At 47.0% G+C, this 72,089-nt stretch overlaps 2 protein-coding genes and 1 pseudogene across 2 annotated transcripts in view; 1 reads left to right on the top strand and 2 right to left on the bottom strand.

Annotated features, from left to right (window-relative positions):
- The window catches only part of LOC135529345 (guanine nucleotide-binding protein subunit alpha-13-like), a 34,832-nt gene extending 10,204 nt beyond the window's left edge, over positions 1-24,628 (top strand). Inside the window, 6 exon segments of the mRNA XM_064958128.1 lie at positions 6,417-6,643; positions 20,620-20,670; positions 23,813-24,013; positions 24,256-24,433; positions 24,436-24,483; positions 24,486-24,628. Coding sequence (XP_064814200.1) covers positions 6,417-6,643; positions 20,620-20,670; positions 23,813-24,013; positions 24,256-24,433; positions 24,436-24,483; positions 24,486-24,625 — 845 coding nt within the window. The 3' untranslated portion in view covers positions 24,626-24,628.
- Positions 24,629-46,686: 22,058 nt separating this feature from the next.
- On the bottom strand, positions 46,687-48,820 carry LOC135529344 (SLC35A4 upstream open reading frame protein-like; annotated as a pseudogene).
- Positions 48,821-48,993: 173 nt separating this feature from the next.
- On the bottom strand, positions 48,994-62,984 carry LOC135529343 (monocarboxylate transporter 7-like). Its single transcript, XM_064958127.1, is given in 7 exon segments — positions 48,994-52,611; positions 53,530-54,459; positions 55,094-55,222; positions 56,090-56,179; positions 56,182-56,232; positions 59,310-59,572; positions 62,586-62,984. Coding segments are annotated over 6 exon segments (1,755 nt in total). The 5' UTR covers positions 59,557-59,572; positions 62,586-62,984; the 3' UTR covers positions 48,994-52,303.
- Positions 62,985-72,089: the final 9,105 nt, after the last annotated feature.

The raw sequence follows: 72,089 nt of genomic DNA, 5'->3' as shown, positions 1-72,089 counted from the left end.
AGAGAGAGAGAGAGAGAGCACCTGGAAAACAGCCCTGTTTAGAGAGAGAGAGAGCACCTGAAAAACAGCCCTGTTTAGAGAGAGAGAGCACCTGGAAAACAGCCCTGTTTAGAGAGAGAGAGAGCACCTGAAAAACAGCCCTGTTTAGAGAGAGAGAGAGAGCACCTGAAAAACAGCCCTGTTTAGAGAGAGAGAGAGCACCTGGAAAACAGCCCCGTTTAGTGAGTGAGAGGGAGCACCTGGAAAACAGCCCTGTTTAGTGAGTGAGAGAGAGAGCACCTGGAAAACAGCCCTGTTTAGTGAGTGAGAGGGAGCACCTGGAAAACAGCCCTGTTTAGTGAGTGAGAGAGAGAGCACCTGGAAAACAGCCCCGTTTAGTGAGTGAGTGAGAGACCTGGAAAACAGCCCCGTGTGAGTGAGAAGAGCACCTGCAGCCCCGTTTAGTGAGTGAGAGAGAGCACCTGGAAAACAGCCCCGTTTAGTGAGTGAGAGAGAGAGCCCCTGGAAAACAGCCCCGTTTAGTGAGTGAGGTGAGGTGAGGTATAGAGTGAGTCCTTATTAGTGGTCTGTAGCTGGCAGCCAGTCTAATTATACTACTCCTTATCAGTGGTCTAGCTGGCAGCCAGTTCTTATTATACTACTCCTTATCAGTGGTCTGTAGCTGGCAGCCAGTTCTTATTAGTGGTCTGTAGCTGGCAGCCAGTCTAATTATACTACTCCTTATTAGTGGTCTGTTGCTGGCAGCCAGTCTAATTATACTACTCCTTATTAGTGGTCTGTAGCTGGCAGCCAGTCTAATTATACTACTCCTTATCAGTGGTCTGTAGCTGGCAGCCAGTCTAATTATACTACTCCTTATGAGTGGTCTGGTGGCAGCCAGTCTAATTATACTACTCCTTATTTGTGGTCTGTAGCTGGCAGCCAGTCTAATTATACTACTCCTTATCAGTGGTCTGTAGCTGGCAGCCAGTCTAATTATACTACTCCTTATGAGTGGTCTGTAGCTGGCAGCCAGTTCTTATTATACTACTCCTTATTAGTGGTCTGTAGCTGGCAGCCAGTCTAATTATACTACTCCTTATCAGTGGTCTGTAGCTGGCAGCCAGTCTAATTATACTACTCCTTATGAGTGGTCTGTAGCTGGCAGCCAGTCTAATTATACTACTCCTTATTAGTGGTCTGTAGCTGGCAGCCAGTTCTTATTATACTACTCCTTATGAGTGGTCTGTTGCTGGCAGCCAGTCTAATTATACTACTCCTTATTAGTGGTCTGTTGCTGGCAGCCAGTCTAATTATACTACTCCTTATGAGTGGTCTGTTGCTGGCAGCCAGTCTAATTATACTACTCCTTATGAGTGGTCTGTAGCTGGCAGCCAGTTCTTATTATACTACTCCTTATTAGTGGTCTGTAGCTGGCAGCCAGTCTAATTATACTACTCCTTATTAGTGGTCTGTAGCTGGCAGCCAGTCTATTATTATATTAGTGGTCTACTGGCCTTATTATACTAGTGGTCTGTAGCTGGCAGCCAGTCTAATTATACTACTCCTTATCAGTGGTCTGTAGCTGGCAGTCTGTTGCTGGCAGCCAGTCTAATTATACTACTTCTTATCAGTGGTCTGTAGCTGGCAGCCAGTCTAATTATACTACTCCTTATCAGTGGTCTGTAGCTGGCAGCCAGTCTAATTATACTACTCCTTATTTGTGGTCTGTAGCTGGCAGTCTACTTATCAGTGCCTTTAGTCCTTCTCTGTTTATCACTACTGTCAGTTAACACAATGTTAAAACCTGTATGGCTGTAGTAGTAGTCCCTGTACTGTGCTTGTCGTTCATCCAAAATTACACCCTATTCTCTTTATAGTGCACTACTTTAGACCAGTGCCATGTGTGTGTATATATATATGACTCCTTACTGTAGAGTGGTATAACCTGGCATTTGGAGACGTTACAGAGCCCCATCCTGGTTGGCACCAAACGTTCCTTGAAGACAATAACATTCTGTCACAGAACCTTCGGCAACATGGTGGCCGTTTTTGAAATTCTAAACCTCAAACCAAGTTTTATCAAACTCCATAGATACGGTATCTATGGGCCTCCTTCCGTAGACCTGCCTTGACTCACTCTGTCAGGTCTGGGTGACTGGGCTATCCGTGTCAGCCCTGTCTTCAACAACACTGACTTGGACTCTGAGTTTCAGCAGGACATGAACTGGTCTGTCTGGTTCCTAGTATCTCCCCAGAGAGAGAGAGAGGCCAAGGCCAGGTCAAGGAGGGTAGTCGACCCAGGTTAGACTGTCAGAGCTGTCTGTCTCAGGATGTGTGTGTTTGACAGAGAGGAGAAAGGAAGGGGAGGAGGGCCCCACCTCTCACCACAGGAACCACACACCACCTCCGTCACCACCAGTTGGTGTCACGCACACACTCTGGTCACCACACCACCTCCATCACCACCAGTTGGTGTCACGCACACACTCTGGTCACCACACCACCTCCATCACCACCAGTTGGTGTCACGCACACACTCTGGTCACCACACCACCTCCATCACCACCAGTTGGTGTCACGCACACACTCTGGTCACCACACCACCTCCATCACCACCAGTTGGTGTCACGCACACACTCTGGTCACCACACCACCTCCATCACCACCAGTTGGTGTCAAGCACACACTCTGGTCACCACACACTCTGGTCACCACACACTCTGGTCACCACACACTCTGGTCAGTGACACTGACATCCCCGCAGACTTCACATGGACCAAGCCCATGTCAATAGTAGCTGGTTTTAAATGTACATGTCTTTAAATTTAACCTTTATTTAACTAGGCAAGTTGAGAACAATATCTTATTTGCATTGACGGCCTACCGGGGAACAGTGGATTAACTGCCTTGTTCGGGGGCAGAACGACAGATTTTTACCTTGTCAGCTCTGGGATTTGATCTATCAAGCCTTTAGGCTACCTGCCGCCCCTCTAACCACTAGTCTACCTGCCGCCCCTACACTCTAACCACTAGACTACCTGCCGCCCCTCTAACCACTAGTCTACCTGCCACCCCTACACTCTAACCACTAGGCTACCTGCCGCCCCTCTAACCACTAGGTTACCTGCCGCCCCTCTAACCACTAGGCTACCCTGCCGCCCCTCTAACCACTAGTCTACCTGTCGTCCCTACACTCTAACCACTAGGCTACCTGCCGCCCCTCTTACCACTAAGCTACCTGCCGCCCCTCTAACCACTAGGTTACCTGCCGCCCCTCTAACCACTAGGCTACCCTAACGTCCCTCTAACCACTAGGCTACCCTAACGTCCCTCTAACCACTAGGCTACCCTAACGTCCCTCTAACCACTAGGCTACCCTAACGTCCCTCTAACCACTAGGCTACCCTAACGTCCCTCTAACCACTAGGCTACCCTAACGTCCCTCTAACCACTAGGCTACCCTAACGTCCCTCTAACCACTAGGCTACCCTAACGTCCCTCTAACCACTAGGCTACCCTAACGTCCCTCTAACCACTAGGCTACCCTAACGTCCCTCTAACCACTAGGCTACCCTAACGTCCCTCTAACCACTAGGCTACCCTAACGTCCCTCTAACCACTAGGCTACCCTAACGCCCCTCTAACCACTAGGCTACCCTAACGCCCCTCTAACCACTAGGCTACCCTAACGCCCCTCTAACCACTAGGCTACCCTAACGCCCCTCTAACCACTAGGCTACCCTAACGCCCCTCTAACCACTAGGCTACCCTAACGCCACGGGTTAAGCCATAGCGTCACCAGTGTAGGGGTGAGCTGGCTGTGTGTTTCAGGACAGCCCTGTTTTATATACCAGAGAAACAGTGGAACCCAATTACACCCCTAAAGTCACTCCCAAATGGCACCCTATTCACTATTAAGTGAACTACCATCGGTCTCTGGTCAAAAGTAGTGCTGTATATAGGGAATAGGGTACTGTTTGGGACACTGTGGTGTGTTTGTATTGCTGTCCTCATGGGTACCGGAATTCCACTGAGGTCCCCACAAGGATAGTAAAAGAAGGAACTCTCTCGGGGACATATATTCCCCAGGTCCCCACAAGGATAAAGGCCATGTTGGGGTTAGGAGTTGGAATGGGAAAGACTGGTGTCCCCACAAGGATAAAGGCCATGTTGGGGTTAGGAGTTGGAAAGACTGTTGTGTCCCCATAAGGATAAAGGCCATGTTAGGGTTAGGAGTTGGAATGGGAAAGACTTGTGTCCCCACAAGGATAAAGGCCATGTTGGGGTTAGGAGTTGGAAAGACTGTTGTGTCCCCTCAAGGATAAAGACCATGTTAGGGTTAGGAGTTGGAATGGGAAAGACTGTTGTGTCCCCACAAGGATAAAGGCCATGTTGGGGTTAGGAGTTGGAAAGACTGTTGTGTCCCCATAAGGATAAAGGCCATGTTAGGGTTAGGAGTTGGAAAGACTGTTGTGTCCCCACAAGGATAAAGGCCATGTTAGCTTTAGGAGTTGGAATGGGAAAGACTGGTGTCCCCACAAGGATAAAGGCCATGTTGGGGTTAGGAGTTGGAATGGGAAAGACTGGTGTCCCCACAAGGATAAAGGCCATGTTGGGGTTAGGAGTTGGAAAGACTGTTGTGTCCCCATAAGGATAAAGGCCATGTTAGGGTTAGGAGTTGGAATGGGAAAGACTTGTGTCCCCACAAGGATAAAGGCCATGTTGGGGTTAGGAGTTGGAAAGACTTGTGTCCCCACAAGGATAAAGGCCATGTTGGGGTTAGGAGTTGGAAAGACTGTTGTGTCCCCTCAAGGATAAAGACCATGTTAGGGTTAGGAGTTGGAATGGGAAAGACTGTTGTGTCCCCACAAGGATAAAGGCCATGTTGGGGTTAGGAGTTGGAAAGACTGTTGTGTCCCCATAAGGATAAAGGCCATGTTAGGGTTAGGAGTTGGAAAGACTGTTGTGTCCCCACAAGGATAAAGGCCATGTTGGGGTTAGGAGTTGGAAAGACTGTTGTGTCCCCATAAGGATAAAGGCCATGTTAGGGTTAGGAGTTGGAAAGACTGTTGTGTCCCCACAAGGATAAAGGCCATGTTAGCTTTAGGAGTTGGAATGGGAAAGACTGGTGTGTCCCCACAAGGATAAAGGCCATGTTAGCTTTAGGAGTTGGAATGGGAAAGACTGGTGTGTCCCCACAAGGATAAAGGCCATGTTAGGGTTAGGAGTTGGAATGGGAAAGACTTGTGTCCCCACAAGGATAAAGGCCATGTTAGGGTTAGGAGTTGGAATGGGAAAGACTGTTGTGTCCCCATAAGGATAAAGGCCATGTTAGGGTTAGGAGTTGGAATGGGAAAGACTGGTGTCCCCACAAGGATAAAGGCCATGTTAGGGTTAGGAGTTGGAAAGACTTGTGTCCCCACAAGGATAAAGGCCATGTTAGGGTGAGGAGTTGGAAAGACTGGTGTCCCCACAAGGATAAAGGCCATGTTAGGGTTAGGAGTTGGAAAGACTTGTGTCCCCACAAGGATAAAGGCCATGTTAGGGTTAGGAGTTGGAAAGACTGGTGTCCCCACAAGGATAAAGGCCATGTTAGGGTTAGGAGTTGGAAAGACTGGTGTCCCCACAAGGATAAAGGCCATGTTAGGGTTAGGAGTTGGAAAGACTGGTGTCCCCACAAGGATAAAGGCCATGTTAGGGTTAGGAGTTGGAAAGACTTGTGTCCCCACAAGGATAAAGGCCATGTTAGGGTTAGGAGTTGGAAAGACTTGTGTCCCCACAAGGATAAAGGCCATGTTAGGGTTAGGAGTTGGAAAGACTTGTGTCCCCACAAGGATAAAGGCCATGTTAGGGTTAGGAGTTGGAAAGACTTGTGTCCCCACAAGGATAAAGGCCACGTTAGGGTGTTTGAGTGTGTTCTTGCACTACAGAAGAAACGGGTTTGTATGTGTGACTGGTATGTGATACCTTGCTCGCTCTCCCCTTTGATTCCCCCTCCCTCCCTCTCGGTCCGTCTCGCTCCCCCTCGGTCTCTCCGTCTCGCTCCCCCTCGGTCTCTCGGTATCGCTCCCCCTCGGTCGCTCGGTCTCGCTCCCCCTCGGTCGCTCGGTCTCGCTCCCCCTCGGCCTCACTTCCCCTCGGCCTCGCTCCCTCTCGGTCTCGATCCCCCTCGGTCTCGATCCCCCTCGGTCCCTCTCGGTCTCACACCCCCTCAGTCTTGCTCCCCGCTAGGTCTCGCTCCCTCTTGGTCCCTCCCCTTCGCTCCCCCAGTCTCTCCCGCTCGCTCCCCCGATCTCTCCCCCTCGGTCTCCCTCCACCCCCCCTCGGTCTCTCTCTAGGGGTGTTGGTGGAAGCATGACCTTCTACTTAATCTACTTCACGCCTAGTCATTAGCTCAGTCGGCTAACACAGTCACTCAACTCTCTCCCTCCCAGGGGTGCGTGTGTTGGTGGATGCCAGAGAAAAGCTCCACATCCCGTGGGGCGAGGCGTCCAACCAGAGGCACGGAGAGACCATGATGGCGTTTGACACGAGGTCGGCCAGGATGGCCCACGGCATGGTGGAGACCAGCGTCTTCCTGCAGCACCTGCCATCCATCCGGGCCCTGTGGGCCGACACGGGCATCCAGGACGCCTACGACAGACGCAGGGAGTTCCAACTGGTGAGGACACAACCTAGAGAAACACACACATGGATAGAGACGTGTGTGTGTGAGAGACACACACACACACACGAAGGGGCTTGCACACACATACAACCAACAAAGGGGCTTGCAGCTGGAATGATGAGCACAGAGTAATTGAGTGTTGGACTCGGTCTGCCGCTGTCTCCCCCCCCCCCCCCTCCCCCCTCTCTGTGGTCTTAGTGTTGGCTTGTAAAGCAGTGTGTCGTTCTCTTGTTGATGATCAATAGCTGTACTGAGGCCTGAGCAGGGGATTCTCCAAACTGGAACTGATGTTATTTTTTACTCTGTAAATACCATCACTCATTCAGTTTATGCACAGTCACCAAGCCTCCTCCAGCTCCAGTCCCTCATCCCCCTCTCTCTCTTATCATGGTTAAACATAGAGCAGACAGTCACCAAGCCTCCTCCAGCTCCAGTCCCTCATCCCTCTCTCTCTTATCACGATTAAACATAGAGCAGACAGTCACCAAGCCTCCTCCAGCTCCAGTCCCTCATCCCTCTCTCTCTTATCATGATTAAACATAGAGCAGACAGTCACCAAGCCTCCTCCAGCTCCAGTCCCTCATCCCCCTCTCTCTTATCATGGTTAAACATAGAGCAGACAGTCACCAAGCCTCCTCCAGCTCCAGTCCCTCATCCCCCCTCTCTCTTATCATGGTTAAACATAGAGCAGACAGTCACCAAGCCTCCTCCAGCTCCAGTCCCTCATCCCCCCTCTCTCTTATCATGGTTAAACATAGAGCAGACGGAGTCAACACACACACTGTTAAAGGACCAGTCCCCCTCCACCCCAATACATCCAGTGTCTGTCCTACATCAGGAGTGGCTTTCCTAGATGCATGGTGACATTTCAGCTGCCTTGTTCACTGTTACGGTATTTAGGGGCCAGATTAAACCACAGATTAAGCCAATGGTTTTGGACTAAGAATTACTTTTCAATGGAGAATATTTTTAGTCGAGGACTAGGCTAAAAATGTGTTGTGGAAACCAGCCCTATTGCTTGACCCTCAGACACTACACTACAAGGGGTGGTGGTCTCCAAAATGTCTTCTCTTCAGCTGGGTTTACCAGACATATGTTGAGTCATCCTATCTGTACTTCCAATGTCATGCGTTCACTACAAGGGGCCAGTGTTGTAATCTATTGTCTGGTATTCACTACAAGGGGCCAGTGTTGTAATCTATTGTCTGGTATTCACTACAAGGGGCCAGTGTTGTAATCTATTGTCTGGTATTCACTACAAGGGGCCAGTGTTGTAATCTATTGTCTGGTATTCACTACAAGGGGCCAGTGTTGTAATCTACAGCTCGGAAAATTCCAGAAGCTTATGTCATGGCTTTAGAAGCTTCTGATAGGCTCAATGACATAATTTGAGTCAAATGGAGGTGTACCTGTGGATGTATTTCAAGGCCTGCCTTCAAACTCAGTACCTCTTTGCTTTACATCATGGGAAAATCAAAAGAAATCAGCCAAGACCCCAGAAAAAGAATTGTAGACTTCCACAAGTCTGGTTCATCCTTGGGAAACATTTCCAAACGCCTGAAGGTACCACGTTCATCTGTACAAACAATAGTACGCAAGTATAAACACCTTGGGACCACGCAGCCTTCATACCACACAGGAAGGAGACGTGTTCTGCCTCCTAGAGATGAATGTACTTTGGTGCCAAAAGTGCAAATAAATCCCAGAACAACAGCAAAGGACCCTGTGAAGATGTTGAAGGAAACGGGTACAAAAGTATCTATGTCCACAATAAAACAAGTCCTATATCAACATAACCTGAAAAGCCGTAAAGCAAGGAAGAAGCCACTGCTCCAAAAATGCCATTAAACAGCAAGACTACGGCTTGCAACTACACATGGGGACAAAGATCGTACTTTTTGGAGAAATGTCCCCTGGTCTGATGAAACCAAAAAAACCTGTAAGGCCATAATGACCATCGTTATGTTTGGAAGAAAAAGGGGGAGGCTTGCAAGCTGAAGAACACCATCCCAACCGTGAAGCATGGGGGTGGCAGCATCATGTTGTGGGGGTGCTTTGCTGCAGGAGGGACTGGTGCACTTAACAAAATAGATGGCATCATGAGGGAGGAAAAATATGTAGATATATTGAAGCAACATCTCAAGACCTCAGTCAGGAAGTTAAAGCTTGGTCGCAAATGTGTCTTCCAAATAGACAATGATCCCAAGTATAATTCCAAAGTTGTGGAAACATGGCTTAAGGACAACAAAGTCCTGACCTCAATCCAATAGAACATTTGTGGGCAGAACTGAAAAAACGTGTTCGAGCAAGGAGGCCTACAAACATGACTCAGTTACACCAGCTCTGTCAGGAGGAATGGGACAAAATTCACCCAACTTATTGTGGGAAGCTTGTGGAAGGCAACCCGAATTGTTTGACCCAAGTTAAACAATTTAAAGGCAATGCTACCAAATACTAATTGAGTGTAAGTGAACTTCTGACCCACTGGGAATGTGATGAAATAAATAAAAGCTGAAGTAAATCTTTCTCTCTACTATAATACCTGACATTTCACATTCTTAAAATAAAGTGGTGATCCTAACTGACCTAAGACAGGGAATTTTTGTCAGGAATTGTGGAAAAACAGAGTTTAAATGTAGTGGGTAAGGTGTATGTAAACTTCCGCCTTCAACTGTATATATTCACTACAAGTGGCCAGTGTAGAAATCCAACCCACTACTCTGATGGTGCATACAAATGAACACGCTCCAACCAGCTGACTCACTGAAGCGACTCTGTCACTGTTTGTCTCTGGACGATTTTCTGCTGTAAAATCTCGTATGAAGGAACACCTATACCAAGAAGTCAGGAAATAAGACATTCTGTTTACTAATATTCAACTGAGCCATTGAAACCAGTTGTGTGAGGTGTACTTCCTGTTTCCTGCTAAACCCACAACTGATTCCCTGGTGATGTTTTTTTTTACCATGTATTCTAAAGGGGTTTCTGCTAGTCTGTCTGTTAGCTGTCCTCTGCCAACTCCCTCATCCCAGGGAGGCTGTCATCTGAGACCGGGGTGTGACGGAACCGCAGCACGCCATACTCCCTCCCAGTTCTGCTAATACGCACTCTCACTTCCCCAAAGCTGACACAGAATGGACACTTGGTTCACCACTTTCTGTTGGCCTTCGTACATGGGTTGTTCTGTCTGTCCCCAAAGCTGACACAGAATGGACACTTGGTTCACCACTTTCTGTTGGCCTTCGTACATGGGTTGTTCTGTCTGTCCCCAAAGCTGACACAGAATGGACACTCGGTTCACCACTTTCTGTTGGCCTTCGTACATGGGTTGTTCTGTCTGTCCCCAAAGCTGACACAGAATGGACACTTGGTTCACCACTTTCTGTTGGCCTTCGTACATGGGTTGTTCTGTCTGTCCCCAAAGCTGACACAGAATGGACACTTGGTTCACCACTTTCTGTTGGCCTTCGTACATGGGTTGTTGTGTCTGTCCCCAAAGCTGACACAGAATGGACACTCAGTTCACCACTAAGAGGAGGGTTAACAGTTTAGAGGGGCTCAAAGTTGAGTCCGAATTTACGTTGCATTTGATGCTCAGGGCTGTTTGTGGTCTGTTTATCAAATAAATACATCACGTTTTATATTGTGTAATAGTAATATAAAATGTTATTATTAAAATATTCTACCTTATTTTTATCGTTTAATCTTAAAGTGGAATCATTTATTTAAAACAAAGAGTTTAATGGCGCTGGAGGGGATAGCAGACATTTTACAGGCTATTGACCAATGGTGCTTTTTACATTTTTAAATGTCTTTTTAACTCTGCACTGGTGGGAAAATTGCTCGGATTTCACGGTAAAGTTCACATCTGGTGTATTCTGCGCATAAAATTTGATTTGAAAACAGACTGCATCTACTGCCCTTAAACCACTACCAATGGCTTCTGAGCTTGCTGCTCACACACACACACACTCAGTGTTTGTGTGTGGAGAAAATGCTAACTCACACACAAATCAAGTCAACCATAGAAAATGAAAACAATGCCCTCCTCCCTCCCTCCCTCCCTCCCTCCCTCCCTCCCTCCCTCCCTCCCTCCCTCCTCCCTCCCTCCCTCCCTCCCTCCCTCCCTCCCTCCCCCTCCCTCCCTCCCTCCCTCCCTCCCTCCCTTAGTCTCCGATGTAGAGTGGAGCAGAGAGGAAAGGAATCAACTGTTGCAGAAAAGGAAGGGAGGGTGCATGAGAGAGATCTGAGACCACACCAAAGCTTTTAATGTTCATAAGTAGGACACATTCTCACAACAACGACATAGTCATGTCTATTCTATACGCTCCGCTTCTAACTCTGTTGCCCTGCGTTGATTGGACCCTCAACAGATCCCATGTCAATGAGGGCGTGGCTTGTAACAGAACACTATAAAGCCTTCAGTGGAGAGGAGAACAGGTCTAAGGCTGTGGATTAGGATTATGCAACACCTAGGATAGGGAAGAGAGGGGCGGGGGGTAGGGAAGAGAGGGGGAGGGCGGGGGATAGGGAAGAGAGGGGCGGGGGGATAGGGAAGAGAGGGGCGGGGGGATAGGGAAGAGAGGGGCGGGGAGAGAGGGGCGGGGGGATAGGGGCGGGGGGTAGGGGTGAAAGGGAATAAGGTCTGGGGAATGTTTACTTAAAGCATCAAGATCAAGTCCTGTTCTGCAGACAGCATGTCTGCAGCGAGAGGCTTAATACGTGTATGTGTGTGTGTGTGTGTGTGTGTGTGTGTGTGTGGTGTGTGTATGTGTGTGTGGTGTGTGTGTCAGAGAGGTTGTGAAAGCAGGAAGGCTGACATGTTTGGCACTCGGGACACGTGCTCCCTGGATTGCAGCACACAAAGGGGTTTTGTTTAGTTTCTCTCTCCCTCGTTCTTTCTCTCCTTCACCCTCCTGCTCTCTACGTAGTGGTGGTGGTGGTGGTACCAGGGATAAGTGGAGTTCAAGCATGCCATCTTGACCTGCATCTCTCTCTCCCTCCCCCATCTCTCTGGGAAGGCTGCTGCTCACTGTCATGTCTGGGGACCAGCATACTCCGTGTGTGTGTGTGTGTGTGTGTGTGTGTGTGTGTGTGTGTGTGTGTTGCAGCAGCAATCCCAGAAGCCATTAATAGAGGAACTGTCTAGTTTAATGGCCAGTAGATGCGGTTGCTACAGTGTTTCAGCTGAGACCTCAAATGGCCCTTTCCCCTCATCTTGAGTTAGACTACCAGGAAGAAGGGAAAGGCGGAGGGTAAGGCCTGTAAAAGGGAGAACATGTGGGGGGGGGGAGATGACGAAGGGGATGAAGGAATAGAGGAGAAGGAGGAGAGGGGGGGAATGATCCACAGAGGAATGTTGAGCTGTGATTAGACCTTGGTCTCTGTGCAACACCGGCTCATCACAAGAGAGCCAGCACGCTCCCCATCTGATTGGACCGAGAGCCAGCACGCTCCCCATCTGATTGGACCGAGGGCCAGCACGCTCCCCATCTGATTGGACCGAGAGCCAGCACGCTCCCCATCTGATTGGACCGAGAGCCTGCACGCTCCCCATCTGATTGGACCGAGAGCCAGCACGCTCCCCATCTGATTGGACCGAGAGCCAGCACGCTCCCCATCTGATTGGACCGAGAGCCAGCACGCTCCCCATCTGATTGGACCGAGAGTCAGCACGCTCCCCATCTGATTGGACCGAGAGCCTGCACGCTCCCCATCTGATTGGACCGAGAGCCAGCACGCTCCCCATCTGATTGGACCGAGAGCCAGCACGCTCCCCATCTGATTGGACCGAGAGCCTGCACGCTCCCCATCTGATTGGACCGAGAGCCAGCACGCTCCCCATCTGATTGGACCGAGAGCCAGCACGCTCCCCGTCTGATTGGACCACACACACACACTTTTGATATGTATTTTCGGTTATGATTCCTGTTGTCATGTCTTTTTAAATTGCTGAGAGCAATTTCCCATTGTGGGACAATGACGTCAACTACTACTACTACACATCTCCCACAGTCTGTCAGCCGAGGCCAGTCGGGTTCCTCTAAATTCTACAGATATATTAGCCCTGTGGTGGCAGCAGTCAACACTACAGATAATAGATTATCCCTGTGGTGGCAGCAGTCAACACTACAGATAATAGATTAGCCCTGTGGTGGCAGCAGTCAACACTACAGATAATAGATTAGCTCTGTGGTGGCAGCAGTCAACACTACAGATAATAGATTAGCCCTGTGGTGGCAGCAGTCAACACTACAGATAATAGATTAGCCCTGTGGTGGCAGCAGTCAACACTACAGATAATAGATTAGCCCTGTGGTGGCAGCAGTCAACACTACAGATAATAGATTATCCCTGTGGTGGCAGCAGTCAACACTACAGATAATAGATTAGCCCTGTGGTGGCAGCAGTCAACACTACAGATAATAGATTAGCCCTGTGGTGGCAGCAGTCAACACTACAGATAATAGATTAGCCCTGTGGTGGCAGCAGTCAACACTACAGTGAATGTATGAGCCCTGTGGTTGTAGTAGTCAACACTACAGAGAATGTATGAGCCCTGTGGTTGTAGTAGTCAACACTACAGAGAATGTATGAGCCCTGTGGTTGTAGTAGTCAACACTACAGAGAATGTATGAGCCCTGTGGTTGTCGTAGTCAACACTACAGAGAATGTATGAGCCCTGTGGTTCTAGTAGTCAACACGACAGAGAATGTATGAGCCCTGTGTTTGTAGTAGTCAACACTACAGAGAATGTATGAGCCCTGTGGTTGTAGCAGTCAACACTACAGATAATAGATTAGCCCTGTGGTGGCAGCAGTCAACACTACAGATAATAGATTAGCCCTGTGGTGGCAGCAGTCAACACTACAGATAATAGATTAGCCCTGTGGTGGCAGCAGTCAACACTACAGATAATAGATTAGCCCTGTGGTGGCAGCAGTCAACACTACAGATAATAGATTAGCCCTGTGGTGGCAGCAGTCAACACTACAGATAATAGATTAGCCCTGTGGTGGCAGCAGTCAACACTACAGATAATAGATTAGCCCTGTGGTGGCAGCAGTCAACACTACAGAGAATGCATGAGCCCTGTGGTTGTAGTAGTCAACACTACAGAGAATGCATGAGCCCTGTGGTTGTAGTAGTCAACACTACAGAGAATGCATGAGCCCTGTGGTTGTAGTAGTCAACACTACAGAGAATGTATGAGCCCTGTGGTTGTAGTAGTCAACACTACAGAGAATGTATGAGCCCTGTGGTGGTAGTAGTCAACACTACAGAGAATGTATGAGCCCTGTGGTTGTAGTAGTCAACACTACAGAGAATGTATGAGCCCTGTGGTTGTAGTAGTCAACACTACAGAGAATGCATGAGCCCTGTGGTTGTAGTAGTCAACACTACAGAGAATGCATGAGCCCTGTGGTTGTAGTAGTCAACACTACAGAGAATGTATGAGCCCTGTGGTTGTAGTAGTCAACACTACAGAGAATGTATGAGCCCTGTGGTGGTAGTAGTCAACACTACAGAGAATGTATGAGCCCTGTGGTTGTAGTAGTCAACACTACAGAGAATGTATGAGCCCTGTGGTTGTAGTAGTCAACACTACAGAGAATGTATGAGCCCTGTGGTGGCAGCAGTCAACACTACAGAGAATGTATGAGCCCTGTGGTGGTAGTAGTCAACACTACAGAGAATGTATGAGCCCTGTGGTTGTAGTAGTCAACACTACAGAGAATGTATGAGCCCTGTGGTTGTAGTAGTCAACACTACAGAGAATGTATGAGCCCTGTGGTGGCAGCAGTCAACACTACAGAGAATGTATGAGCCCTGTGGTTGTAGTAGTCAACACTACAGAGAATGTATGAGCCCTGTGGTTGTAGTAGTCAACACTACAGAGAATGTATGAGCCCTGTGGTTGTAGTAGTCAACACAACTGTTTTATTTTTATAATACAGCCTATTGATGTCTGTTAATTATCACAAATACCTGATATTCAATAAGGATGGAAAAGGGGGAATCTGATCTGTGTCTCGTGCTGATCTGCACACTGTTGTCGTTCTGTCATTAATGTCACAATGTACAAAATCAACATTTGAAGCATTTCTTGGACAATTGCTCTTTTGGATGGTAATTTATGAGATTTTTTTTGTGGAAACATGTTTTTCATTTCGCCCTGTTAAACAGACCCAAAAAAATTGGGAATCTATATCGAACCCAAAAACCCTATATGGACGCTACTCTAACTTCACGTACTGTGTTAGTAGCAGAACACACTGACTACAGGCTACTCTTCAGGTTCCAGTCACCTCGGAGACCGTAACCACAGTAACCCATCGTGGTTACCTTGTCCTTTGACCCTCCTCATTCTAGAGTTATTTTGACGGTTGGTGACAGTTGATCTTCCACCTGCCTCACCAGAGCCTGGTAGTAGATATCAGCATGACGGCAGAGTGGAGGCGGGGCTGGGGGGGGATGTGGTTTCCTTACGCATGTGTCTGTGTTCGGCATGCGTCACACCGTTGCTCTACTGAGTAGGGGAACGCAGGGGAAGCGAAAGCACTGACGAACTCACACACGTCTATGTGGTCAGCAGTATACCAGGTCAGGTGGGTTATGTTAGATAGAGAATGTCATGTTGCTTCAGCTGGTTGTTGGGACAAGAGGACGGTATATTATTCTATCATTCTGGTCCATTCCACCCTAGAACATTCTGTCATGCCGGTCTAGAACATTCCATCATTCTGGTCCATTCCACCCTAGAACATTCTGTCATTCTGGTCCATTCCACCCTAGAACATTCTGTCATGCCGGTCTAGAACATTCCATCATTCTGGTCCATTCCACCCTAGAACATTCTGTCATGCCGGTCTAGAACATTCCATCATTCTGGTCCATTCCACCCTAGAACATTCTGTCATGCCGGTCTAGAACATTCCATCATTCTGGTCCATTCCACCCTAGAACATTCTGGCATGCCGGTCTAGAACATTCCATCATTCTGGTCCATTCCACCCTAGAACATTCTGTCATGCCGGTCTAGAACATTCCATCATTCTGGTCCATTCCACCCTAGAACATTCTGTCATGCCGGTCTAGAACATTCCATCATTCTGGTCCATTCCACCCTAGAACATTCTGTCATGCCGGTCTAGAACATTCCATCATTCTGGTCCATTCCACCCTAGAACATTCTGTCATGCTGGTCTAGAACATTCCATCATTCTGGTCCATTCCACCCTAGAACATTCTGGTCCATTCCACCCTAGAACATTCTGTTCAATCATGCTGGCCTAGTCCACCCTAGAACATTCTGTTCCATCATGCTGGCCTAGTCCACCCTAGAACATTCTGTTCCATCATGCTGGTCTAGTCCACCCTAGAACATTCTGTTCCATCATGCTGGTCTAGTCCACCCTAGAACATTCTGTTCCATCATGCTGGTCGAGTCCACCCTAGAACATTCTGTTCCATCATGCTGGTCTAGTCCATTCTAATTAATAACCACTTCTCAATGGATTCTACCAAACCAGTTTTCTTCCCCTTCGGTATTGGTTTGGCCCATGTGGTTTTGGTGCCGCGGTGGTCTGCTCTGCTCTGCTCTGCTCAGTGGCGTTGGTCTGCTCTGCTCAGTGGCGGTGCTCTGCTCTGCTCAGTGGCGTTGGTCTGCTCTGCTCAGTGGCGGTGCTCTGCTCTGCTCAGTGGCGTTGGTCTGCTCTGCTCAGTGGCGTGGTCTGCTCTGCTCAGTGGCGCTCTGCTGCTCTGCTCTGCTCAGTGGCGTTGGTCTGCTCTGCTCAGTGGCGTTGGTCTGCTCTGCTCAGTGGCGTTGGTCTGCTCTGCTCTCTGCTCTGCTCAGTGGCGTTGGTCTGCTCTGCTCAGTGGCGGTGGTCTGACTGGGTGCTCTGTGGAGACGCTTCCATTAGCTGTCTCACTGGTTTTACACTGTCAATGGGTTTAAACACAGTGGCTATGGTTTAAACACAGTCTATGGCGGTGCACTGCTCTGCACAGTCTATGGGTTTAAGCACAGTGGGTTTAAGCACAGTCTGTGGAAGCACAGTCTATTTTAAGCACAGTCAGTTTACACTGTCGGGTTTAAACACAGTCTATGGGTTTAAGCACAGTCTATGGGTTTAAACACAGTCTATGGGTTTAAGCACAGTCTATGGGTTTAAGCACAGTCTATGGGTTTAGCACAGTCTATGGGTTTAAGCACAGTCTATGGGTTTAAGCACAGTCTATGGGTTTAAACACAGTCTATGGGTTTAAGCACTGCTTTAAACACAGTCTATGGGTTTAAGCACACTGTCTTTAAACACAGTCTATGGGTTTTACACAGTCTTTTTAACACAGTCTATGGGTTTTATCACAGTCTATGGGTTTAAACAGTCTATGGGTTTAAGCACTGTCTTTTTAAACACACTGTCTATGGGTTTAAACTGCTTTAAACACTCTATGGGTTTTACACTGCTTTAAACACAGTCTATGGGTTTTTTACACTGTCTTTAAACACAGTCTATGGGTTTAAACACAGTTATGGGTTTTACACTGCTTTAAACACAGTCTATGGGTTTAAGCAGTCTATACACTGCTTTAAACACTCCCTCATTCTTACACAAGTCTATGGGTTTTACACTCTTTAAACACAGTCTCTCCATCGTTCAAAACACAGTCTTTTTTACTCTTTAAACACAGTCTTTTTAAACAGTTATTTTATTTTAAACACTGTCTATGGGTTTTAGCTTTAAACAGTCTATAATCTTTAAACAAGACAGAAACACAGTCTATGGGTTTTTATACTCTCTCCTCATTCTTACACAAGCTCTCACTCTCTCCATCGTCAATCTTTTTTCTCACTCTTTATTATTTTATTACTGTCACAAGACAGACGTCACATTCAAATTCTCAAAGCTTTATTTGATTGTCAACCAACCTGCGGCGTGACAGTTGATGGCAGTTACATTCAAATAAGACTTAAGTTGTTCTCAGGAAAGGAAAAAGACTGTCGTCATCTGATAATTAACTGGTGGTAATAATGACTTCATTAACCTTTTAGGAAGCAGAAATAGGCCTGTAAAACAATAATAATGACTTTATTAACCTTTCAGGAAGCAGAAATAGGCCTGTAAACAATAATAATGACTTCATTAACCTTTCAGGAAGCAGAAATAGGCCTGTAAAACAATAATAATGACTTTATTAACCTTTCAGGAAGCAGAAATAGGCCTGTAAAACAATAATAATGACTTTATTAACCTTTCAGGAAGCAGAAATAGGCCTGTAAACAATAATAATGACTTCATTAACCTTTCAGGAAGCAGAAATAGGCCTGTAAACAATAATAATGACTTTATTATTATTATTATTATTATTATTGTAAAACACCTCCTGTTTTAGCTCTTAGAAAGTATCAGTCACTTATTCTGGAAACTTTCTGTATATCAGTGTTCGTTTTATGCATGTCAATAGATCATCTCCATGACTGAAGACTCGAGGTTGTAACCACAGCAGAAGTCCCGGGGGGGGGGGGGTCTTTTCCCCCCATGTTGTGTATGAGTCACAGAAGAGACTTGAACAGTTTCCGGTGACAGAGTGGAACCCCGAGTGGGATGGTTAACATTGGAACTGAGTGATTTGTGACTTGGATGTGGTTACCCACTTGCCCCTGGATGCTAATCTAAAGCCACGGTCTAACGCTACCTAGTCCTTCTGGTAGTAGTTGCCCCCCCGCTCTGGTTTCACAGCTCCTCACATGCCCCCCATGTTAGCCCAAAATAGAAAGTCCCCATCCTGGGGGTTAAGGCATCGTGGTAGTGTTGCCTCTAGTTTCAGCCTCCTCCTGGGGGTTAAGGCATCGTGGTAGTAGTGGTACCTCTGGTTTCAGCCTGTGGTAGTGTCTGGTTTCAGCCTCCTCCTGGGGGTTAAGGCATCGTGCCTCGTGGTAGTTTCAGCCTCCTGGGGGTTAAGGCTAGTTTCAGCCTCCTGGGGGTTAAGGCATCGTGGTAGTGTGTACCTCTGGTTTCAGCCTCCTCCTGGGGGTTAAGGCATCGTGGGGGTTCTGGTTTCAGCCTCCTGGGGGTTAAGGCATCGTGGTAGTGTTGCCTCTAGTTTCAGCCTCCTCCTGGGGGTTAAGGCATCGTGGTAGTGTTGCCTCTGGTTTCAGCCTCCTCCTGGGGGTTAAGGCATCGTGGTAGTGGTACCTCTGGTTTCAGCCTCCTCCTGGGGGTTAAGGCATCGTGGTAGTGTTGCCTCTGGCCTCCTTTAAGGCATCGTGGTAGTGGTACCTCTGGTTTCAGCCTCCTGGGGGTTAAGGCATCGTGGTAGTGTTGCCTCTGGTTTCAGCCTTTCCTGGGGGTTAAGGCATCGTGGTAGTGTTGCCTCTAGTTTCAGCCTCCTCCTGGGGTTAAGGCATCGCCTCCTCCTGGGGGTTAAGGCATAGTGTTGCCTCTGGTTTCAGCCTCTCCTGGGGGTTAAGGCATCGTGGTAGTGTTGCCTCTAGTTTCAGCCTCCTCCTGGGGGTTAAGGCATCGTGGTAGTGTTGCCTCTAGTTTCAGCCTCCTCCTGGGGTTAAGGCATCGTGGTAGTGTTGCCTCTAGTTTCAGCCTCCTCCTGGGGGTTAAGGCATCGTGGTAGTGTTGCCTCTAGTTTCAGCCTCCTGGGGGTTAAGGCATCGTGGTAGTGTTGCCTCTAGTTTCAGCCTCCCTGGGGGTTAAGGCATCGTGGTAGTGTTGCCTCTGGTTTCAGCCTCCTCCTGGGGGTTAAGGCATCGTGGTAGTGTTGCCTACCTCTGGTTTCAGCCTCCTCCTGGGGGTTAAGGCATCGTGGTAGTGTTGCCTCTGGTTTCAGCCTCCTCCTGGGGGTTAAGGCATCGTGGTAGTGGTTGCCTCTCCTGGGGGTTAGTTTCAGCCTCCTCCTGGGGGTTAAGGCATCGTGGTAGTGTTGCCTCTGGTTTCAGCCTCCTCCTGGGGGTTAAGGCATCGTGGTAGTGTTGCCTCTGGTTTCAGCCTCCTCATCGTGGTAGTGTTGCCTCTGGTTTCAGCCTCCTCCTGGGGGTTAAGGCATCGTGGTAGTGTTGCCTCTGGTTTCAGCCTCCTCCTGGGGGTTAAGGCATCGTGGTAGTGTTGCCTCTGGTTTCAGCCTCCTCCTGGGGGTTAAGGCATCGTGGTAGTGTTGCCTCTAGTTTCAGCCTCCTCCTGGGGGTTAAGGCATCGTGGTAGTGTTGCCTCTAGTTTCAGCCTCCTCCTGGGGGTTAAGGCATCGTGGTAGTGGTACCTCTAGTTTCAGCCTCCTGGGGGTTAAGGCATCGTGGTAGTGGTACCTCTAGTTTCAGCCTCCTCCTGGGGGTTATGGCATCGTGGTAGTAGTGGTACCTCTGGTTTCAGCCTCCTCCTGGGGGTTAAGGCATCGTGGTAGTAGTGGTACCTCTGGTTTCACAGCTGTTCTGTGTGCATGTGGTATTCTCAAGACCACAGCTTGGTTTCTCTCTTTCTGTCTTTCTCGCTCTCCTTTCTTGAACACACACACACACTCTCTTAGCCTAAACAGACACACACACACACACCTTCTGTTTGTTCTGTTCTGTCTCTGCTACTTCCTGAGCAGCTTGTTACTCAGGGTTTCATTTATAGATGCTGTGTGTGTGTGTGTCTGTTTTGTTCTGAGATCTCTGCATTTCCTGCTCAGTCCAGCGGGCGCAGGAAGCGAGTTTCGCCACATTGCCTTGATTTCCATGCAGTGCTGCGCGTGAGAGTCAGAGGTCAACACACTTTTCTTGTCTTCCTGTTTTAAAAGGAGTCCTTGGCATTTCACATCCACCCAGACAACAGTACTTTTGATTCACTTTTAATATGAATAACATGACCTCTGTAGTAAGTGTGTTTGAACTCTGAATAACTGAACCAATCTGACATGTCCTCTCCTCTCCTTTCCTCTCCCCTCCTCTCTCCTCTCCCCTCCTCCTCCTCTCCCAGGGGGAGTCTGTAAAGTATTTCCTGGATCATTTGGAAAAGCTGGGACAGCCGGTAAGTCCCACCCATCTCTTATGCATCTATACACGACTGCTGATGAAGTAACCGTCAGAATGAAAAGAGAAGTGAAGCCATCCCTCTCTGTGGTTCTATCCATCTCCTCACATATCTTCATCTCTCTGAGGTGTCAGGGTGTGCTACCAGCGAAGGCCTGATCTCCTTCTGACTAAAGAGGGGGAAACCTCTCCCTCTCTCTCTCTCTCTCTTTAGTCTTTCTCAACGTTTCTCCCTGTTGTTCACGGGCAGTGCAGAGGAATGAGGAGTGTGTAACTCTGTATCTCTGGCTGGTATCCTGATGGTGACTTGACTGGTGGCTTTCCAGTGCAGCCTGACCTTTGATGTCACAGCGTCTAGAATGTCAGGAATTCTCCTCTGGAATGGAACACAACACACACACACACACAACACACACACAACACACACACATACCACACACACAACACACACACACAACACACAACACACACACACAACACACACACACACAACACACACACACACAACACACACACAACACACACACAACACACACACAACACACATACCACACACACATACCACACACAACACACATAACACACACAACACACATACCACACACAACACACATACCACACACACACAACACACACACAACACACACACAACACACACACACATACAACACACACATACAACACACACACACAACACACACACACAACACACATACAACACACACATACCACACACACATACAAAACACACACAGACAAAACACACACAGACAAAACACACACATACAACCTTCCTTGAGTTTGTAAAGATCTCTTTCCTTCAGTTTGTAAAGATCTCTTCCCTTCCTTCCACCCTTCCTTCCTTCCTCCCTTCCTTCCTCCCTTCCTTCCTCCCTTCCTTCCTTCCTTCCTTCCTTCCTTCCTTCCTCCTTCCTTCCTTCCTTCCTTCCTTCCCTTCCTCCTTCCTTCCTTCCTTCCTTCCTTCCTTCCTTCCTTCCTTCCTTCCCTTCCTCCCTCCTCCCTCCCTTCCTCCCTCCTTCCTTCCTTCCTTCCTTCCTCCCTCCCTTCCTTCCTTCCTTCCTTCCTTCCCCTCCCTTCCCTTCCTTCCTTCCTTCCTCCTCCTTCCTCCCTTTCCTTCCTTCCTTCCCCCTCCTCCCTTCCTTCCTCCCTCCCTTCTTCCTTCCTTCCCTTCCTTCCTTCCTTTAAAGATCTCCCTTCTTTCTTCCTTCCTTCCTTCAGTTTAAAGATCTTCCTTCCTTCCTTCCTTCCTTCCCTTCCTTCCTTCCTCCCTCCCTTCCTCCCTTCCTCCCTTCCTTCCTTCCTTCCTTCTTCCTTCCTTCCTTCCTTCCCTTTGTCCCTCTTTCCTTCCTATTTCCTCCCTCCCTTTGTTTTCCTTTTTCCTTCCTTCCTCTTTCCTTCCTTCCTTCCTCCTTCTTTCCTTCCTCTTCCACCTTCCTTCATTTACCTTCCTTTAAAGATCTCTTCCTTCCTCCCTCCCTCCCTCCTTCACCTTCCTCCCTCCTCCCTCCCCCTCCCTTCCTCCCTTCCTCCCTCCCTCCCTTCCTCCCTCTCTTCCTTCCTTCCTTCCTTCAGTTTAAAGATCTCTTCCTTCCTTCCTTCCTTCAGTTTAAAGATCTCTTCCTTCCCTCCCTCCCTCCCTTCCCTCCTTCCTTCCTTTTCAGTTTAAAGATCTTGTTCCTTCCTTCCTTCAGTTTGTAGAATGTCCAATTTGTTTTCATGTTTTCTTTTTGGTCTTGTCTCATTAGTTCCTTCTGTGCTGTCTGCACCTTCCCATTTACACCCCTGTCACTCACAAGCCCCCCCCTGTCACTCACAACAACGAGATGATCAATTCTTCCTCTCTGACAAGCGGTTTCACTTCACTATTTTCATTTGAGGTTTGTTCCCGTCAGAATGGGTCATATGGACACCACAACACATGGAGACATTATTATACTGTAATAGGGGAGAAGTTAACCTTTTCTAATGAAACCCTGTTTATGTCTCAACTCCTCAGATTGAGAGCAGAGCAGACACTACTACAACAGGAGTATCAATGAACATGGATTCTGGAAAATTAATTCTCAGTTTATCTCGCGCTGCATTCGGGTACTGCTAGCAGCATTTTAGCCAGACTGTTGTACTAGCTGTCTCGTCTGTGTTTTATAAATGTGCAATAAGCATAAAACACAGTTTATAGGAGAAATTTTCAACTCATTCTCATTCTGATAAATCAGGTAGGCCACTTGATTTCAACATCTGAACAAAGTGGACAGGAGAGCATGCTGCTCAAACAGCTGGAGATGTACAGAAGGGTGTGTTCATCACAATCTGTTCTACCTGGTTAGCTAGCAGATCTCTCTCTCATTTACTCGCTCTCTCCGATTCAGCAGGATATCCTGTTCGCTTGTCTACTAAAGGCATCCGTTAGTACCAACCTTCTCCATCCATCACTCTCTCGTTCTCTCTCATTCTCTCGTTCTCTCTCTCTCTCATTCTCTCGTTCTCTCTCTCTCATTCTCTCGTTCTCTCTCTCTCTCATTCTCTCGTTCTCTCTCTCTCTCATTCTCTCGTTCTCTCTCTCTCTCATTCTCTCGTTCTCTCTCTCTCATTCCATCGTTCTGTCTCTCTCGTTCTCTCTCTCTCATTCCATCGTTCTCTCATTCCATCGTTCTCTCTCTCTCATTCCATCGTTCTCTCTCTCATTCCATCGTTCTCTCTCTCTCTCATTCCATCGTTCTCTCTCATTCCATCGTTCTCTCTCTCTCATTCCATCGTTCTCTCTCTCTCATTCCATCGTTCTCTCTCTCTCATTCCATCGTTCTCTCTCTCTCATTCCATCTTCTCTCTCTCATTCCATCGTTCTCTCTCTCTCATTCTCTCGTTCTCTCGCGTTCTCTCTCTCATTCTCGTTCTCTCTCTCTCATTCTCTCTCATTCCATCGTCTCTCTCATTCCATCTTTCTCTCTCTCTCTCATTCCATCGTTCTCTCTCTCTCTCATTCCATCGTTCTCTCTCCATCTCTCTCTCATTCCATCGTTCTCTCTCGCTCTCATTCCATCGTTCTCTCTCGCTCTCATTCCATCGTTCTCTCTCGCTCTCATTCCATCGTTCTCTCTCGCTCTCATTCTCTCCTCCAGGACTACCTACCAACTCAGCAGGATATTCTCCTGGCCCGTAAGCCCACTAAAGGTATCCACGAGTACGACTTTGAGATCAAGAACGTTCCATTTAAGATGGTGGACGTTGGGGGTCAAAGGTCGGAGAGACGGAGATGGTTTGAGTGTTTTGACTCTGTCACCTCCATCCTCTTCCTTGTCTCCTCTTCAGAGTATGACCAGGTGGGTCTACACACACACACACACGTTTCTGTCCTTGTGAATGAAATTAAATGACCGAGAATTTGGATGCATGCACAAACACTCTCTTAAATCAGCTCACACACACTCTCACACACCTGTCTTTGGATGTTAAATACAATTAAATACCACTTGTATGCGTACACACTCACTTGAACACACAAACTCTTTCTATTTCTCACACACACACACCCTACTCCCCTAACCTCCTTAACCCCCCCCAGGTCTTGATGGAGGACCGTCAAACCAACCGTCTCAGCGAATCCCTCAACATCTTCGAGACGATCGTCAACAATCGTGTTTTCTCCAACGTCTCCATCATCCTGTTCCTCAACAAGACAGACCTTCTGGAGGAGAAGGTGCGCGCCGTCCCCATCAAGGACTATTTCCCAGAGTACCCCGGGAGCCACACAGCCTGGTCGACGTACAGGGGTTCCTAGTGGACTGTTTCCGGGGAAGAGGAGGGACGTGACGCAGAAGCCCCTGTACCACCACTTCACCACAGCCATCAACACAGAGAACATTCGCCTGGTGTTCCGAGACGTCAAGGACACCATCCTCCACGACAACCTAAAGCAGCTGATGCTGCAGTGATCCCAGGGGGTTATGACCTTTTTGAAGTCACCTTTTGGCCTTTAACCCCCCCCCGTGACTCCTCACCATGACCCACTGACTTGCCGTGATTGCAGGGTGATGAACAGAGAGCAGAAGAGTTGTTGTGTTACACTGTGTCACTGCCTTTTAAGTCACCCTTTGGCCCTTGACCTTTAACCCCTGCGAGCCCTCACCTTGACCCCTGATCTCCAGTCACCTCTGGTGCAGGCTGTCACCTATGACCCTTGACCACTGAACCCTGTTACCACTTCTAATAGCCTTGTACCTGGCAGTTCTATCCCTCCCCCCTTCTAAACCACTGTAAATGAGCTCTCCCAATCCCTCCCCTCACACATCCCTCTCCTCTCTGTAATGGACTATTCCAGAGTTTGTAGATATGTTGATGTGTTCTGTAGGATGAAGTTGCTCTCAGACTCTGATCCTGGGTCAGTTTTTAATTTCCCCCACTAATGGTTAATGACAGGATATGGGGAGGGGAAGCTGGTCCTAAATCTGTTGTTCTATATTACTATGTTCACTCTGTTGGTTCACTCTTAACTCTCCTGTCTCACTCTGTCACATTGTAACCTGTCTGAGAAGCCCAGACCACTGCTGGAGGTTAGCGGTCAATGGTGAGGGGGTCAACTGGCCTTTCTGTGTTGGAGGGAGGAGTCAAAGGTCGTCACCCACGGCAACCAGGGAAGAGGGGGTGGTAAACGCTGTAGAACAAAATGATGATGATGACTGTGTTTTACTGGCGTCAGCCTGTCGCTATGCACCTCCACTCACACCTGCCCCGAACTGGCTTGATTCTACACTTCCTTTTCCCTCAGAGCCTGATTATGACATCACCATGCCCCCCCCCAACACCGTTCTGACAGCCAATCAGTGTCACTATCTGGATGTGGAACCAACTGCAGCGGAGAGCTTGTTATTTGTTGTTGTTGCTGAGGGGGAAGTTAAAGAGTGGAGGGACTTTACAACACTGTACTAAAACTAATCCTTAATGATTCCACAGATACGCCTTTTACCACTGTCTGATGATTACCTATCAAACAGAGCTACACACACACACACACACACACACACACACACACACACACACACACACACACACACCCTGCCCATAGAGACTCTTCTGACCCGATCCTGGTCTTACTGTTTGGAACTTTTTTTAAACTTTTTTTTTCTCACATAGATTTATTATGAATATATGTACCTAAACATTGTCTTAAGTTATATTCGAAAGGTTTTACACAAGTTTGATTTACACCTGCTGATGGACAGTGTGAAAGGCTATGGACGAGGGTGTGTGAACACACGCGCTCGGACGGACTGGCTCGGACGGACTGGCTCGGACAGACCAGTTGATAAACTACTGAGCTAATTCTCAGGATACATTGTGGACCACTTCTTTGTGTATTTAGAGCAGTGATGTTCATTGTGGACCACTTCTTTGTGTATTTAGAGCAGTGATGTTCATTGTGGACCACTTCTTTGTGTATTTAGAGCAGTGATGTTCATTGTGGACCACTTCTTTGTGTATTTAGAGCAGTGATGTTCATTTGCCTAAGTCCTAAAACACACACAGACAGACGGCTGTCCGTCAGAGGCTGGTAGTCTAAACAACTTGCCTGCCAGCTATATCCCCTCTTCCAGTCCTTTTTCTTTCTCCCCTCTCTTTCTGTCTCTCTCTCTGTGTTAGTGTAAGCACGTGATCAGCCTTGTAAACCCCGTGGAGGCTCATCCTAGAGGGAAGAGACAGTGATTAGCCTTAACCCTGTGGAGGCTCATCCTAGAGGGAAGAGACAGTGATTAGCCTTAACCCTGTGGAGGCTCATCCTAGAGGGAAGAGACAGTGATTGATAAGCCTTAACTCTGTGGAGGCTCATCCTAGACATACTCTTATCACTGTCAGGGGAAAGTGATGGGGAAACTGTGTCAAATGATTTGATTTAATTATGAATCTTTCTCTCTCTCCTTAACTCCTCACCAACCAATGTGTCTTTATCCCTAGCAAACCCCCATGAGATAGACGTTGGGTTTCTACCAACTGAAGGGAAACCAGGAGAATGACATCGTTCACATTGTTGTACCCGTTATCCAGGGGCGTCTGAAGTCACACCCCACTACTCTCTATCTAGTGCACTGCTTTCGGCCCTGTGTGTCTTTGATAGGGCACTACTTAGTGCACTCTGTTTAACAGAGCACTATGTTATTCTTATTAAGGTAGTAGGGTGCGGTTTTGCACGTAGACTCCTAAAATCTCTCTCGTTGTCTCCCAAGTGAGCGCTATTCCCTATATATTTTTGGATGCAGTCTTGAGTCTCGTTGGCCAAACATGCTGCATGTGTAGCTCAAGTCTCTCTCTCAAACACTGTCAGCCCTGTCAGGGCCTCTGACTGATGGCTCCAGGCCATCCCTTCCATAGCTCCGAGTCATCCCCCGCACAGAGCTCTTTGTCTGGGCTGAGACTGTGTCAGGCCCCCTTGGCTGAAGACCACCATTCCATCCTCTATACCAGGCGGATGGACTGGTGTGACTGGGACCAGTGTCTCCTCCCCCAGAGCCACACACACACACACACACACACACACACACACACACACACACACACACACACACACACACACACACACCAGTAAGTCAGACCAGACGAGGGTCTGTGATTTGCCTTTTGTCGATGCTGAACAAACAGGTTTTTGAACACCACACCCTCCTACAGAGGCAGACCCAAAGTCGTCATTCTAGAATCATGTGCATTCTAGAACTGTCCATTCTAGAACTGTTTCTAGCCATTCTATTTCTATGGGTGTAGTCAGTCGGTGCTTTTTGCCAAATGGCCTCCAGAGTGACTCAATACCCAGTGGACAGGCAGACGGACAGACCTATGTCCCTTACTGGTCTTATTTAGTGATGGAGGGCTCAAAAAGTAGTCCCAAATGGCACCCTCTTCCCTATGTAGTGCACTAATGTTGACCAGGTCCCATAGGGTCTAAAGTAGTGCACTATGTAGGGAATAGGCTGTCATTTGGAACAAAGCCCAGACAGACGCAGGTCTTTGTCTGCTCCGGTCAGAGAGAAGGGTAGACAGTCTGCCAGTAGTAACACCGTGGTCAGTATTCAGTCAGTGTGTATCTGCTCCTTCAGGCCGTCTCTCTCTCTCTCTGTGCTGCTGCTGTGGTTTTAAACGTGTGCCAACGACTCCGTTCCAATATCAACGCCAGCCTCACTCGTTCGAATGCACTGCATCCTTCATGTTAGTGTGGATGTTGGAATGCAGCCCCAAGAGTCAGTCAGAACACAGTGTCGTTTCAAAAGCCCAGGCCCACTTTGACGATGTCACAAAGCCAAACGCCTGTTTCATTAGGATTCTGCTACAGACAAAAACCTGCCTTCAGTGACCTGGTCGGCCTCCACAACTGGTTTTAACCCAGTCTGAGTTGTCATTCATTGTGTCAAAAAGAGTTGTAGAGGTTTCAAGCTGTTAATTGTGATGTCAGACCCCCGCCCGAAGAACTGAGAACTGTCTGTTCCTCTACTACAACTCCTTCTTCCTGCTCTCTCTCTCTGACACTCTCTCATTATGACATCACTGAGGGTTCCGACACAACGAGAATGAAACGTCATTCTAGTTCTATTGATTCTATGGAATGTGGAGGAAGGTTTGGGGCCAGGTCCATTATATCAAGGTGGGGTTGTGAAGGTGCAATCTGGCGTATTGGACCTGAGGTGGGAAGGACTGAGGTGTGTGTGTGTGTGTGTGTGTGGGAGGTGATGGTGTTTTAAAGCTATGCAACAGCACTGTGCTCCAGGCCACACAGCAAAAATATTTAAATGAACCACTTCTCTGTATGTTATGAGAATGATCACGATGATGTGTTACTGCTCTACCCCATGCAATCAGTTCTTTATTAGTGAAGAGTAAAATATGCAAATGATCTGCCAAAAATATGACTGATATTGTTGTGCCTCCTGTTACCCGACTTTGCCTTTTTCCCCTAATCAAGGTTTTATACTTGCAGTGTTTGCCTTAGCGGTGTTTTAATGTCCTCATTTCAAGATGAAGTCTGCTTTCCAAATGGCACCCTATTCCCTACATGACGACCTATTGGCTCTGGTCTAAAGTAGTATAAGTAAATAGGGACACGGGGGGGTCATTTGGGACAGTATCCAAGAAGATCATTCACATACGAGTCCCAACAACAGTTACAAAACTGTGTTTCTCTGGCTTATTGTAGTTCAGGTGTTTTTGTTTTTTTATTGTTTATGACGAAATGCTTTCATTGTACAGTCTAACTTATACTGTCTTACCTTCTTACTGTTCTACCAATAAAACCACAAACCATTTTACAAACTGTGACGTGTGTTTTGAAGTCACTTCTGTTTGATAGTCATTTGTCACAACTGTGTGTGTCGGACTGTTTGTTCCAATGTCCATTTTAAATGTTGTGTTAATGTTTTTCATAGTCTCTTGACACCACTGAAGCTGAATAGACTATAGATCTTATCTTTGCAAAAAAAAAGTTCATTTATGAAACGTCTATAAGACCCAGGGTTCGGGGCAGTTTCAATTGAAGTCATTCAATCATTTTTAAAATGGCTTCTATTTTCAATGACGTCTCGATAAGATGAAAATGGAGAAGCTATTCAATATTTTTCCATTTCTGACTTTTTAAAATTCAAATTACTTCCTGAAATGACTAACGTTTATTAAGCAGCTATTTTTGACAATTTTAATTGAAAATAATCACAGTAAGGTACTTAATTATTACCCAAAAATTATTTCATATTGAAAAAAAAAAAAAAAAGTACTGCCTGCTTCCTCTACTTCTAAAGCACAGTACTGCCTGCTTCCTCTACTTCTAAACCACAGTACTGCCTGCTTCCTCTACTTCTAAACCACAGTACTGCCTGCTTCCTCTACTTATAAAGCACAGTACTGCCTGCTTCCTCTACTTATAAAGCACAGTAAAAACCACAGTACTGCCTGCTTCCTCTACTTCTAAACCACAGTACTGCCTGCTTCCTCTACTTATAAAGCACAGTACTGCCTGCTTCCTCTACTTATAAAGCACAGTACTGCCTGCTTCCTCTACTTCTAAACCACAGTACTGCCTGCTTCCTCTACTTATAAAGCACAGTACTGCCTGCTTCCTCTACTTATAAAGCACAGTACTGCCTGCTTCCTCTACTTCTAAACCACAGTACTGCCTGCTTCCTCTACTTCTAAACCACAGTACTGCCTGCTTCCTCTACTTATAAAGCACAGTACTGCCTGCTTCCTCTACTTCTAAACCACAGCACTGCCTGCTTCCTCTACTTCTAAAGCACAGTACTGCCTGCTTCCTCTACTTCTAAACCACAGCACTGCCTGCTTCCTCTACTTCTAAACCACAGTACTGCCTGCTTCCTCTACTTCTAAACCACAGCACTGCCTGGTTCCTCTACTTCTAAACCACAGTACTGCCTGCTTCCTCTACTTCTAAACCACCGTACTGCCTGCTTCCTCTACTTCTAAACCACCGTACTGCCTGCTTCCTCTACTTCTAAACCACAGCACTGCCTGCTTCCTCTACTTCTAAACTACAGTACTGCCTGCTTCCTCTACTTATAAACCACAGTACTGCCTGCTTCCTCTACTTATAAACCACAGTACTGCCTGCTTCCTCTACTTCTAAACTACAGTACTGCCTGCTTCCTCTACTTCTAAACTACAGTACTGCCTGCTTCCTCTACTTCTAAACCACAGCACTGCCTGCTTCCTCTACTTCTAAACCACAGTACTGCCTGCTTCCTCTACTTCTAAACTACAGTACTGCCTGCTTCCTCTACTTATAAAGCACAGTACTGCCTGCTTCCTCTACTTCTAAACTACAGTACTGCCTGCTTCCTCTACTTATAAAGCACAGTACTGCCTGCTTCCTCTATTATAAAGCACAGTACTGCCTGCTTCCTCTACTTATAAATCCACAGTACTGCCTGCTTCCTCTACTTCTAAACTACAGTACTGCCTGCTTCCTCTACTTATAAAGCACAGTACTGCCTATAAAAATCCACCGTACTGCCTGCTTCCTCTACTTCTAAACTACAGTACTGCCTGCTTCCTCTACTTATAAAGCACAGTACTGCCTGCTTCCTCTACTTCTAAACCACAGTACTGCCTGCTTCCTCTACTTCTAAACCACAGTACTGCCTGCTTCCTTTACTTATAAAGCACAGTACTGCCTGCTTCCTCTACTTCTAAACCACAGTACTGCCTGCTTTGCTTGCCATCTGAAGGATAATATATTGAAGGATGCAGTAGTGAACTTTATGTCCACTCCTTTCCATCCAAACCCCTTCAGTTTCTAACACTCCATAATCCACTCAGTCCTTCAGTACATTGCTAATCAGGGATTTGTATCATTTGTACCTCACCGCTGTGGATAGTTTGGTCCATGTATTTAAATAGGATAAAGCCAGACCCTCAGCAGGGTCTTGTTCATTAGTGCGCACCGTGTCAAAACGTTTGGCAGTCGAAGAAGAACTCAGGTGTTTCATATTGGACAAGTTCAGGTCCCTATTGCAGTGATTTTCATTCTGTTTGGTGTCTAATGAACAGGAGCCAGAAGGGAGATTGGAGAGGGCAGTTCTCGTCAACTGAGGGGTGTTATGTTGTTGGTGGGTTATTTTCCCACACTTTAATCTACATCCCAAATGGCACCCTAATCTCTATATAGTGCACTACTTTAGACCAGGTCCCATAAGACTCTAGTCAAAAAAATGTATATTCGGGAAGTATTCAAAACCCTTTTGACTTTTTTCCACCGTTTGTTATGTTACAACCTTAATTCTAAAATGGATTTTTTTTAAATCCCTCATCAATCTACACACAATACTCCACAATGACATCACAATACCCCACAATGACATCACAATACCCCACAATGACATCACAATACCCCACAATGACATCACAATACCCCATAATGAAAAAACAGGTTTATAGACATTTTAGCAAAAATAAAAACTAAATAAATGAAATCACATTTACATACATTTTCAGACCCTTTTACTCAGTACTTTGTTGAAGCACCTTTGGCAGAAATTACAGCCTCAAGTCTTCTTGGTTATGACACTTGTTGGGGGTTACCCTGGGGGTCGGGGGTTACCCTGGGCGTCGGGGGTTACCCTGAGCGTCGGGGGTTACCCTGGGCGTCGGGGGTTACCCTGGGGGTCGGGGGTTACCCTGGGCGTCGGGGGTTACCCTGAGCGTCGGGGGTTACCCTGGGCGTCGGGGGTTACCCTGGGCGTCGGGGGTTACCCTGGGGGTCGGGGGTTACCCTGGGCACAGTGATGGAAAAGTACTGGGTAAACGGAGATGTACTGCTTTAGTTCTCAGGCTGAGAATTGTCTGCACCTGCTGAGAGTCACACAGGCTCAAGGCCAAGATGGTAGAGGGAGAAACCACAGTCTAGACATGTTTTTCTCATCTTAAATACTTTGTATCTAATCCAATGCAACAATGTTAAGATATGACTGAAGGTAGGTTGCACCCTGTTTCGCCACACAGACCTTTACTGTAGACTGCTGAGGTAATACTGTATGTGAATCTCTGTCTGCATTTTATTACTAAAGAGTTTTATACCAAGGTTCTGTGTCATCAATCTGGAAGACTGATTGTTAAAGGAAACTTACATCACCCCATGCAAAGGACCAGCCAACAGTTGGCGAGTGACCGCTGTACCTGTGACCGCTGCACCTGTGACCGCTGCACCTGTGACCGCTGAGCCTGTGACCGCTGAACCTGTGACCGCTGTACCTGTGACCGCTGAACCTGTGACCGCTGCACCTGTGACCGCTGTACCTGTGACCGCTGAACCTGTGACCGCTGTACCTGTGACCGCTGAACCTGTGACCGCTGCACCTGTGACCGCTGTACCTGTGACCGCTGTACCTGTGACCGCTGTACCTGTGACCGCTGCACCTGTGACCGCTGAACCTGTGACCGCTGCACCTGTGACCGCTGTACCTGTGACCGCTGAACCTGTGACCGCTGCACCTGTGACCGCTGTACCTGTGACCGCTGCACCTGTGACCGCTGTACCTGTGACCGCTGAACCTGTGACCGCTGAACCTGTGACCGCTGCACCTGTGACCGCTGTACCTGTGACCGCTGAACCTGTGACCGCTGTACCTGTGACCGCTGCACCTGTGACCGCTGTACCTGTGACCGCTGAACCTGTGACCGCTGAACCTGTGACCGCTGCACCTGTGACCGCTGAACCTGTGACCGCTGAACCTGTGACCGCTGAACCTGTGACCGCTGTACCTGTGACCGCTGCACCTGTGACCGCTGTACCTGTGACCGCTGCACCTGTGACCGCTGTACCTGGAGGCTCTTCGTCCCGCTGTGCAGCGCAACAAATTATGAGGTAAACAAGACGCCTGTTGAACCAAAAGTCTGATATTGGAAAAAGCAGTGTTGTGGTCGATGACTGATTCCAGTATGTTAGTGGCACCTCACTCATTGGGGTTGATAATTACAGTAACAGTCGATGGCTAAATGTATGTAGGCTGACCTCACCTGAGGGAAGACACTGGTTCTATGTAGGGGGACCTCACCTGAGGGAAGACACTGGTTCTATGTAGGGGGACCTCACCTGAGGGAAGACACTGGTTCTATGTACAGGGACCTCACCTGAGGGAAGACACTGGTTCTATGTAGGGGGACCTCACCTGAGGGAAGACACTGGTTCTATGTAGGCTGACCTCACCTGAGGGAAGACACTGGTTCTATGTAGGGGGACCTCACCTGAGGGAAGACACTGGTTCTATGTACGCTGACCTCACCTGAGGGAAGACACTGGTTCTATGTACGGGGACCTCACCTGAGGGAAGACACTGGTTCTATGTACAGGGACCTCACCTGAGGGAAGACACTGGTTCTATGTACGGGGACCTCACCTGAGGGAAGACACTGGTTCTATGTACGGGGACCTCACCTGAGGGAAGACACTGGTTCTATGTACAGGGACCTCACCTGAGGGAAGACACTGGTTCTATGTACGCTGACCTCACCTGAGGGAAGACACTGGTTCTATGTAGGCTGACCTCACCTGAGGGAAGACACTGGTTCTATGTAGGCTGACCTCACCTGAGGGAAGACACTGGTTCTATGTAGGCTGACCTCACCTGAGGGAAGACACTGGTTCTATGTAGGGGGACCTCACCTGAGGGAAGACACTGGTTCTATGTAGGCTGACCTCACCTGAGGGAAGACACTGGTTCTATGTAGGCTGACCTCACCTGAGGGAAGACACTGGTTCTATGTAGGCTGACCTCACCTGAGGGAAGACACTGGTTCTATGTACAGGGACCTCACCTGAGGGAAGACACTGGTTCTATGTAGGGGGACCTCACCTGAGGGAAGACACTGGTTCTATGTAGGCTGACCTCACCTGAGGGAAGACACTGGTTCTATGTACAGGGACCTCACCTGAGGGAAGACACTGGTTCTATGTACGGGGACCTCACCTGAGGGAAGACACTGGTTCTATGTACGGGGACCTCACCTGAGGGAAGACACTGGTTCTATGTACGGGGACCTCACCTGAGGGAAGACACTGGTTCTATGTACAGGGACCTCACCTGAGGGAAGACACTGGTTCTATGTACGGGGACCTCACCTGAGGGAAGACACTGGTTCTATGTAGGCTGACCTCACCTGAGGGAAGACACTGGTTCTATGTACAGGGACCTCACCTGAGGGAAGACACTGGTTCTATGTACGGGGACCTCACCTGAGGGAAGACACTGGTTCTATGTAGGCTGACCTCACCTGAGGGAAGACACTGGTTCTATGTACAGGGACCTCACCTGAGGGAAGACACTGGTTCTATGTACGGGGACCTCACCTGAGGGAAGACACTGGTTCTATGTACGGGGACCTCACCTGAGGGAAGACACTGGTTCTATGTACGGGGACCTCACCTGAGGGAAGACACTGGTTCTATGTACGGGGACCTCACCTGAGGGAAGACACTGGTTCTATGTAGGCTGACCTCACCTGAGGGAAGACACTGGTTCTATGTACGGGGACCTCACCTGAGGGAAGACACTGGTTCTATGTACGGGGACCTCACCTGAGGGAAGACACTGGTTCTATGTAGGCTGACCTCACCTGAGGGAAGACACTGGTTCTATGTACGGGGACCTCATCTGAGGGAAGACACTGGTTCTATGTAGGCTGACCTCATCTGAGGGAAGACACTGGTTCTATGTAGGCTGACCTCATCTGAGGGAAGACACTGGTTCTATGTAGGCTGACCTCACCTGAGGGAAGACACTGGTTCTATGTACGCTGACCTCACCTGAGGGAAGACACTGGTTCTATGTACGCTGACCTCACCTGAGGGAAGACACTGGTTCTATGTACAGGGACCTCACCTGAGGGAAGACACTGGTTCTATGTACGCTGACCTCACCTGAGGGAAGACACTGGTTCTATGTACGCTGACCTCACCTGAGGGAAGACACTGGTTCTATGTAGGGGACCTCATCTGAGGGAAGACACTGGTTCTATGTACAGGGACCTCACCTGAGGGAAGACACTGGTTCTATGTAGGGGGACCTCATCTGAGGGAAGACACTGGTTCTATGTACAGGGACCTCACCTGAGGGAAGACACTGGTTCTATGTAGGGGGACCTCATCTGAGGGAAGACACTGGTTCTATGTACAGGGACCTCATCTGAGGGAAGACACTGGTTCTATGTACAGGGACCTCACCTGAGGGAAGACACTGGTTCTATGTAGGGTGACCTCATCTGAGGGAAGACACTGGTTCTATGTAGGGACCTCACCTGAGGGAAGACACTGGTTCTATGTAGGGGGACCTCATCTGAGGGAAGACACTGGTTCTATGTAGGGGGACCTCACCTGAGGGAAGACACTGGTTCTATGTAGGCTGACCTCATCTGAGGGAAGACACTGGTTCTATGTAGGCTGACCTCATCTGAGGGAAGACACTGGTTCTATGTAGGCTGACCTCACCTGAGGGAAGACACTGGTTCTATGTACTGACCTCACCTGAGGGAAGACACTGGTTCTATGTACGCTGACCTCACCTGAGGGAACTGGTTCTACTGGTTCTATGTACAGGGACCTCACCTGAGGGAAGACACTGGTTCTATGTACGCTGACCTCACCTGAGGGAAGACACTGGTTCTATGTACGCTGACCTCACCTGAGGGAAGACACTGGTTCTATGTAGGGGGACCTCATCTGAGGGAAGACACTGGTTCTATGTACAGGGACCTCACCTGAGGGAAGACACTGGTTCTATGTAGGGGGACCTCATCTGAGGGAAGACACTGGTTCTATGTACAGGGACCTCACCTGAGGGAAGACACTGGTTGAGGGAAGACACTGGTTCTATGTACAGGGACCTCATCTGAGGGAAGACACTGGTTCTATGTACAGGGACCTCACCTGAGGGAAGACACTGGTTCTATGTACGGGACCTCACCTGAGGGAAGACACTGGTTCTATGTAGGGGGACCTCACCTGAGGGAAGACACTGGTTCTATGTACAGGGACCTCACCTGAGGGAAGACACTGGTTCTATGTACACCTCACCTGAGGGAAGACACTGGTTCTATGTAGGCTGACCTCACCTGAGGGAAGACACTGGTTCTATGTAGGGGGACCTCACCTGAGGGAAGACACTGGTTCTATGTACGGGGACCTCACCTGAGGGAAGACACTGGTTCTATGTACGGGGACCTCACCTGAGGGAAGACACTGGTTCTATGTACAGGGACCTCACCTGAGGGAAGACACTGGTTCTATGTACAGGGACCTCACCTGAGGGAAGACACTGGTTCTATGTACGGGGACCTCACCTGAGGGAAGACACTGGTTCTATGTACAGGGACCTCACCTGAGGGAAGACACTGGTTCTATGTACGCTGACCTCACCTGAGGGAAGACACTGACCTCACCTGAGGGAAGACACTGGTTCTATGTAGGGACCTCACCTGAGGGAAGACACTGGTTCTATGTAGGCTGACCTCACCTGAGGGAAGACACTGGTTCTATGTAGGCTGACCTCACCTGAGGGAAGACACTGGTTCTATGTAGGCTGACCTCACCTGAGGGACACTGGTTCTATGTAGGCTGACCTCACCTGAGGGAAGACACTGGTTCTATGTAGGCTGACCTCACCTGAGGGACACTGGTTCACCTGAGGGAAGACACTGGTTCTATGTAGGGGGACCTCACCTGAGGGAAGACACTGGTTCTATGTAGGCTGACCTCACCTGAGGGAAGACACTGGTTCTATGTACAGGGACCTCACCTGAGGGAAGACACTGGTTCTATGTGACCTCACCTGAGGGAAGACACTGGTTCTATGTACGGGGACCTCACCTGAGGGAAGACACTGGTTCTATGTACGGGGACCTCACCTGAGGGAAGACACTGGTTCTATGTACAGGGACCTCACCTGAGGGAAGACACTGGTTCTATGTACGGGGACCTCACCTGAGGGAAGACACTGGTTCTATGTAGGGACCTCACCTGAGGGAAGACACTGGTTCTATGTACAGGGACCTCACCTGAGGGAAGACACTGGTTCTATGTACAGGGACCTCACCTGAGGGAAGACACTGGTTCTATGTAGGGGACCTCACCTGAGGGAAGACACTGGTTCTATGTACAGGGACCTCACCTGAGGGAAGACACTGGTTCTATGTAATGGGGGACCTCACCTGAGGGAAGACACTGGTTCTATGTACGGGGACCTCACCTGAGGGAAGACACTGGTTCTATGTATGAGGGAAGGGGGGACCTCACCTGAGGGAAGACACTGGTTCTATGTAGGCTGACCTCACCTGAGGGAAGACACTGGTTCTATGTAGGGGACCTCACCTGAGGGAAGACACTGGTTCTATGTACGGGGACCTCACCTGAGGGAAGACACTGGTTCTATGTAGGCTGACCTCACCTGAGGGAAGACACTGGTTCTATGTACACCTCATCTGAGGGAAGACACTGGTTCTATGTAGGCTGACCTCATCTGAGGGAAGACACTGGTTCTATGTAGGCTGACCTCATCTGAGGGAAGACACTGGTTCTATGTAGGCTGACCTCACCTGAGGGAAGACACTGGTTCTATGTACGCTGACCTCACCTGAGGGAAGACACTGGTTCTATGTACGCTGACCTCACCTGAGGGAAGACACTGGTTCTATGTACAGGGACCTCACCTGAGGGAAGACACTGGTTCTATGTACGCTGACCTCACCTGAGGGAAGACACTGGTTCTATGTACGCTGACCTCACCTGAGGGAAGACACTGGTTCTATGTAGGGGGACCTCATCTGAGGGAAGACACTGGTTCTATGTACAGGGACCTCACCTGAGGGAAGACACTGGTTCTATGTAGGGGGACCTCATCTGAGGGAAGACACTGGTTCTATGTACAGGGACCTCACCTGAGGGAAGACACTGGTTCTATGTAGGGGGACCTCATCTGAGGGAAGACACTGGTTCTATGTACAGGGACCTCATCTGAGGGAAGACACTGGTTCTATGTACAGGGACCTCACCTGAGGGAAGACACTGGTTCTATGTAGGCTGACCTCACCTGAGGGAAGACACTGGTTCTATGTAGGCTGACCTCACCTGAGGGAAGACACTGGTTCTATGTAGGCTGACCTCACCTGAGGGAAGACACTGGTTCTATGTACGGGGACCTCATCTGAGGGAAGACACTGGTTCTATGTAGGCTGACCTCATCTGAGGGAAGACACTGGTTCTATGTAGGCTGACCTCATCTGAGGGAAGACACTGGTTCTATGTAGGCTGACCTCACCTGAGGGAAGACACTGGTTCTATGTACGCTGACCTCACCTGAGGGAAGACACTGGTTCTATGTACCCTCACCTGAGGGAAGACACTGGTTCTATGTACAGGGACCTCACCTGAGGGAAGACACTGGTTCTATGTACGCTGACCTCACCTGAGGGAAGACACTGGTTCTATGTACGCTGACCTCACCTGAGGGAAGACACTGGTTCTATGTAGGGGGACCTCATCTGAGGGAAGACACTGGTTCTATGTACAGGGACCTCACCTGAGGGACCTCATCTGAGGGAAGACACTGGTTCTATGTACAGGGACCTCACCTGAGGGAAGACACTGGTTCTATGTAGGGGACCTCATCTGAGGGAAGACACTGGTTCTATGTACAGGGGACCTCATCTGAGGGAAGACACTGGTTCTATGTACAGGGACCTCACCTGAGGGAAGACACTGGTTCTATGTAGGGGGACCTCATCTGAGGGAAGACACTGGTTCTATGTAGGGGGACCTCACCTGAGGGAAGACACTGGTTCTATGTAGGCTGACCTCATCTGAGGGAAGACACTGGTTCTATGTAGGCTGACCTCACCTGAGGGAAGACACTGGTTCTATGTACGCTGACCTCACCTGAGGGAAGACACTGGTTCTATGTACGCTGACCTCACCTGAGGGAAGACACTGGTTCTATGTACAGGGACCTCACCTGAGGGAAGACACTGGTTCTATGTACGCTGACCTCACCTGAGGGAAGACACTGGTTCTATGTACGCTGACCTCACCTGAGGGAAGACACTGGTTCTATGTAGGGGGACCTCATCTGAGGGAAGACACTGGTTCTATGTACAGGGACCTCACCTGAGGAAGACACTGGTTCTATGTAGGGGGACCTCATCTGAGGGAAGACACTGGTTCTATGTACAGGGACCTCACCTGAGGGAAGACACTGGTTCTATGTAGGGGGACCTCATCTGAGGGAAGACACTGGTTCTATGTACAGGGACCTCATCTGAGGGAAGACACTGGTTCTATGTACGCTGACCTCACCTGAGGGAAGACACTGGTTCTATGTAGGGGGACCTCATCTGAGGGAAGACACTGGTTCTATGTAGGGGGACCTCACCTGAGGGAAGACACTGGTTCTATGTAGGCTGACCCTCATCTGAGGGAAGACACTGGTTCTATGTAGGGACCTCACCTGAGGGAAGACACTGGTTCTATGTACGCTGACCTCACCTGAGGGAAGACACTGGTTCTATGTACGCTGACCTCACCTGAGGGAAGACACTGGTTCTATGTACAGGGACCTCACCTGAGGGAAGACACTGGTTCTATGTACGCTGACCTCACCTGAGGGAAGACACTGGTTCTATGTACGGGACCTCACCTGAGGGAAGACACTGGTTCTATGTAGGGGGACCTCATCTGGGACCTGGTTCATGTACTCACCTGAGGGAAGAACTGGTTCTACATCTGGGGAAGACACTTTCTATGTACAGGGACCTCACCTGAGGGAAGACACTGGTTCTATGTAGGGGACCTCATCTGAGGGAAGACACTGGTTCTATGTACAGGGACCTCATCTGAGGGAAGACACTGGTTCTATGTACAGGGACCTCACCTGAGGGAAGACACTGGTTCTATGTAGGGGGACCTCACCTGAGGGAAGACACTGGTTCTATGTAGGGGACCTCACCTGAGGGAAGACACTGGTTCTATGTAGGCTGACCTCACCTGAGGGAAGACACTGGTTCTATGTACGCTGACCTCACCTGAGGGAAGACACTGGTTCTATGTAGGCTGACCTCACCTGAGGGAAGACACTGGTTCTATGTAAGACACTGGGACCTCACCTGAGGGAAGACACTGGTTCTATGTACGCTGACCTCACCTGAGGGAAGACACTGGTTCTATGTACGCTGACCTCACCTGAGGGAAGACACTGGTTCTATGTAGGGGACCTCATCTGAGGGAAGACACTGGTTCTATGTACAGGGACCTCACCTGAGGGAAGACACTGGTTCTATGTAGGGGACCTCATCTGAGGGAAGACACTGGTTCTATGTACAGGGACCTCACCTGAGGGAAGACACTGGTTCTATGTAGGGGACCTCATCTGAGGGAAGACACTGGTTCTATGTACAGGGACCTCATCTGAGGGAAGACACTGGTTCTATGTACAGGGACCTCACCTGAGGGGAAGACACTGGTTCTATGTAGGGGACCTCATCTGAGGGAAGACACTGGTTCTATGTAGGCTGTAGGGGGACGGGAAGACACTGGACCTCACCTGAGGGAAGACACTGGTTCTATGTAGGACCTCACCTGACCTCATCTGAGGGAAGACACTGGTTCTATGTAGGCTGACCTCACCTGAGGGAAGACACTGGTTCTATGTAGGGGACCTCATCTGAGGGAAGACACTGGTTCTATGTAGGGACCTCACCTGAGGGAAGACACTGGTTCTATGTACGGGGACCTCACCTGAGGGAAGACACTGGTTCTATGTACGGGACCTCACCTGAGGGAAGACACTGGTTCTATGTACGGGGACCTCACCTGAGGGAGGGAAGACACTGGTTCTATGTACGGGGACCTCACCTGAGGGAAGACACTGGTTCTATGTACCCTCACCTGAGGGAAGACACTGGTTCTATGTACGGGGACCTCACCTGAGGGAAGACACTGGTTCTATGTACAGGGACCTCATGTACGGGGAGGGAAGACACTGGTTCTATGTTCTATGGGGACCTCACCTGAGGGAAGACACTGGTTCTATGTACCTCACCTGGGACCTCACCTGAGGGAAGACACTGGTTCTATGTACAGGGACCTCACCTGAGGGAAGACACTGGTTCTATGTAGGGGGACCTCACCTGAGGGAAGACACTGGTTCTATGTAGGGGAGGGAAGACACTGGTTCTATGTACAGGGACCTCACCTGAGGGAAGACACTGGTTCTATGTAGGCTGACCTCACCTGGGGACACTCACCTGAGGGAAGACACTGGTTCTATGAGGGAAGACACTGGTTCTATGTAATGGGGACCTCACCACTGGTTCTATGTACGGACCTCACCTGAGGGAAGACACTGGTTCTATGTAGGCTGACCTGAGTGGTTCTATGTAGGCTGACCTCACCTGAGGGAAGACACTGGTTCTATGTACGGGACCTCACCTGAGGGAAGACACTGGTTCTATGTATGTACGGGGACCTCACCTGAGGGAAGACACTGGTTCTATGTACGGACCTCACCTGAGGGAAGACACTGGTTCTATGTACGCTGACCTCACCTGAGGGAAGACACTGGTTCTATGTACGGGGACCTCACCTGAGGGAAGACACTGGTTCTATGTACGGGGACCTCACCTGAGGGAAGACACTGGTTCTATGTACGGGACCTCACCTGAGGGAAGACACTGGTTCTATGTACGGGGGACCTCACCTGAGGGAAGACACTGGTTCTATGTACGGGGACCTCACCTGAGGGAAGACACTGGTTCTATGTACGCCTGACACTGGTTCTACTGAGGGAAGACACTGGTTCTATGTACGCTGACCTCACCTGAGGGAAGACACTGGTTCTATGTACGGGGACCTCACCTGAGGGAAGACACTGGTTCTATGTACGCTGACCTCACCTGAGGGAAGACACTGGTTCTATGTACGGGGACCTCACCTGAGGGAAGACACTGGTTCTATGTCACTGCTGACCTCACCTGAGGGAAGACACTGGTTCTATGTACGGGGACCTCACCTGAGGGAAGACACTGGTTCTATGTACGGGGACCTCACCTGAGGGAAGACACTGGTTCTATGTACGGGGACCTCACCTGAGGGAAGACACTGGTTCTATGTACGGGACCTCACCTGAGGGACACTCACCTGAGGGAAGACACTGGTTCTATGTACGGGGACCTCACCTGAGGGAAGACACTGGTTCTATGTACAGGGACCTTACCTGAGGGAAGACACTGGTTCTATGTACACTGACCTCACCTGAGGGAAGACACTGGTTCTATGTACGCTGACCTCACCTGAGGGAAGACACTGGTTCTATGTACACTGGTTCTATGTACGGGGGACCTCACCTGAGGGACCTCACCTGAGGGAAGACACTGGTTCTATGTACAGGGGACCTCACCTGAGGGAAGACACTGGTTCTATGTACGCTGACCTCACCTGAGGGAAGACACTGGTTCTATGTACGCTGACCTCACCTGAGGGAAGACACTGGTTCTATGTACGCTGACCTTACCTGAGGGAAGACACTGGTTCTATGTACAGGGACCTCACCTGAGGGAAGACACTGGTTCTATGTACGGGGACCTCACCTGAGGGAAGACACTGGTTCTATGTACGGGGACCTTACCTGAGGGAAGACAATAGTTTTGTTTTGATATATGTGTAACTGGTGGCATTGTAGATTTGCTGTGGGACAATTGTTATATGAGTTGAGTGTATTTGATAACAGTGAATGGATATATGCTTGACAATATCAATCATTTCTACGTACTGAAATAAATCTAGACTGGTATAGACAACAAGTCTCTAAGACTGGTTACAAGAACGGGTACATTTGTGAATTGCGTGTTGGAGAGGAGAGAGGAGACCCCCCCCCCCCCTGTACGGAAGTTAAAATACAATTGAAACCAATTGTGGTCATTTACCACACGTACGTGGAACCTTTTCCAGTAGCTGGTTAGTGAATAAATGTAGGTCATTTAAAGAAGAGGGGTTCAGAGACAATAGAACTGGGTTGGGTATGTCATCCTATGTTAGGTTCTACTACCTGTATATAGAACTGGGTTGGGTATGTCATCCTATGTTAGGTTCTACTACCTGTATATAGAACTGGGTTGGGTATATCATCCTATGTTAGGTTCTACTACCTGTATATAGAACTGGGTTGGGTATGTCATCCTATGTTAGGTTCTACTACCTGTATATAGAACTGGGTTGGGTATGTCATCCTATGTTAGGTTCTACTACCTGTATATAGAACTGGGTTGGGTATGTCATCCTATGTTAGGTTCTACTACCTGTATATAGAACTGGGTTGGGTTTATCATCCTATGTTAGGTTCTACTACCTGTATATAGAACTGGGTTGGGTATGTCATCCTATGCTAGGTTCTACTACCTGTATATAGAACTGGGTTGGGTATGTCATCCTATGTTAGCTAACTACTATTGTCAGATCTCTCCACTCTCACACTAGGGAAGCTCAGGCTGGAGGTACCAGGTTTGAGGACCCTGACGACCTGCCTGTGGAGGTTGGAGACTGGGGCAAAATCCGGGATCCACAAGAGAAAATGGAACCAGTCAAGATGGAATTGGGCCCGTTCCGGGTAACCGTGGCAACACCAACGGGCGGTCAGAGTTCAGGAAGGGTTCCCGGCTGGCACCACCTGTCAGAAGGAGTTCAGCCCACAGGAGATGACGGAGCCAAGACACTGAAACAAGAGGCAGAAGCAGATGTGAGTCGAGACCAAAGACTTGATGAAGGGCCAAAGCCCTGAAGAACCAACTGTTTTACATGATCAGCAAGGTTATGTTGTAAATTAACAAACCCTTAAGGGGGTATAAGACAGGGAAGACGACAGCGTGAGGTCGTTGGTGGTCGACTGTGTTGGCTCTATCCACACTACTTGTTTGTGTGGGTGAAGCCGGCCCTGTCAACACGTGGGTAAAGTTGGTTTGACACTTAGTTTAGAAAAGTGTCCCCACATTTTTATTAAGAATAAAAAAACAGATGTCTTATTTACGTAAGTATTGAAAATGTAGAAAAAGTCAAGATGTGAAAAAAGTCGAGGGTTTTGAATACTTTTTGAATACACTGTATATAGAGATTAGGGTGACATTCAATGTGACCGATCACATCCGGGGCACCGGTGTCGAGCTAAATGAGGTCATATGTACATGCAGGTAGAGTTATTAAAGTGGCTATGCATAAATAATAACAGAGCAGCAGCAGCGTTCCGGGGGGAAGTAGAGTACTCACCAACATGTCATCAGTGTGGGACAGGAAGGGCTGCTTAGCACTGTGATGGGGCTGTTCTAATGTTACCAAGGCAGCAGAGCCTCATGTACATCAGGATGTAATGTTACTGAGGAGACGCTAGGTGGCAGCGTAAACACAGGAGTAGAATACTATAGGAGAAACGCTAGGTGGCAGCATAACACAGGAGTAGAATACTATAGGAGAAACGCTAGGTGGCAGCGTAACACAGGAGTAGAATACTATAGGAGAAACGCTAGGTGGCAGCGTAACACAGGAGTAGAATACTATAGGAGAAACGCTAGGGGGCAGCGTAACACAGGAGTAGAATACTATAGGAGAAACACTAGATGGCAGCGTAACACAGGAGTAGAATACTATGGGAGAAACACTAGGTGGCAGCGTAACACAGGAGTAGAATACTATAGGAGAAACGCTAGGTGGCAGCGTAACACAGGAGTAGAATACTATAGGAGAAACGCTAGGGGGCAGCATAACACAGGAGTAGAATACTATAGGAGAAACGCTAGGTGGCAGCGTAACACAGGAGTAGAATACTATAGGAGAAACGCTAGGTGGCAGCGTAACACAGGAGTAGAATACTATAGGAGAAACGCTAGGTGGCAGCGTAACACAGGAGTAGAATACTATAGGAGAAACGCTAGGTGGCAGCGTAACACAGGAGTAGAATACTATAGGAGAAACACTAGGTGGCAGCGTAACACAGGAGTAGAATACTATAGGAGAAACGCTAGGTGGCAGCGTAACACAGGAGTAGAATACTATAGGAGAAACACTAGGTGGCAGCGTAACACAGGAGTTATCACTGTACTGTAGAATACTATAGGAGAAACGCTAGGTGGCAGCGTAACACAGGAGTAGAATACTATAGGAGAAACGCTAGGTGGCAGCGTAACACAGGAGTAGAATACTATAGGAGAAACGCTAGGTGGCAGCGTAACACAGGAGTAGAATCCTAGAAGCTAGGTTGGAACCTCCCCCCCCCCCTGAGCTAGGAGACTACAACCCACTGAGGACAATATCATCAACCTAATAGTGCATGGCTCAAGATTGGACCTAGTAAACAAGTATTGTGGTAAATCAGAAACTTCTCCCATGTAGTTCGTCGTTCTGGCTGAGAAGGCAGTACTGAACATTAATAGAATTGCAACGCTTGAGCCAGATGTCCAGGGTTATATCAGTTGGCATATGGATTTACTTTGCTAAATCACAGGAACTCCTGCCAGGACCATCGGACCGATATGGATGCAAACTGCAGGTCGATAGTTCCCCTGTAGAGGTCACTGGGCACCATTATATAGACTGCGTTGTGATGTACTCAGTGTACAGAACTATCAACCAGACACGAAAAACACTGGTCTACTAGGAACAGGTCAATACAGGTTTACAGTGACCTAAAAGTCAGAACATAGGCAGAGAACTTGCTAGGGACAGATTTGGAGATATTAACTTAATATTCCTAACATCTGGGTACTACAGTATGCTGTAAATATAATTTGGGTATAACAAGGCTGGATGGTTAATCTACAAGCAACAAAAGACCCAATTGAAAGCTGCCCTGAGGCAAAGAAAATCTCCCCCTATAAAACACCCACTTCCATCAGTGAAATCCCCATGGCATAAAATAAGAATGTTATCTTTCCAGTTAATATATATATATATATGTCACAGTTTTCTTCATGTGTAAGAGAGTCGGGCCAAAATGCGGCGTGGCTATTGTGATTCATATTTTAATGAAACAAGGAAAACCACGAATCAATCAGAAAACGAAAACAGCCTATACTGGTGCAAACTAACACACGACAGGAACAATCACCCACAAAACAGTCAAAGAATATGGCTGCCTAAATATGGTTCCCAATCAGAGACAACGCCTCAAACACCTGCCTCTGATTGAGAACCACTTCAGACAGCCATAGATTAACCTAGAACACCCCAATAAGCTACAATCCCAAATACCTGTGAAAAACCCCAAGACAAAACACACCACATACAAAAACCCATGTCACACCCTGGTCTGACCAAATAGATAAAGAAAACACAATATACTAAGACCAGGGCGTGACATATATAAGGCCCTGAGGAGTGTTGCACACATTGCAAGAGATGTTTGTGAAGACGTGATGCATAATTCAAGCAACCATATTGGTTTTTCCTAAATTTCTCCACACAAACAAACATCATTTTTCTGAATTCAGTAAATCAAATCAAATTTTATTTGTCACGTACACATGGTTAGCAGATGTTAATGCGAGTGTAGCGAAATGCTTGGAAAAAAAACAGTGGGTTAACTGCCTGTTCAGGGGCAGAACGACAGATTTGTACCTTGTCAGCTCGGGGATTTGAACTTGCAACCTTCCGGTTACTAGTCCAACACTCTAACCACTAGGCTAGCCTGCAGGCCCAACCCAACCGCCCCAGTACCATTGTGCAATCTGAAACTGAAGGCTGTGGAGTAGTTCTATGGATCTTTCTGTTAGGGGGCAGGTTTATTGGTTCAGTGATCCATCTTCTCCCCCAGAACCAGGGCTGCTATTTGCCGGGTCCTTTTAAGAGTGTTGAAACAGTCTTTCAGGGTTTGCTTGATGTTGGACACCAACATGTTGAGCTGCAAAGATGCCTGTGCAAGTCCCAAAGATCACGCCCCAAAACCACAGAGGATCGCAGCCGAGACACCATGTATCCTGCCAAGAAGCCCTGAAGGAAAGGAGAGGCCAGCACTCTGCCCCCCTGTGGGATCCCAGTCTGTACTTCCTTCTCCACCCACCTCTGAATGTCCTCCAGCTGGTCCTTGAGCTCTGCCAGGTCCTTCAGTGGTCTGAAGGGGTCCACATGGATGGGCATTCATAAAACGCCATTGTCGCCTACACCCCAGTAAGCACGGACCAGCGCCAGCGTCTTTCTTTGGTGCGGACCGGCCTTGACGTTTATGTTTGGTTAAAAGTTTGTTCGGTCTGGACCAATCTTAATTTGGCCGAAACATAGACTTCACATAAAGTTGGTCTCACTTTTGTTTATTATCTACTTCACTTGCTTTGGAAAAGTTAACATATGTTTCCCATGCCAATAAATCCCTTACATTTGAATTGAGAAATAGTGAGTGATTGTGTGTGTGTACCATCAATCATCAACATCAACACTGAGATACACACACATACATTAATCTTCAACACTGACAGACTCTCTCTTCCTCTCTCTCTTGACTTCTCTCATCCAGTAAGTACAGTGTATTCTCAAGGTATTCAGACCCCTTGACTTTTTCCACATTTTGTTACGTTACAGCCTTATTCTACGTAAGGATTTAGACCCTTTGCTCTGATACTTGAAATTGTGACTTGTCCCAAAGCCACTCCTGTGTTTCTTGTCTGTGTGCTTAGGGTCATTGTCCTGTTGGAAGGTGAACCTTCACCCCAGTCTGCTCTGGGGCAGGTTTCATCAAGGATCTCTGTACTTCGCTCCATTCATCTTTCTCTCGATTCTGACTAGTCTCCCAGTCCCTGCCGCTGAAAAACATCCCCACAGCATGATGCTGCCACCACCACCATGCTTCACCGTAGGGATGGTGCCAGGTTTCCTCCAGACATGACGCTTGGCATTCTGGCCAAAGAGTTCAATCTTGGTGGGAACTTATATAGACAGGTGTGTGCCCTTACAAATCATGTACCAATCAATTGAATTTACCACAGCTGGACTCCAATCAAGTTGTAGAAACATCTCAAGGATGATCGATGGAAACAGGATGTGCCTGAGCTCAATATGGAGTATAATAGCAAAGGGTCTGAATACTGATGTAAATAAACTATTTCTGTTTTTTATTATTAATACATTTGCAAAAAATGTCTAAAAACCTGTTTTCGCTTTGTCATTATGGGGTATCGTGTGTAGATTGTGTGTAATTTTTAAAATATTTAACCCATTTTAGAGTAAGGCTGTAATGTAACACAATGTGGAAAAAGGGAAAGGGGTCTGAATACTGTCTGATTACTGTCTGAATACTCTCTGAATACTGTCTGATTACTGTCTGAATACTGTCTGAATACTCTCTGAATACTGTCTGATTACTCTCTGAATACTGTCTGAATACTCTCTGAATACTGTCTGATTACTCTCTGAATACTCTCTGATTACTGTCTGAATACTGTCTGAATACTGTCTGAATACTGTCTGATTACTGTCTGATTACTGTCTGAAATTTATACTGTCTGAATACTGTCTGAATACTGTCTGATTACTGTCTGAATACTGTCTGAATACTGTCTGATTACTCTCTGAATACTGTCTGATTACTCTCTGAATACTCTCTGAATACTGTCTGATTACTGTCTGAATACTGTCTGAATACTGTCTGATTACTGTCTGAATACTGTCTGATTACTGTCTGAATACTGTCTGATTACTGTCTGAATACTGTCTGAATACTGTCTGATTACTGTCTGAATACTGTCTGAATATATATATGTATATATGCCTCCCTCAATAGAATGAATACATGGACACGTGTTCAAATGTTCATTTGTTATAAACAAATCAATTTAATCAATTAAAAAAAGCTGATCAGCAATGAGTGTTGCAGCAGAGATGATAGATCCTGTATCTCAGTGCAAGAGGTCTGAGTGACTGAGAGTCTTTGGGTAGGGCATTTAGGCCAGTCTGAGGGAGATCGGCCTCTCTCCTTGTCTCAAGGTCTTCACCTGCATAATATGGTGGTGAGAGACTCCAGGGTGTTTCGGATTCGACGATCAAAGGAGTCGAGGAATCAACACTTTTGTAGTCAAATCTCCACCTCTACCTACCTAGGAAGTTTTGTCTCGTCACTGTGGCCTTGGCTTCAAATGCATTTATATATATTTTTTAAAATAAACACGGCAGGGTAGCCTAGTGGTTAGAGCGTTGGACTAGTAACCGGAAGGTTGCAAGTTCAAACCCCCGAGCTGACAAGGTACAAATCTGTCGTTCTGCCCCTGAACAGGCAGTTGACCCACTGTTCCTAGGCCGTCATTGAAAATAAGAATTTGTTCTTAACTGACTTGCCTAGTTAAATAAAGGTAAAATAAAAAAATATAAATAAAAGCTTTGATTGTTTGATTGACAGGTAAAGCAGTGATCCACATGAATTGAAACAGCTCGTGATTCACACTGTAATCCATACATCTTTAGTTTCACCTACGGCCTTATTTGGTACTGTTATATCCCATTTATACATCACCTAGGTACAGGAAGTAGACTGTTGGCGAACACATACCGTGTACAGGCTGAATACATACCGTGTACAGGCTGTGCAGAATACTGTGGTGGCAGTGTGCTTGGGTAACAGGAGTAATTCATATTCAAACATCATAATAGTCATCGATATAAAGACAGGACCTGTCACTACCAGGCCTTTGGCATCAACGGAGGGGTTGAGACAGAGAAACAGTCATCATGGTTAGAACTATGAACCCGAGAGATCATGTCATGGTGAGAACTCTGAACAGAGAGGTCATATCATGGTGAGAACTATGAACCGAGAGATCATATCATGGTTATAACTATGAACAGAGGGGTCATATCATGGTTATAACTATGAACAGAGGGGTCATATCACGGTTATAACTATGAACAGAGAGGTCAGATCATGGTTATAACTATGAACAGAGGGGTCATATCATGGTTATAACTATGAACAGAGGGGTCATATCACGGTTATAACTATGAACAGAGAGGTCATATCACGGTTATAACTATGAACAGAGGTCATATCATGGTTATAACTATGAACAGAGGGGTCATATCATGGTTATAACTATGAACAGAGAGGTCAGATCATGGTTATAACTATGAACAGAGGTCAGGTCATGGTTATAACTATGAACAGAAAGGTCATATCATGGTTAGAACTATGAACAGAGAGGTCATATCATGGTTATAACTATGAACAGAGAGGTCAGATCATGGTTATAACTATGAACAGAGAGGTCAGATCATGGTTATAACTATGAACAGAAAGGTCAGATCATGGTTATAACTATGAACAGAAAGGTCAGATCATGGTTATAACTATGAACAGAGGTCAGATCATGGTTATAACTATGAACAGAGAGGTCAGATCATGGTTATAACTATGAACAGAGAGGTCAGATCATGGTTAGAACTATGAACAGAGAGGTCAGATCATGGTTATAACTATGAACAGAGAGGTCATATCATGGTTATAACTATGAACCGAGAGGTCATATCATGGTTATAACTATGAACAGAGGTCATATCATGGTTATAACTATGAACCGAGAGGTCATATCATGGTTATAACTATGAACAGAGGTCAGGTCATGGTTATAACTATGAACAGAGAGGTCATATCATGGTTATAACTATGAACAGAAAGGTCAGATCATGGTTATAACTATGAACAGAGAGGTCAGATCATGGTTATAACTATGAACAGAGGTCAGGTCATGGTTATAACTATGAACAGAAAGGTCAGATCATGGTTATAACTATGAACAGAAAGGTCATATCATGGTTATAACTATGAACAGAAAGGTCATATCATGGTTATAACTATGAACAGAGGGGTCATATCACGGTTATAACTATGAACAGAGGGGTCATATCACGGTTATAACTATGAACAGAGAGGTCAGATCATGGTTATAACTATGAACAGAGGGGTCAGATCATGGTTATAACTATGAACAGAAAGGTCATATCATGGTTATAACTATGAACAGAGGGGTCATATCATGGTTATAACTATGAACCGAGAGGTCATATCATGGTTATAACTATGAACAGAAAGGTCATATCATGGTTATAACTATGAACAGAAAGGTCAGATCATGGTTATAACTATGAACAGAGAGGTCAGATCATGGTTATAACTATGAACAGAGAGGTCATATCATGGTTATAACTATGAACAGAAAGGTCAGATCATGGTTATAACTATGAACAGAGGTCAGGTCATGGTTATAACTATGAACAGAGAGGTCAGATCATGGTTATAACTATGAACAGAGAGGTCATATCATGGTTATAACTATGAACAGAAAGGTCATATCATGGTTATAACTATGAACAGAAAGGTCAGATCATGGTTATAACTATGAACAGAGGGGTCATATCATGGTTATAACTATGAACAGAAAGGTCATATCATGGTTATATCAACTACTGACAGAGCGGTAATCATGTTAAAAGCCTGTGTCTCAGCCATGCATGGAGTTTGGTTGACTCTGAGGAGAGAGACTTGGTCAATAGGAATGCACCTAAGACAGTTGTTCGCTGTAATGCAAGTGTATGTGAATGACATCTGAGAGGGTGAACAGGTCAAAGCCGTGTGTGTGTGTGTGTACATTCTGTACCACAGAGGTGATTGTCCAGCACTCAGTCTCTCAGTAGCGTGTGTGTGTGTGTGTGTGTGTGTGTGTGTGTGTGTGTGTGTGTGTGTGTGTGTGTGCATTCTGTACCACAGAGGTGATTGTCCAGCACTCAGTCTCTCAGTAGCATGTTGACAGTGTGTGTGTGTGTGCGTGTGTGTGTGTGTACATTCTGTACCACAGAGGTGTTAGTCCAGCACTCAGTCTCTCAGTAGCATGTTTGACAGCGTGTGTGTTCTCTTATTTGCTCGATGGTTGGGTGTTTGTTCTCCATTCTAACCACCTGTGAGTATGGAGTGGTCAAGGTCCTCCTTGGTCGGTCAGTCAGGCAGCGGTCGGTAAAACGCTGTCATGTGTTTATATTCAACCTTTATTTAACCAGGTCGTCCCATTGAGTTCAGAAGTTCCAAAGGAGGCCTGGTTGTGGTTCTGTCTTAGCTATTCAACCGCGTTCAGACCGCGTTGGTCTCCTGTTTTGGGGACCATTTAGCCGGACTGGTCTCCTCAACCAGATCAACATCTAGATAATCTGTTGATCCACTGTCCTGAGAAACCTTCTCCTCCTCGTCTCCTCCTCTCTCCTCTCCTCCTTCCTCCTCTCCTTCATCCTCCTCCTCCTCCTGTTTTCTCGTCTTCCCGCGGTGGCAGAGGCCAGACTTGGCAGGCCCCACCATGGCGAGGAAGATGGCGCCCAGGCCCATTCCCACAGCACAGGAGTAGAAGGCTGAGCCATAGTTCTGGGTCTTGTCCACCAACAGGCCTGGGGAGAAAACACAGGAGGCAACGTCAGAGACGCCTAAAGATCTGCCAGGACCCTTCCAGATCATCAGGTTGGTGCAGCAGAAATCAAACCCTTCTAGATGGGTTCAAAAGAGGATTACAGAGAGACAATGAAAGGATTCACAAAGAAAGATATTCAGAGGGAGAGAGAGAGAGGGGGATGGAGAGAGAGAGTAACGAAGAGAGAGAGAGAGAGAGAGAGGGGGGTAACGGAGAGAGGGAGAGAGAGAGAGGGAGATGGAGAGAGGGAGAGATGGAGAGAGGGAGAGACGGAGAGATGGAGAGAGGGAGTAACGAAGAGAGGGAGAGAGGGAGAGACGGAGAGACGGGGAGAGGGAGAGAGGGAGGGATGGAGTAGCGGAGAGATGGAGAGAGGGAGTAACGAAGAGAGGGAGAGAGGGAGAGAGGAAGTAACGAAGAGAGGGAGAGACGGAGAGAGGGAGTAATGAAGAGAGGGAGAGAGGGAGAGATGGAGAGACGGAGAGAGGGAGTAACGAAGAGAGGGAGAGACGGAGAGATGGAGAGAGGGAGAGATGGAGAGATGGAGAGAGGGAGAGACGGAGAGATGGAGAGAGGGAGTAACGAAGAGAGGGAGTTACAGAGAGAGGGAGTTACAGAGAGAGGGAGAGATGGAGAGAGGGAGTAACGAAGAGAGGGAGAGAGGGAGAGACGGAGAGAGGGAGAGACGGAGAGAGGGAGAGACGGAGAGAGGGAGAGAAGGAGAGAGGGAGAGAGGGAGAGACGGAGAGAGGGAGAGACGGAGAGAGGGAGAGACGGAGAGAGGGAGAGACGGAGAGAGGGAGAGAGGGAGAGATGGCGAGACGGAGAGATGGAGTAATGAAGAGAGGGAGAGAGAAGACTAAGATCCAGACAGAGTTAACCATCTAGAGTCTCTTACCCCCCAGCGGTGGGCCTGCCAACCCAGCAAAGCTCTGGATACACACATAGACCCCCACGGACGAGGGCATCCTGTCTATGCCCACCACGTCGTCCTCTGCCAGCATGGGGATGTGTGTCGAACCCACGGTGCCCATCAGGAAGCCATAGAGACAGCAGCAGGCTGCCAGGCCCCAGAACTCAGTCACCTGAGTGAAGGCAAGCAGCACCAGACACAGCAGAACTACACATCCCAGAAGCACCTGGGTCTTACGCAGCCGCACCTTGTTTAAAATGACCCCGATGGAGAGGCGCCCGCAGACCTCGGACACCGCCATTACAGAGAGCATGTAGGCCGACTTTTCTGGGTGGACGCCGCGGCTCTTACTGAGCTCTATGATGTAAAGTGACGGGGCGAAGAACCCCAGCGTGGCGAAGAGACCGAACAGAGAGTAGCAGATGAACGCTCCATCTTTCAACACAGAAAAGTCTAGAAGTTTAGGTCTGGAGGGTTGAACAAGGGGACCCACCTCACCCTGCTCTTTCTCCCCAGCCTCCAGCTGATTCAGTGGGGTTCCAAGGGCTGCCTGTCCCCCCTGGTTCTTCTCCCCCTGGTCCTCCATGAGGGCCCGGGTCTCTGAGGGGTCCTGTGCGGCTGTGGCGGCCCGGAGGTCAGCACTGGAGGTGGACAGAGAGGTGACCCCAGAATCCCCTGAGTCCTCAGACTCCCCCGAGCTAACGTTGGTCTGGGTGTCCTCATTCTCCAGCTCGTAGACCGTCTGCAGCTCAACGGACAGCTTCTCCTTATTGGACACCTCCCCTGACACTTCCTGGTCAGGTCTGATGATGATTGGTCGAAGCAGAGCGCCGCAGCCAATCACGGAGGCCTGCATGAGACCGATGACAATGAGGCAGTGGCGCCAGCCGATGATCTCCTTCAAGGCCATGAAGGCTGCAGAGGAGGAGATGTGCTTTTAAAATGACCGTTCGAAACATTTAAAAGTCCTGTTTTTTCACCCTCCTCCACAATGTTTCAGGTATTATTTATAGAACAGTATCAGTCGCTCTATCTGCCTTTAGAGATTCATTAGTCTGTGTATGAAATGGCACCCTATTCCCTATATAGCACCCTACACCCTATGGGCCCTGGTCCAAAGTAGTGCACTATATAGGGAATAGGGTATCATTGGGCCCTGGTAAAAGAGTAGTGCACTATGTAGGGAATAGGGTATCATTGGGCTCTGGTCCAAAGTAGTGCACTATATAGGGAATAGGGTATCATTGGGCCCTGGTAAAAGTAGTGCACTATATAGGGAATAGAGTATCATTGGGCCCTGGTAAGAGTAGTGCACTATATAGGGAATAGGGTATCATTGGGCCCTGGTAAAAGTAGTGCACTATATAGGGAATAGAGTATCATTGGGCCCTGGTAAGAGTAGTGCACTATATAGGGAATAGGGTATCATTGGACCCTGGTAAGAGTAGTGCACTATATAGGGAATAGGGTGTCATTGGGCCCTGATAAGAGTAGTGCACTATGTAGGGAATAGGGTGCCATTTGGGACACACATGAAACCGCAACGTACCTGGTGCGAAGACAAACATGGCGAAGGGCTCCCCTGAGGAGGCCAGGGCGGTGACCAGGGACCTCCTCCTGTTGAAGTACTGGGACAGGATGGTGATGGTGGGCAGGAAGGTCAGGCAGTACCCCAGACCTGGACACATTACAAAACCACATGTTATTGTTCACGCAGTCTGGAAATCACATGAGTAACATAAAACCAAAGCACATGAAAACACAGATTACAGGAGTACCTTGTCATCAAGATCATGTCAAATAACGTTCACAAAGTGAATACAGTCACTGTGCAAAATGCTGCTGACGGTTTCACGTTTCAGTCCATGTCTTAGATATATACACATCATTGGTCCAGCAGAGGACACACAGAGGGGTGTGACAGCCACTGGCACTGCAGCAAGGTCAGGGGTCAGAGGTCAGAGGTCAGGGTTGACAGGTCACCCTGATGTCAAGAGGTCAGGGTTGATAGGTCACTCGGGCTTGTTGTCGTGGTGACTGCTGAAAGAGGACGTAGTTAAAGACAAAGACAAGAAGAGAGAAGACAGAGGTGGTTAAGTTAGCTGCTGTCTGTTTTAAAGGAAGGTGAAGAGTTATTTAGTGGGACAGCTAGCAGTGCTTCGTTCTGTAAAAGAAAAGTTATTTGGATCAGATCTGAAAGGAAATATTGGTTTATTTTGGACAATTTTGGGAATTGTGTCCTACAGACTCAAGATGGGGGAGTTTAGACCTCACTGATACCACACGGGACATTCATATCTTTCCATCTGAATTGAATGCAGCTTTGACAGTGGGGTTGGGAGTTTTTACCCCACAAACACAGGCCGGGTCTGGAAGAGGCAGACATCGATCAGTCAACCTCATGCACTGCTAGGAGTCCCTTGTTTCATTCAGATCTTTTCAGATCGTGTGTGTGTGTGTGTGTGTGTGTGTGTGTGTGTGTGTGTGTGTGTGTGTGTGTGTGTGTGTGTGTGTGTGTGTGTGTGTGTAGCAGTTAGATCGTTACCTGAGACGATGCCGATGGTGACGTACATCTCGTTGATAGAGGAGACGAAAGCAGAGCTGATGGTACCCAGACTGACCAGAAAACCCCCAACATCACTATGGGACGGTACCCAAACCGGTTACTGAGCACCGTGGACAGAGGGGCTGGAGGGGGAGGGAAGAGGAGAGGGGGGGAGAGGGGGAAGAGGAGAGGGGGAGAGAGGAGAGGGGGAGATAGGGGGAGAGGGGGAGAGAGGAGTGAGAGGGAGAGGGGGAAGAGGAGTCAGAGGGAGTGGAGGTAGAGAGAGGAGAGAGGGAGAGAGGGAGAGGGGGGGAGAGGAGTGAGAGGGAGAGGGGGGGAGAGGAGTGAGAGGGAGAGGGGGAAGAGGAGTGAGAGGGAGAGGGGGAAGAGGAGTGAGAGGGAGAGGGGGAAGAGGAGTGAGAGGGAGAGGGGGAAGAGGAGTGAGAGGGTGAGGGGGAAGAGGAGAGAGAGGGGGAAGAGGAGAGAGGGAGGGAGAGGGAGAGAGAGGACTGTTAGTTTTACTATAGACATGTTTTTCATTTTCCTTATACACTATTTAATGAAGTCGTTGATTGACACAGTTCAGTGAGTAGGACAGATTCTGTGTCTAAATACTGTTCACACAGATTTACTGGCCCATAAAGCCTCTTATACGAGTGCTGATCTAGGATCAGGACCTCTGTCCATAAAAATCTGATCCATTATGATCTAAAAGGCTATTCCTAGATCAGCACTGCTACTCTGGTCTTAGACCTGTGAAGATGATGATTAAAACTCCCTAAGGCTAGGGGGCAGTATTTTGATGTCCGGATGAAAAGCGTGCCCAAAGTAAACAGCCTGTTACTCAGGCTCAGAAGATAGGATATGCATATAATTGGTAGATTTGGATAGAAAACAGTCTAAAGTTTTTAAAACGGTTAAAATTATGTCTGTGTGTATAACAGAACTGATTTGGCAGGCGAAACCCCGAGGACAAACCACCCGGGGGAATGGGATCATAGGATTTTCCAATGGTTTTCTATGGAAACACTATTTATTAGGAACCTGGTTGCAGTTCCTATGGCTACCACTAGTTGTCACCGGACTTTAGAAATTGGTCGATGTTTTTCTTTTGAGAAATTAAGAAGTAGTGCTATTCATTCCATGTGTCACTCTGAAGGTCCCCCTACTATTTTGTTGCGCTTCAAGAGGAGCGCGCTCGGTGTTATTTTTCTTCGGTATTGGAAACAGATTATCCCGTGTTAAATTTTATCGATTATTTACATTTTAGGATACCTGAGGTTGGATTAGGAACGTTGTTTGAAATGTTTGGACCAAGTTTATAGGTAACTAATTAGATAATTTGTAGGCATGTTGGGACTGGTGTATTTCTGAATCAAACGCGCCAAATAAATTGACATTTTGGGGATATAAAGAAAGCATTTATCGAACAAAACGACCATTCATTGTGTCACTGAGACATTTTGGGATTACAAAAAGAAGATCTTCAAAGGTAAGGCACTTATTATATCGTTATTTCTTACTTTTGTGTCGCACCTGCCTGGTTGAAAAATTATTTTCATGAGTTTGTATGCGTGGGCACTGTCCTCAGGTAATCCCATGGTCTGCTTTCACCGTAAAGCCTTTTTGAAATCTGACACAGCGGCTGGATTAACAAGAAGCTAAGCTTTATATTGATGTATTACACTTATATTTTCATGAATCTTGAATATTGATATTTCTGTAGTTTGAATTTGGCGCTCTGCAATTTCACTGGATGTTGTCATATCGATCCCACTAAAGGGATTGGCACTTTAACCTCTTGATGCTATGGGGGCACTATTTCATTTTTGGATAAAAAGACATGCCCGTTTTAAGCGCAATATTTTGTCACAAAAAGATGCTCGACTATGCATATAATTGATAGCTTTGGAAAGAAAACACTCTGACGTTTCCAGAACTGCAAAGATATTCTCTGTGGGTGCCCTAGAACGGGAGCTACAGGCAAAACCAAGATGAAACGGCATCCAGGAAACCAGCAGGATTTTTGAGGCTCCTTTTTCCATTGTCTCCTTATATGGCTGTGAATGCGAGAGGAATCAGCCTGCCCTTTCTGTCGTTTCCCCAAGGTGTCTGCAGCATTGTGACGTATTTGTAGGCATATCATTGGAAGATTGACCATAAGAGACTACATTTTCCAGGTGTCCGCCCGGTGTCCTCCGTCGAAATTGGTGCGTCTTTTTCAGCTGCTGGTATTTTTCCATGCGATTCTGAGGGGAAAGCAGGCTTCCACGAACTGCATATCAATGAAGAGATATGTGAAAAAACACCTTGAGGATTGATTCCAAACAACGTTTGCCATGTTTCGGTCGATATTATGGAGTTAATTCGGAAAAAGTTTGACGTTTTGGTGACTGAATTTTCGGTTCGTTTCGGTAGCCAAATGTGATGTACAAAACGGAGCGATTTCTCCTACACAAATATTCTTTCAGGAAAAACTGAACATTTGCTATGTAACTGAGAGTCTCCTCATTGAAAACATCCGAAGCTCTTCAAAGGTAAATGATTTTATTTATTTGGTTATCTGGTTTTTGTGAAAATGTTGCGTGCTAAATGCTACTCAAAATGCTAAGCTAGCTTAGCATACTCTTACACAAATTAGTCAATTTCTATGGATCAAAAGCATATTTTGAAAATCTGAGATGACAGTGTTGTTAAGAAAAGGCTAAGCTTGAGATCAGGCGCATTATTTTCATTTTATTTGCGATTTTCAGAAATCGTTAACGTTGCGTTATGCTAATGAGCCTGAGGCTTTAGTCACAAACCCGGATCCGGGATGGGGAGTATCAAGAGATCCCTACAAGGTTTTAAGAGGCTCTCCCTGGACCACCTGTGATTACCTGTGACTAAGAGGCTCTCTGACCCACCTGTGATTATGATGACTAAGAGGCTCTCTGACCACCTGTGATTATGATGACTAAGAGGCTCTCTGAACCACCTGTGATTATGATGACTAAGAGGCTCTCTGAACCACCTGTGATTATGATGACTAAGAGGCTCTCTGAACCACCTGTGATTATGATGACTAAGAGGCTCTCTGAACCACCTGTGACTAAGAGGCTCTCTGAACCACCTGTGATTATGACGACTAAGAGGCTCTCTGAACCACCTGTGATTATGATGACTAAGGGGCTCTCTTACCACCTGTGATTACCTGTGACTAAGTGGCTCTCTGACCCACCTGTGAATGTGACGATGAAGACGCAGATTGCGATGACCCAGGATACTCTGCTGTTGCTCTCCCCAAACTCTGTCATGAGGTCCTCGAGGAACACCCCCAGAGACTTGATGGTCCCGTAAGTAAACACCTCAACGAAGAAGAAGGCCACGGCCACCGCCCAGCCCCAGCCCCCGTCTGGCACCGCCTCGTACACACACGGACCCCCACATCCCCCGGACCCCCGCACCGCTGACTTTAACCCCCGCATGGCTGGGTCTGAGCACCTGGGAGAGAGGGACAGAGAGTCAATCAGGGAACTTTTAAAGTTTTTCCAAGTGTAGTCAAGCGCTATGATGAAACTGGCTCTCGTGAGAGGACCGCCACAGGAAAGGAAGACCCAGAGTTACCTCTGCTGCAGAGGATAAGTTCATTAGAGTTACCAGCCTCAGAATTCGGCAATTAACTGCACCTCAGAAAACATCAAGAGTTCAGAGGAGTCTGCGTGAATCAGGCCTTCATGGTCCAATTGCTGAAAAGAAGAAACTAAAATATATTTTTATTTGTTTAACACTTTTTTGGTTACTACTTGATTCCATATGTGTTATTTCATAGATTTGATGTATTCACTATTATTCTACAATGTAGAAAACAGTGTGTGTGTACTGTATGTATATTGAGTGTACAAAACATTATGAACACCTGCTCTTTCCATGACACAGACGGACCAGGTGAATCCAGGTGAAAGATATGATCCCTTATTGATGTCACTTGTTAAATCCACTTCAATCAGTGTAGATGAAGGGGAGGTGGAGACCTGGTTAAACTCAATAGTAGGAAGGTGTTCTTAATGTTTTGTACACTCAGTGTATGTATGCACTTAGAGGGAAAGAGACAGAGATACTGGCATGCAGGCACACACACACACACACACACACACACACACACACACACACTAACCATAGCCTCCAGACCTGGCACATATAAAGGAACACAGCCAGAGGAAAGACACACACAAGCATATAGTGGGCTGGTGAGACTTAGGGCGTTCTCATACATCTTTTGTTTGCTTAAGTTTTGAATCAGAGTTCAGATAAGCTTCACCCCCACTCTCGTTCTCTCTATACATTTCTATATCTCTCTGTTCTGGTCTTCTCTTGTTCCATCTGATTCTGAACTGAAAACAAACAAAGATGATATAATCTACCAGCTGATCCAGCTGGTGTCTGAATACTACTATAGCTCTATCCAAAATATAGCTGTTTTATATAAGGCTGGTTCATAGACTGACTGTTTTATATGGGGCTGGTTCATAGACTGGCTGTTTTATATGGGGCTGGTTCATAGACTGACTGTTTTATATGGGGCTGGTTCATAGACTGGCTGTTTTATATGGGGCTGGTTCATAGACTGACTGTTTTATATGGGGCTGGTTCATAGACTGACTGTTTTATATGGGGCTGGTTAATAGACTGGCTGTTGTATATGGGGCTGGTTCATAGACTGACTGTTTTATATGGGGCTGGTTCATAGACTGACTGTTGTATATGGGGCTGGTTCATAGACTGACTGTTGTATATGGGGCTGGTTCATAGACTGACTGTTTTATATAAGGCTGGTTCATAGACTGACTGTTTTATATAAGGCTGGTTCATAGACTGACTGTTTTATATGGGGCTGGTTCATAGACTGGCTGTTTTATATGGGGCTGGTTCATAGACTGACTGTTTTATATGGGGCTGGTTCATAGACTGACTGTTTTATATGGGGCTGGTTCATAGACTGACTGTTTTATATGGGGCTGGTTCATAGACTGACTGTTGTATATGGGGCTGGTTCATAGACTGACTGTTGTATATGGGGCTGGTTCATAGACTGACTGTTGTATATGGGGCTGGTTCATAGACTGACTGTTTTATATGGGGCTGGTTCATAGACTGGCTGTTGTATATGGGGCTGGTTCATAGACTGACTGTTTTATATGGGGCTGGTTCATAGACTGACTGTTTTATATGGGGCTGGTTCATAGACTGACTGTTTTATATGGGGCTGGTTCATAGACTGTTTATATGACCCAGACCCATGGACCCCCATCATATGTTAGCAACAAAAACATGATTCACATCTTGTCATCAGGTGAATTATAATGGCAAGTAGAAGTAATCAACATTTTAAAATGAATAGATTTGGTAGATAGTTTCATTATTTTGACCCCCCACAGTTCATTGGAAGAGGAAGAGTTAACTCTAACATAGTCTATTAGGTAGAAAGGTGTCTCGGTCGGCGTAGAGAAAATGTTGTAGTTTTAAAGATAATTTTCTGCAATTCTATGCATGTTGCCATGGCAAATGCTTTGTTCCTCTGCTCAAACATTCTAACTAAACCAATGGGCATGTGACCTGACTGCCCAGTTTATGGGATGTTCGATTCTCCCTGACTCTCTAGCTTTTATTTGATTGTTAGTTCTCAAAGATGGTATTTTTATTTAAAAAAGAAAATATATATATTAAAATATATATATTTTAATATATATATATATATATATATTAAAAAAAATATATTAAAATATATATATATATTAAAATATATATTAAAAGATATATATTTTAATATATATATAAAAATATATATATATATATATATATATATAGGTCAATATCTTTTCTGCATGTTTTCTATCTGGTTTAAGTCGTTTAAGTTTGACACAAACTTTTTTTTTCCATCCCGAAAATGACCACTTGAATGGCCCACCTAAGACTTTTCTATACAGAAAAAAACCTGTAATTAGCTCCAATTAGTGTAATTTCCTCCATATTAAAGGGTTCGTTAGAGATTTTGACAATGCAGCCCTTTAACTACCTCCCCAGAGTCAGATGAACAGTAACAGCTAGCACACTAAATGTTCCTGTAGTCTTCCAGTCATTGTGCTAATGCTAGTTAGCATCGGCTCAGTTAGCATTGGCTCATAAAACCACCTCTAACTCCCTTCATACTAGATGCAAAGACATACAAATGGTATCCACTATGGTATTCTGTTGCAGCTAGCGATATTCATAAAGTAGTTATTTAACACCTACCAAAATCTAAAAAATATATATATTAAAAAAAACATAGCGGAAGCCCTGCAGTACCTCCGCGGACCCGTAGGGGGTCGCGGACCCCAGTTTGAAACCCCTTAGGCTACTACTGGTAAGGCATCACTAAGCAACGCCCTGGCCTCGGAGCTACACTAAACAGTGAGCATCACAGCTCGCTTGGCAGCTGAGTGAGTGAGTTCACGTTGAAATATAAAATACTTACCAACAGAGCGACGATCAGTCTAGTCGGAAAAGTGATCGACACAGAATAGTCGACTGTCGAATATAACGAACAGGTTTTAATGGCAAAATGAGCAGCTAGTTTATCGGTATGTTATTTCTATGTTCTCCCTATAACATTAGTCTACCAGCTCTGTCTCTTCCGCTTCCGATCAGACGAATCGATGTTCTGGACTAAAGCAACATATTTTTAAGCATGATGTAAAAATGTCCTCTTGTCCGATCCACAAGAAGAATCATATCTTATTATGTTACTGTATCTGTCCTCTCTTTCTTGAATGCCTAAAACACATCTGTGTCTTCTGTTAAAGTAAACCAACCGTTTCCTTATTTCCTTACTGTTCTGTCAGCTCTTTATAGCCTACCGGCTCGAGCCGGTCTTCAAGCGGGGGCGCGCAAATACTGCTGTAGCCTTTTTCTCAAGAGCGCGCATCCCTGCGTTATGCTTCCACGATACTGAGCGTTGTCACACTTCAATACCATTAGATCTGTGAAGTAGTCTGTAGGCCTCGTCTACGTGGAGAAAAGTAGCCTACTGGATGTATATTATAATACTATTATATATTTCACCTGCTTTGGCAATGTAAACATATGTTTCCAATGTCAATAAAGCCCCTTAAATGGAAGACAAATAAATTATATCCATCTCTCTCTTATTATTGTATGATTTTTTTTTTAAAGAAAGTAACACGCATACATTCCTTTTACATTTTAGGCAAATTAATAAATAGCGGTTATATGTATTTTTACTGGTAAGCCTATGCCTGTTTCGGTTGCTCCTTCACTCCAGTGACGTAGCCTACTCTCGAGTTCTTGTCGAGAGCGCGCTCCTTGGGGAGCAGACTGATGAAACAGCCTTTCCAGGAGCGCACATGCGGACAGAGACTCCCTGTCCGGGTGGAACAGGTTTATTCCAGTTCTGAGCCAACAACACTCACTTATTCAACATTTAATATCGCAATAACATACTTATCTAACCGGTGTTTTGCTGCCAGAAATTGATATGAAATAGCCAGGGGTGAGGGTAGTTCTCCAACAATGCACGTGGATAGATGTTCCTTCCTGTGTGAATGTTGGTAGTGGGTCATCATAGGCCCCGCCCTAGTATTATAGGTTAGAGACACCATTATTGGGTCGTCACTAGTTACCACAGCCATTTTTGGTCTTAATTTGAGGTTAGGTTAGGCATAACGTTAGCTGTGTATGTTAATGTTAGGGTTATACATCAGATTTTAAGAAGATACATTGTAGAAATATGCGGGTTGTGGTATGACTCTGTGGTTGTGGTAACTAGTGACGACCTTTGTCTTGTCCTCAGATGACGTTGCAGTGAGCCACAACCAGGCTAGATGATAGACTATCGCTAAAAGTACGCGGTGTAGCCTATAGCCTCGTTCTCTCGGCTAGGTTCATTCCATACCTACTGTATTTAATGTGGGAATCCTCAAATTCCGATGTACTGTAAAATAGACTATTGATAGTGTGATTTGAGTCAATATTAGCAATGGCATCATATACCAGGGATGTTTAGGGTCTGTTGGGAACACACAAGACTGGTCACACACAGAATGTCTGTGTCCTCTTTTGTTGACCCAGTCTTGTTAAATGTTTATAAAATGTATACTTTTTAAAATACATCCTAAGGAAAAATGTGAAAGTGATCAATGCACTTGTCTCCGCTGACCTAACCATTACCTCCCTCGCCAAGTAGTCAGGGGAAATGACGTCGCACCAGCAGCACCGCTGATATTTCGATGAACATGATGCAAGACTTCATAATCACACGGTTACACACAGCATCTGCACGGGTTGGCTTTCATCCCCCATAGCGCGGTAGCTATGCGACCAAAACAGCGGAGAAGTTAACCCTCGCGCTTCAACGCTCTTAGTTGTTGCGGAAACTCGCCCACTATGCTTTCACGGTGTACATCTACAATAGAAAGACTCGAAACACCATGATTGGGTAATGAAACCATAATAGTGCATCTAACCTAAGGTCTGGGAGCCTATCTATAAAGAATCTCAAAGTCCTGGGAATCTCGTTAAACCTGTTTTACGACAACAACAACAAAACTCCCAGCTCATAGTAGATTTAAGGATGACGTTTAAACAGTGCATAGACAAACTCTGTGCCAGGAGTAAAAATCAATGTATAAAAGTTGATCTCCGCTGGTAATCACGACAGTTTGAGGTACCGCAAAGGATATATAGCGATGACGCTCATTGACATTGTTGCAAATGGTGGGGAATAACCAAACGTAATGAGGCGTCGCCAGCTGTTAACTCCACAGCACGCTTCAGACAAGGACAGTGAATGGAACTTCATCAAATGTTGTAATGGTAAAACGTTGATATACTTTTCGCCTGACAAGATCGCTTTGCCTACTCTTAATTATTGCCTAATATGTTGGGATGCATCACTTTTTAATTATATATATATATATTTTTTACAATTGTGGTTGTTAAAAAGCGGATTTTCTTTTTATATAACACCGTTATGTCAACACACTCGTCTCTCACCGGTTTAACAACTCTAAATCGCTTTTGACATAGTAGGCATCAATTAAGTCACTTGCCGATAATGTTGCATGCAACGTTTGAAAGGTCTATAATTTGAATCGAACACAATCAATTTAGACATATTTTTTAACATCGTGATGTTGCGCTCCAAAGGGCTACATTGAAATAACATGATGTCGGTAATTTAATAACCGAAAGAAAAACGTATTTCTTTATTAGCCTCGTTGTTGTAAGTATATATTTAGGCATGTCGTGTGAAATAATTGTCAAAAGCGCAAAACAAAAAGGACTACTGTTGCATGTAGGTCTAGACGATTTATGGATTAATCACATTACAAAATAAATATCAAAACAGTGTTTTTAACGACATTTTTTTCTATGATATAGACACCTGCTGGTAACTATTAACTGGTCAGGACAGCTCACGAGGTGTCCTAAATATCTGCCGACTACAGTGGGCTCTTATGACTAAAGAGGCTTCATGCATAGCTTTTATTTGTTTAACCGTAAGAGTAAAATGTCTCTATTCTCAGCGCTTACGACCATTTGATTTACTCTGTGACGCTTGGTGCATCCGGGCCCTGGTGTTTGAATGTAAACCCAATGTAAGGTTTATGATACACCGAAACTATTGTCAAACAGAATATACATGCTCTGACTTGTCTTAAACACCCATAGTGGTTATTTAATCTGAATCTGTGTTTTTAAGAGTGTTGTGAAAAGACGTTTAGGGGGGTTCCGTGTATGTAAAAGGCAGCATCAAAACATCGTGTCTCTCACACATCCAAATGGATTATATCCTAAATATTGATTATTGATATGGACAATATTGATTATGGAATTCCACCCTTTTTTCATTGCTTTGTTTAGACGGACCACACATAGAAGAAATGAAAGTGGGACAGGCAGGAGCGGAAATTGGACCCACGACTTCTGGGGCAGTAAAATGGTACATTTCATTGAAATTTCATCGGAATTTTACACCATCAACGACACAGCCACACTTAAAAAAAACGTTTCTGGGGTGAATTGAAATGGACTCAATAAATAACCAACATGTACTTGAATGCAAGTCATTTCAATGATTTGTTAATTTCATTTGACCAACATTATTTTTTAGAATAAATCCAACTTAATATGTTTCTCAAAATGTAAGTATATTTTATTTGAGGAAAACCAAAAATGGAGAACATTTTGTGATTGAACTAATTGTCACGCCTGCTCCCCCTCCTTGGCGCTCCAGGGCGCCAGGCTCCCCGTCGTCATACTCACCTGTTACCATCGTTACGCGCAGCTGCGCTCATTGGACTCACCTGGACTCCCTCACATATGTCTGCTCCTCTGTGTTGCGTTGGGCCTTACACATTTACATTTAAGTCATTTAGCAGACGCTCTTATCCAGAGCGACTTACAAATTGGTGAATTCACCTTCTGACATCCAGTGGAACAGCCACTTTACAACACTAATTAGAAGTATGGTTTTAAACCCCTTGCACTTTTCTATCTTGCCATGTGGTTCTGTTTTTAGAGGATTGTGGGTAATTCAAAATGTTTAGACTTTATGTTTGAATAACTGAAAATACATGATTATTAAGCGGCGTGTTGTATCATGAGGTGTAACGGATCACGATGAAGGGATATCACTGCCATCAGGCAGAATGACGTTCAATGATGAGATGCTCCTTTCCCACGTTTCCAACGTTTAATGGTAGACGCAAATACACTATTCTGCGATGCTGTAAAACCTCCAGCTACTGCTGTTGGATTGAACACTGTGCTCAACAATACCCGTCAAAAGGGATTTAAACGGGCAAATAATCAGATACATAAATCAACTAAAATCCCCCAGAAGAAGGTATCTAACACGAGACAGGAAACACCAGTAAAGTGTTCAGATGTTTTTTAAGAGAGCTCGCGACTGGAACGAGCTGCAAAAAAAAACACTCAAACGTCTCTTAATTTAAAGACTCAGTCATGGACACTGACTGACAGTTGGGGCTGCTTTGCCTGATGTATTGTCTCTTACTACCTTCTTGCCCTTTGTGCTGTTGTCTGTGCCCAATGTTTGTATCGTGTTTTGTGCTGCTACCATGTTGTGTTGTGCCATGTGTTGCTACTATATTGTTGTCATGTTGTGTTGCTACCGTGTTGTGTTGCTACCATGTTGTTGTCATGTTGTGTTGCTACCATGTTATGTTGTGTTGCTACCATGTTGTTGCCATGTTGTGTTGCTACTATATTGTTGTCATGATGTGTTGCTACCATGTTGTTGTCATGATGTGTTGCTACCATGTTGTGTTGCTACCATGTTGTTGTCATGATGTGTTGCTACCATGTTATGTTGTGCTGCTACCATGTTGTCATGTTGTGTTGCTACCATGTTATGTTGCTACCATGTTGTCATGTTGTGTTTCTACCATGCTGTCATGTTGTGTTGCTACCATGTTATGTTGCTACCATGTTGTGTTTCTACCATGCTGTCATGTTGTGTTTCTACCATGCTGTCATGTTGTGTTGCTACCATGTTATGTTGCTACCATGTTGTCATGTTGTGTTTCTACCATGCTGTCGACATGTTGTGTTTCTACCATGCTGTCATGTTGTGTTGCTACCATGTTATGTTGCTACCATGTTGTCATGTTGTGTTTCTACCATGCTGTCGACATGTTGTGTTTCTACCATGCTGTGTTTTCAGGGATCTAATTCTGCACTAAACAGATCTTGAAACACTATAATAGTGTTTTCAACCTTTTCCACTAGTCCTCCCAGGGAGGTTGTTACAACACACCGAGTCATGTTTCAGAACATCTCAGGATAATGTTTCAATACTCCAGCAAAGTGAAGGATTGGTCTCCTTCAAGTTGGTGTTTCGGTTTTACAAAACACTTCCTGTCATATTGCTGGCTCTACCTTTAACCTAGCCACTATCCCAGCCAGGCCTCCCCCACCTCTGGTAAAGAAAGCCTGGGCGACCAAGGCTACTTTTAACCCTGTACCTGGGCATCCAATAGTTTTCTTTCTCCATAGGAGCATTAGAGGCCCTCCAGTGATTATGTTAGCTCTAGTGTTATTTTTTTGAGCAGTGTGTTTCTATTACCGAGGTTGACACTAAGGACGTGGAGCGAGCCGTTGGCCCCCCACCCCCACCCGTTGGCCCCCCCACCCCCACCCGTTGGCCCCCCCACCCCCACCCGTTGGCCCCCCACCCAGCGAGCTCCTTTTGAGCAGTGTGTTTCTATTACCGAGGTTGACACTAAGGACGTGGAGCAAGCCGTTGGCCCCCCCACCCCCACCCGTTGGCCCCCACCCAGCGAGCCGTTGGGAGCATTAGAGGCCCTCCAGTGATTATGTTAGCTCTAGTGTTATTTTTTTTTTGAGCAGTGTGTTTCTATTACCGAGGTTGACACTAAGGACGTGGAGCGAGCCGTTGGCCCCCCCACCCCCACCCGTTGGCCCTCCCCACCCCCACCCGTTGGCCCTCCCCACCCCCACCCGTTGGCCCTCCCAACCCCCACCCGTTGGCCCTCCCCCCCCCACCCGTTGGCCCTCCCCACCCCCACCCGTTGGCCCTCCCCACCCCCACCCGTTGGCCCCCCCACCCCCACCCGTTGGCCCCCACCCCCACCCGTTGGCCCCCCCCCCACACCCACCCGTTGGAAATAGGGAATAGGGTGCCATTTGGGATAATCCAGAGTCAAGTCTCTGTGGTACACTGGTCCTTTTGGATTACATGGACAGGGGGACCTGATCCTAGACCAGCTCTATGACTGAATACTGGTCCTTTTAGATTACATGGACAGGGGGACCTGATCCTAGACCAGCTCTGACTGAATACTGGTCCTTTTAGATTACATGGACAGGGGGGACCTGATCCTAGACCAGCTCTATGACTGAATACTGGTCCTTTTGGATTACATGGACAGGGGGACCTGATCCTAGACCAGCTCTGACTGAATACTGGTCCTTTTAGATTACATGGACAGGGGGACCTGATCCTAGACCAGCTCTATGACTGAATACTGGTCCTATTAGATTACATGGACAGGGGGACCTGATCCTAGACCAGCTCTATGACTGAATACTGGTCCTTTTGGATTACATGGACAGGGGGACCTGATCCTAGACCAGCTCTATGACTGAATACTGGTCCTTTTAGATTACATGGACAGGTGGGACCTGATCCTAGACCAGCTCTATGACTGAATACTGGTCCTTTTGAATTACATGGACAGGGGGACCTGATCCTAGACCAGCTCTATGACTGAATACTGGTCCTTTTGGATTACATGGACAGGGGGACCTGATCCTAGACCAGCTCTATGACTGAATACTGGTCCTATTAGATGACATGGACAGGTGGGACCTGATCCTAGACCAGCTCTATGACTGAATACTGGTCCTATTAGATTACATGGACAGGGGGACCTGATCCTAGACCAGCTCTATGACTGAATACTGGTCCTATTAGATTACATGGACAGGGGGACCTGGTCCTAGACCAGCTCTATGACTGAATACTGGTCCTTTTAGATTACATGGACAGGGGGACCTGATCCTAGACCAGCTCTATGACTGAATACTGGTCCTATTAGATTACATGGACAGGGGGACCTGGTCCTAGACCAGCTCTATGACTGAATACTGGTCCTATTAGATTACATGGACAGGTGGGACCTGATCCTAGACCAGCTCTATGACTGAATACTGGTCCTATTAGATTACATGGACAGGGGGACCTGATCCTAGACCAGCTCTATGACTGAATACTGGTCCTTTTAGATTACATGGACAGGTGGGACCTGATCCTAGACCAGCTCTATGACTGAATACTGGTCCTTTTAGATTACATGGACAGGGGGACCTGATCCTAGACCAGCTCTATGACTGAATACTGGTCCTATTAGATTACATGGACAGGGGGACCTGATCCTAGACCAGCTCTATGACTGAATACTGGTCCTTTTAGATTACATGGACAGGGGGACCTGATCCTAGACCAGCTCTATGACTGAATACTGGTCCTATTAGATTACATGGACAGGGGGGACCTGATCCTAGACCAGCTCTACGACTCCTACGCTTGATACAGATGTTGATTTCTGTGTTGGTTTTGCCATGGGTCTGTTTTTTAATTTGTAATTTTTTTTATGCCTTTATTTAACCAGGCAGGTCAGTTAAGAACAAATTCTTATTTTCAATGACGGCCTAGGAACAGTGGGTTAACTGGATTGTTCAGGGCCAGAACAATAGATTTTTACCTTGTCAGCTCGGGGATTTGATATTGAAACCTTTCTCTAACCAATACTCTAACTACTAGGCTACCTGCCACCCCAAGGGCTGGACCAGAGCTAGGGCTTTCAATATGAGCACACGTAACTCCCTGGACCAGAGCTAGGGCTTTTAATATGTGCACACGTAACTCCCTGGACCAGAGCTAGGGCTTTCAATATGAACACACGTAACTCCCTGGACAAGAGCTAGGGCTTTCAATATGAGCACACGTAACTCCCTGGACCAGAGCTAGGGCTTTCAATATGAGCACACGTAACTCCCTGGACCAGAGCTAGGGCTTTTTATATGAGCACACGTAACTCCCTGGACCAGAGCTAGGGCTTTCAATATTGTCCCACCTTTTCAATATGAACACACGTAACTCCCTGGACCAGAGCTAGGGCTTTCAATATGAGCACACGTAACTCCCTGGACCAGAGCTAGGGCTTTTAATATGAGCACACATAACTCCCTGGACCAGAGCTAGGGCTTTCAATATGAGCACACGTAACTCCCTGGACCAGAGCTAGGGCTTTCAATATGAGCACACGTAACTCCCTGGACCAGAGCTAGGGCTTTTAATATGAGCACACGTAACTCCCTGGACCAGAGCTAGGGCTTTCAATATTGTCCCACCTTTTCAATATGAACACACGTAACTCCCTGGACCAGAGCTAGGGCTTTCAATATGAGCACACGTAACTCCCTGGACCAGAGCTAGGGCTTTTAATATGAGCACACGTAACTCCCTGGACCAGAGCTAGGGCTTTCAATATGAGCACACGTAACTCCCTGGACCAGAGCTAGGGCTTTTAATATGAGCACACGTAACTCCCTGGACCAGAGCTAGGGCTTTCAATATGAGCACACGTAACTCCCTGGACCAGAGCTAGGGCTTTCAATATGAGCACACGTAACTCTGTTGACTTTGAGACTGGTGTTTTGCGGGTACTATTTACTGAAGCTGCCAGTTGAGGACTTGTGAGGCGTCTGTCTCTCAAACTAGACACTCTAATGTACTTGTCCTCTGGCTCAGTTGTGGACCGGGGCCTTTTACAAGGCCAGATGCTGCATAGGAACACCTATGTTAGAATGCTATTCATTGACTCAGCGTTCAACACCATAGTTCCCTCAAAGCTCATCACTAAGCTAAGGATACTGGGACTAAACACCTCCCTCTGCAACCGGATCCTGGACTTCCTGATGGGCCGCCCCCAGGTGGTGAGGGTAGGTAACAACACATCTGCCACGGGGGCCACTCAGGGGTGCGTGCTCAGTCCCCTCCTGTACTCCCTGTTCACTCATGACTGCATGGCCAGGCACGACTCCAACACCATCATTAAGATGGGGCGGCAGGGTAGCCTAGTGGTTAGAGCGTTGGACTAGTAACCGGAAGGTTGCAAGTTCAAATCCCGAGCTGACAAGGTACAAATCTGTCGTTCTGCCCCTGAACAAGCCAGTTAACCCACTGTTCCTAGGCCAGTTAACCCACTGTTCCTAGGCCGTCATTGAAAATAAGAATTTGTTCTTAACTGACTTGCCTAGTTAAATAAAGGTAAAATAAAATAAAAGTTTGCAGATGACGCAACAGAGGTAGGCCTGATCACAGACAACAATGAGACAATGAGGAGGTCAGAGACCTGACCGTGTGCTGCAAGGACAACAACCTCTCCCGCAACGTGATCAAGACAAAGGA

Source organism: Oncorhynchus masou, unplaced genomic scaffold (assembly GCF_036934945.1).
Source record: "Oncorhynchus masou masou isolate Uvic2021 unplaced genomic scaffold, UVic_Omas_1.1 unplaced_scaffold_1140, whole genome shotgun sequence".
NCBI lineage: Eukaryota > Metazoa > Chordata > Actinopteri > Salmoniformes > Salmonidae > Oncorhynchus > Oncorhynchus masou.
The sequence above is the reverse complement of the archived record's forward strand: the minus strand, read 5'-3'. Positions and strand labels throughout refer to the sequence as shown.